General features: G+C 37.6%; 1 protein-coding gene across 1 annotated transcript; it reads left to right on the top strand.

Moving 5' to 3' along the window:
• Positions 1-15,993: 15,993 nt before the first annotated feature.
• Positions 15,994-65,828, top strand: SLC6A15 (solute carrier family 6 member 15). The gene is made up of 12 exons (XM_065935477.1): positions 15,994-16,016; positions 35,438-35,915; positions 40,248-40,405; positions 40,771-40,897; positions 42,156-42,337; positions 49,821-49,931; positions 52,871-53,112; positions 53,216-53,408; positions 54,272-54,464; positions 57,312-57,471; positions 63,181-63,343; positions 64,638-65,828. Exons 2-12 carry the CDS (start codon positions 35,627-35,629, stop codon positions 65,007-65,009), a joined length of 2,190 nt encoding a protein of 729 aa, XP_065791549.1. The 5' UTR covers positions 15,994-16,016; positions 35,438-35,626; the 3' UTR covers positions 65,010-65,828.
• Positions 65,829-72,089: the final 6,261 nt, after the last annotated feature.

Genomic DNA, 72,089 nt, shown 5'->3' with positions numbered 1-72,089 from the left:
CCCTTTCCTGACATTGTGCTGTCCAAAACCTTTAGCACATCTTCTTAGATCATGGCAAAAACCACTGAAGTGCCTGTGCATGTTTAGTATCAGCAAATGTTTATTGTGGAGAATGAATCAGTGAATGAATGAATGATTACTCCCCCCCAAAAAAAAAACTCCTATGAGTTTCCATCTTTTATGGCATTAATTCATAAATCCTTATTATTGTGATCAAGCAGATCTCTAGGACATGACTTAATTACCTTTCCAAGTTCATCTCTTAATATATCAAACACATACATCAATTCCTTCTCATGAGTAAAATTCACTTCACAGGTGTTTGATTTGTTCTCTTAATCAGAAATATCTTCCCTCAATTTCCTATTTGGAAAAATCCTATTTTTCCAGCAAGGCCCATTTCAACTCTTCAGCATAGTAGATAAGAATACAGACTTTGATGTCAGATCACTTTAGAAATTTTTATTCAGTTTCCTATAAAACTAAGCATATGCCTACTATGTGGCACGGGAATTCTATTCCTAAAACTTTACCCAAGAGAAATGAAAAGAAATGTCAATAAAAATCAGTGTGAAAAATGATTATAGCAAATGTATTCATAATAGTCAAAACTAGAAACAGTCCAAGTATCCATCAATAGGAGTATGGATAATCATTATACACATATTCATATAATAGAATACTATTCAGTAATAAAAAGAAATAAACTACCCCAATAATATGGATCAATTTTAAGAGTTTTATTCTGAGTGAAAAAAAGATTTAGTAAAAAAAGTACTACGGTATGATTTGGGCTTCCCAGGTGACTTAGTTGTAAAGAATCTGCATGCTAGTGCAGGAGACTCAGGAGATAGGGGTTTGATTCCTGACTCTGAAAGATCCCCTGCAGGTGGAAATGGCAACCCACTCCAGTATTCTTGCCTGGAAAATCCCAGGACAGAGAAGCCTGCAGGCCCCCGTCCATGGGGTCACAAAGAATTGGACACAACTGAGCACACATGCACAGTGTGGTTTAATTTATATAAAGTTTTAGAGAAGCAAAAATTGATGTATGTTGGAAAAAATAAGAACAACTATTGCTTGGAGGGGTGATGTATATATTACCTGAGAAGATGTCATTTTCTGGAGTGATGTTTTCTGCAGTGTTTTATGTCTTAGCAAGTGGTTGTGTTACAACTCATCAAATGATATATCTAATTCTTGATAATTTTCCTTTATGTAAGTTTTACCTAAAAAGAACAAAAAAGAACTACAAATGTATATTGAATCCCAACGAATTACATCTATGCTGAAGTGCTTAGGGGAAAAATGTACTGATGTATACAATTTATCTTGAAATGCTTCAATAAAATAAGACAGATTTATGGACAAGTAGAATGGTGGAAATATCTGTGATAAAACAACTATAGTAAAATGTTAATGGTTGAGTCTAAATGGTGAGAATATGAACATTTACTAGAAGTTTCCTCAGACTTTTTGTATATTTGCAAGTTTTCATAGCAAGTACTAGAAAAAATTTAACTACTAGTTTTAGAAATCATCTTATTCTAATTAATTATTACTCTGCTATTTGCAGGATGGTAATTTTCCAAGTCCCTATTCCATGTACCTTCAGTATTTGGCTTTTTCCTGTAAGAAAGAACTGTTTCTTCTTTCATATTATTGCTTTATTATGAGTATGGATTTATGTGTTCTTATTCTATTTACTGTTACATTACATGACTGTCATTATTAATTTTCAAGTTTGAAATTCCTTATATTTCAACAAGTTGGAAGTCTTTTAAGATTGCTATTTCCTTTTGCTAGGTCCCTATCTCTTTTTGATCACTTATGACACAAGATACTTCCAAACTCATCTTGTATTTTTTGTCTCAGGCTTAGATTTAGCCATTTCAGAAACACTGATTCTTTTCAGTGCAGAATGATATTTAGAAGCTGAGACCTTATTTCTAGACGTGTCCATTGCTACACGTGTCTTTGCTTCTAGGCCCTTTCAGTAGAATTTCATGAATTTAACATATTTAAATTACATATTTAAAGATGAGTTAATTCTGATACTACCAATTTCACGGCAACATTAGGGTGCTCTCTTTGCACTTTTTGGTCTTCTTTGACTTCCAGCACTGCAAATTTGTATCACGTTCCTCCACCAGTGAAGACTCTGCCTCTAAAAAACATGAATATATTACACATAGCTCACACCTGCCACATACTATACATGTATAGTGTCTTCAAGGAAGGATTCCTGGGTAGACAATGATGTTGTCGACTACAAATTGGCGCTTGCCTGTCAACTATAAATTGGCGCTTGCCTGTCAACTGCTAATTGGTACTTGCCAAGGGCATTTGTTGGGGCCTGAACAACAACAAGGGCATCTGTCACCTTGCCTCTGCTGCTGCAGCTGCTGGCCTTCAACACTTCCTGAAGGGAATTCAGGGTGGACAGTGAGGCGCTCTGTGCCCCAGGGAAACTGGTAGAATAGGTCTTTAGATAGTTAGGTATTTTCAGAAGCTGATTTCAAGATCCCAATCCTTGTGTCTCCTCATATCTAGAAAAGCACTAAATCCCTTCCTGGTGACATCAGCTCCTCGGGACTGGCAAAAAAAACTTGTAAAATGAGTGTTTGATGGCATTGAACTCTCCGTTCATCAAAGTCTTTTATATTGACCTTGCGTAACTGACTCTTTGGAGCAGTCTCTCAGAGCTACCTGAGGGGCTATCTCCCAGGCTGCAGTCCTCATTCTACCCCATACAAAACTTCACTCGCAACTCTCACGTTGCGCATCTTTTTGGTCAACAATGTGAACACAGGTAACTATTCCTTTTTGAATCCCACTGCAATTATCAAAGGGAATCTCAAAGAGGGAGTTTCTGAATATGACTTGAGAACTAAAGAAAGACACTTTAAAGAAACTCAAGAATTTTAACTGGGTATAATGAAGGAAGATAAGAATGATACTCTTTTTCTCCTTAAAAATGTTGCATCACTTCAAAATAATAAAGCTACACCTTTCAGAACTTCCTAAGTACACTCTCATTTGCAGAGCAAGGAGTGAAGTCCTCAATGAACAGGGATAGAGCTTATCACTATCTTTTTTTTTTTTTAACACTGTGAAACAGTATAAATGTGAAAACAGCTGGACTGGAAGTCACACAGAAAATAGCAACTTCAGAAAGTGGAAGAGCAACTGGGGAAAATCTCCAACACTGAGGAACAACACTAAGAAAGAGGCTGAAAACAGCATTACTTTGTAACTAGTGAGATCCTTTTCTTATTCAAAAAAGGGAGGAAGGTTAATTGAGCATTAATTTAAAAATGAGAAATAGAAAAACAAAACATATCAATAAGTACAGGAGAATATAACATAAGTATTAAAGACAAAATTAGCCAGTTAAGAAAAAAAAAGAATCTGTCAATGAAAAACAAAACATCACCACCAACAAAAAGATAACATATACCTACATTTATAGATATATATATACCTATATATGTATAGAGGTAACACCACCAACAAAGCTAACACCACCAACATATACAGCATAGGTTTGGTTGGGATCAGATGGTGGATGAACAGTAGAACATTAGTAGAGATTGGAAAATGGTAACTGACAGTCTACAGGGGTGAAAAATTTGACAAAACTGTCACATGCCATCATTTAATAAGGAAATAATATGATGAACCTGGGTTCCTGGAGAGGGTTTCTAAAAATATGCTATTGGTATGAGTTTGTTGGTTTAGCTGCATTTTATAAGGTGTCTGGCAAAGAAGAGTTGAGTTAGGAGAGAGCTGGCTCATTTTCAAGGAGAGACCAAAAAAAAAAAAAAAAAAAAAAGCTCAGGAATTTCAGAACTTGCAGGGCTGAGAGATATAGCACAATAGCACTTTCCCTTCTCTAACTGGTAAATGAAATAGCAAAACAAAAAAGTGTTTTGAGCAACGTCAGTGAACAAAGTGAGAGAATGATCACCATACCTTTGTTTTAAACTAGTGCGTGTTTAGTTGCTCAGTCGTGTCCGATTCTTTGTGACCCTTTGGACTGTAGCCTGCCAGGCTGCTCTGTCCATGGGATATTTTTAGGTAAGAATACTGGAGAGAGTTGCCATTTTCCTCCTCCAGGGCATCTTCCCAGCCCAGGGATTGAACCCGTGTCTCCTGTGTCTCCCATACTACAGGTGGATTCTTTACGTGCTGAGCCAACTCAGATATAATTAATTTGCCTTTCACCCATCAGATCCACTAAGTTGGACAAAATATCTCTGGGAGAAGAGACCAAAGGCTTAATCCAACAGGTATCTGATAAACTCAAAGTACCTATGATTAAATCTAAAGAGAAAGGGTATGTCTTGAAAAGAACTGTGTGTTTGACTATTAATACACAGACTGGCTTAGAAGCAAATAATTTTTAAACTCTTTTGAGAACTATACTTCTAGAAGTACCACCAGTCTGATTAAGTTGACAGACCTTTTTAGGCACCAAAATTTCCATTTCATATGTGACCAAGGATGATACTGAAAAAGGAAACCTTAATTAAAGAGTGGGGCACTCAGAAGTCATGGAGAAACAAAGGCAAGGACATTACTTTGAAGGAGGAGGACCATGACCTCTAACTAGCATTTCCTCAGTGAGCCCAGGAACACTTTACAAAGTTATCCCAGTGAGATTTCAGAATTTCTCTGGACTACTGACTACTCTGAATGGCAGTGTTTATCATAGTTGTCTTGTTCCTGTTTCCACCATTATATGTTGGGCTTGTGTTAAGTCACACGGCGAAACCTGATTACCACTTCCCCTCCTCTGCATCTCCAGAGCAAGAAGAGCCACACCTGATTTGTTTTGGACAATGAAAAGTAAGTGATGTGACACACACCACATCTAAACAGAAGTTCTGTTTGCAATTGCATTGGCCTCGTCTTCCCTTTTGCTAAGAGAATAGGTGTATTCCATATAAGGTTTGCTTCTTCGGGTAAGGTCCTAAAATGAAAAGACACGTGCAGCAAATCTTAACAGAGTCAAGTAGACTGGAGCAAATTGCAATTGCTGAAGTGTAATATGAGTGAGAAATAAACACGAGTTGTGTCATTACTGAATGAGTAATTGTGCAGCAGACTCTTTATTACAAACATAGCTAGAAAACAGATTTTAAAATACTCCATAAATACTGCTTTAGTATGCACAACTCTCGTTGAAAATTTAGTTAAAATAAAGGTCTCTATTTTTTTTCCCCAAAGTAAATAAAGATGAAGAAGAAAACCTACATAGGAAGATTATTTTGGAAGCTCTAGAAAATAATGTGGAAGAATTACCTCTGAAAGATAATTGGGCCCAGATGGCTTTACAAGCTGATTCATTTCAACCTTTCAAAGAAGAGATACATTCAAGGAGATATATTCATACTAGACAACAATTTAGCAAAACATAAAATCTTCCCAATTCATTTTGTAAAATCAGCATAGCCATAATAATAACACCTAACAAAAATATCACACATAGAGAAAGAAACTCATAAAAAATTCAATTTGGATAGGAATGCTATGTGCTGGATTGGCTGTTTTCAACATGATACCACTATTACTTCCACAAAAGGGTGAGGACTGCATTTCTAAGAATCACCTTCCCTGTACTGATAGATTCTTATGGTTTGCCAATCATACAGAGTAAGGTGAAGTCACCACACTCAGTTCACACAGTCAATGCAGGGGCTTATTGAAATTCTCTGTGAATTTGGGAATCTGCATGTGCTATACTGCTTGAGACGCAAATTGTTAGTAGCTTGCAACTAAAGCTGTACTTACAGAGTAAATTATAATCTTGAAGCAATTTACAAACTAAAATATAACCATAGTTCTTGAAATCCAAAAACAAGAAAGAGACACACATAAGAAATATGTCAATAATGTGGGAAAAGAAAAATCACAAAAAAGCAGCAACAAAAAAATTACATTGCCAACAATATCAAAAGTTGACTCTTTGAAAGGACTAGCAGACAAATGTTTAGAAAAATTGATTAGAAAAAAGAAAAGGTTGAAATAAACAATAGTAAGGAGAAGTATATACATCTACAAGTATAATCTAGAATTTAAAATTCAAAAATACTAACAAACTTATCACAACACACTAAAATTAAAAAAAGAAAAAGAACAACTTAAAAGAAATGAGTCACCAAAATATACTCAGTAAGAAATAGGTAACTTAGGAGAGTGATGACAATGAGATGGCAACATAAGTCATTCCTGACCTCATTCACCCTAAGAACAGCAAACATCTATTCAAGAATAAGACACCAATGAGACAATCCTAGAACAAGAGGCTGAGGCAGAAGTAAGCAATTATAGATGGTTACTCACAGAAAATTAAATATTTTAATATCACCATTATTTAAGTCAAAGATGAAAGAAAATGTAGGTGAGTGAAATCATCCAGGCAGAGCATGGAAAGAAAAAAAAGATATAAGGACCAAGGACAGAGCCCTAACTATTAACATTTATAAAGAAAAAAGAATAAAGAAAATGGGTAAGGGGTTGCTAAAAAGAAGACTGTAAGCATTTACTTTTATAAAAGAGAACCACTGATTTCAGCATAGGTCACCTAAGTAAGTACTTAACTGTCACCTTGCTAAGTCGTTTCAGCCGTGTCCAACTCTTTGCATCCCCATGGACTGTAGCCCATCTGACTCCTCTGTGCATTGGATTCTCCAGGCAAGAATACTGGAGTGGGTTGCCGTGCCCTTCTCCAGGGGATCTTCCCAACCCAGGGATCGAACCCATGTCTCTTGTCCCTTGCATTGGCAGGTTCTTTACCGCTAGTGTCACCTGGGAAGCCCTAACTGTCATCATAATTTAATAGAATTCCAGCACTCACCTAGTCTTCTTGAGTTGTTCTGGCTATGTTTCAATGAGAAAAGCAGTCATTTGTCATATTTTATAAAACAACAACACTGATAAAAATAAACAAAACTATATATGTGCATATCATAAGTATATATAGACATGTGTATAGACAGAAAGAGAGGAAGAGATGGGAGAGAAGGAAAGGAAATTTTGTAAGAACACATATCAAATAGTTAACAATATTTACTACTAGCTTGTAGAGTTGACAGAAAGGAAAAGAAACACAGGGGCTTTAACTTTTTAATTTCTTACCAATTACGTGTTCATATTTTGACACTTATTCAATGAGCAGGTATCATTATTGTATTAAAATAATAATATAGAATTTAGATGATGAGATTTGAATAAATCTGTAGTGAGATTTTGAAATGAATCAAAGAAAAAGCAGAAAAGACATGACATGCAAAATGAAAACTATAAAACATTTTGTTTTTAGATAATTACATAGTTGTAAACCCAAATTAAGGCCTGGGCACAGTACCTGACATATATGTCAACTGAAGAAAAATGGACAACCTAAATGGTCAGTTATGTTTTTCCAGGAACTTCACAGAGCACTATAGCCTGGGAGACAACCTTTCAGATATTCTGAAGAACTGTTTCAAAAGGATAAAAAACCACCATATATAGGAGCTTTTGCTAAAAAAACATCTTATAGTCAAACATCTAATCACAAAAGACAGACTTCTCAAGTTACTGACTTTTAGTGCTTTTCCATGTATGGGAAAGGGAGCTTCCTGATGGTTCAGAGGGTAAAGAATCTCCCTGCCATGCAGGAGACCTGGATTTGATCCCTGGGTCAGGAAGATTCCCTGGAAAAAGGAATGGTCTTTCCAGTAGTCATGTACATGGGCCATAAAGAAGGCTGAGTGCCAAAGAATCGATGACTTTGAATTGTGATGCAGGAGAAGACTCTTGAGAGTCCCTTAGGACAACAAAGAGATCAAACCAGTCAATCCTAAAGGATAAATCAATCTTGAATATTCATTGGCAGAACTGATGCTGAAGCTGAAGCTCCAATACTTTGGCCACCTGATGCGATGAGCTGACTCATTGGAAAAGACCCTAATGCTGGGAAAGATTGAGGGCAGGAGGAGAAGGGGACGGCAGAGGATGAGATGGTTGGACTGCATCACAAACTCAATGGACATGAGTTTTAGCAAACTCTGGGAGATAGTGAAGGATGGGAAAGCCTTGTGTGCTGCAGTCCATGGAGCTGAAAAAGTCAGGCAGGACATATCAACTGAAAAACAGCAATGTATAGGAAGACACAAGAGTCTGGGGTCATTGGAATTATTCCTTAGATATGGATCTTAACTATACAGAGCCACTATCCAGCACAGAATGTTTCCTGACTTTCCTCCATCCTGAATTGCCCAGATGTTCCAGAAAAACATCTATTTCTGCTTTATTGACTATGCCAAAGCCTTTGACTGTGTGGCTAACAATAAACTGTGGAAAATTCTGGAGGAGATGGGAATACCAGACCACCTGACCTGCCTCTTGAGAAACCTATATGCAGGTCAGGAAGCAACAGTTAGAACTGGACATGGAACAACAGACTGGTTCCAATAGGAAAAGGAGTACGTCAAGGCTGTATATTGTCACCCTGTTTATTTAACTTATATGCAGAGTACATCATGAGAAATGCTGGGCTGGAAGAAGCACAAGATGGAATCAAGATTGCTGGGAGAAATATCAATAACCTCAGTCAGATATGCAGATGACACCACCCTTATGGCAGAAAGTGAATAGGAACTAAAGAGCCTCTTGATGAAAGTAAAAGAGGAGACTGAAAAAGTTGGCTTAAAGCTCAACATTCAGAAAACTAAGATCATGGCATCTGGTCCCATCGCTTCATGGCAAATAGATGGGGAAACAGTGGAAGCAGTGTCAGACTTTATTTTGGGGGGCTCCAAAATCACTGCAGATGGTGATTGCAGCCGTGAAATTAAAAGACGCTTACTCCTTGGAAGGAAAGTTATGACCAACCTAGACAGCATATTAAAAAGCAGAGACATTACTTGGCCAATAAAGGTTCATCTAGTCAAGGCTGTGGTTTTTCCAGTGGTCATGTATGGATGTGAGAGTTGGACTGTGAAGAAAGCTGAGCACCGAAGAATTGATGCTTTTGAACTGTGGTGTTGGAGAAGACTCTTGAGAGTCCCTTGGACTGCAAGGAGATCCAACCAGTCCATCCTAAAGGAGATCAGTCCTGGGTGTTCATTGGAAGTACTGATGCTGAAGAAGCTGAAACTCCAATATTTTGGCCACCTGATGCGAAGAGTTGACTCATTGGAAAAGATCCTGATGCTGGGGAAGATTGAGGGCAGGAGGAGAAGGGGACGACAGAGGATGAGATGGCTGGATGGCATCACCGACTCGATGGGCATGAATTTGAGTAAACTCTGGGAGTTGGTGATGGACAGGGAGGCCTGGAGTGCTGCGATTCATGGGGATGCAAAGAGTTGGACACGACTGAGCGACTGAACTGAACTAAACTGAACTGAATTGAGGTGGCATAGTAGTAAAGAATCCATCTGCCAAGCAGGAGATGTGGGTTTGATTCCTGGGTTGGGAAGATCCCCTGAAGAAGAAAATGGCAACCCACTCCAATATTCTTGCCTGGAGAATCCCTTGGATTTTGAGGAGCCTGGTGGGCTAGAGTCCATGGGGTCGGAAAGAATCAGACACGATTTATTGCCTGAGCAGGCACACATTCTTTGTTTATTAAAATGGCAGGTGACATTCTTTGTCTCTCTCTCTCTCTCTCTCTATATATATATATATATGTAGTATTTTAGAAGTATAATATTATGTAAAAGAAATTTACGATTAAAAAGTGACTTAAGGGACTTCCCTGGCAGTCTAGTGGTTAAGGCTCCATATCTCCACTGATGTGGGATAAATCCCTGGTGGGGGAACTAAGCTTCCACATTCCATAGAGTACGGAAAAAAACATTTAAAAAGTGATAACGTTTGTTGGTATTTTCAGGTGTCCAAGTCGTTATGGCTTTATCTACAATATGTAGAAATGGTGGCAATTTGATCCTTGTTTACTGTTTTGAATGCTTCACTATCTCAAGCAATTGTTTAAAAAATTTGATTTGATTGCTTTGACACTTATGAATTCAGTTAACCCCTTCTCTACTCACAGAGATCAGATAACCTGGTTAACTGCCTTGCTCTTTACCTCTCAGTCCTTCATCAGTCATGAATACTTTGGATCAACAGAATTTTCAACAGGCATTTTTGGATTGTGCGGACTTTATTTTATAAAGATTTTGAGACTATAGACTATACATCAAATAACATTTGGTATGGAAGGTAAAGAATACAATTTTTAATAGAATGAAAAGTAGAATTTCCACAAAATGCTAAAGAACCTAGAAGTGTAGAAAAATGTCTTCCTCCCCAATAACAGGAGATGGATTAACATAATCTCATGATGTGAATTAATTTCAATATTTTCCCTTGAATTGTTGTTTCCTCTTATAAAGTAAAAATCTTTAATTTCTCAGACTATCCTTGAGAATGAATGGATGAATCTTGTGAGAACTGCATCCTTTGTACTGTCTTGTGGGACACCATTTACATCCTTAGTTAAGCCATTTAAAGGTTTATTGGTTTGAGTTGCTATTAAGATGCTACTCCTCAAAAAAAAAAAAAAAAAGATTCTACTCTTCAATGGCCAGACGGTGCCTGGATCTTTGAATTATAAAGAATTCTAAATTATGAATAATTTAATTAAATAATTAATTAAACAATTGTTCCTGTGTTAACTGGCATTGTGTCGTGCCAAACAGCAGAATTTTGAAAATGAATATACTCTCATGATGTGAAATGATTTCAATATTTTCCTTTAGTATTGAGCTTTTAAAACTTCTGAAAATAATCTTTGTTTTTTGGAACTCGGGAGTTTTTGCATAATATTGTCATTTTGAGAGATTTGGTTTTAAAAATAGTATGGTAGAAAGTTATGGCAAGTCAAGATTCCTCTCCCCACATATACTCCACACATGCTTAAGAGAATACTCAGTTATTTTCTCTTTCAGACCTTTTATTACTTTTTAAAATGAGAAGTATCATATTAATTGCTTAAAAGTAGGTGTCAAATTCAGAAGGTGATTTGGATATAGGCAGCTATTTATTTACGCTATCTAGCAGATGCCTCCAGACTATGTGAATTTAGACAACCTAAGTCTCAGGTTTTTCTTCTGCAGTGTATCTACATCATAAGGTTGGTGTAAGGGTTTAAAAAATAGGCATATTAATTATTCCACACATTCCAAAGGCACATACTCAACATCAAATCAATACTTACTAATATATAAGAATACAGCATGATGGGCTTCCGTGGTGGCTCAGTGGTAAAGAATCCGCCTGCTAATGCAGTGGTATGAGTTTGATCCCCAGTCTGGGAAGATCCCACACGCCTGGGAGCAAGTTAGTCTGTGCACCACAATCCTTGAGTCGGTGCTCTAGAGCCTGGGAACCAAAACTCCTGGGCCCACGTGCTGCATCTGCAGAAGCCTGCGTCCCCTATAGCCTGTGCTCCATAGCAAGAGAATCCATGGCCATGAGAAGCCCAGGTCCCATGGCCAGAGAGGAGCCCCTGCTTGCTGCAACTAGAGAAAAGCCACGGCAGCAACAAGGACCCAGGACAGCCAGCAACAAATAAATAAATAAAATCACTAAAAGCACACAGTATGGCCATAAACATGAGTCTCCCTTTACCTGTAGGTTGAAATCTCCTTCCACGCTCTGCTCGTCCCCTTTGGCGTGCTGCCTCTTCCTCGCACACCCATCCCATGGGGTAGTCATATTCCTACTGTATGACCAGAGAAACCACTCAGTAACTGTTAGTTAAAAGATATTAGCAATCGAACAGCAAATGTTTGAAGATTTTGTTGTTAAAAGTTTTTAAATGATACTGTTCACCTCCATGACTGGAGTTCCCAGGACCTCCTTCTGGAATCTTTACACTCCTGCTGCACTTGTTCTTTCTGAGGGGCCTGACCCTGTCGTAATTCTACACTTTCTTTCTCTTAAAATATGTACATTCACTAAAGGCTTACATAAATGAATGGAAAAAATAAAAAAAGCCACCTCAGTTCAGTTCAGTCGCTCAGTCGTGTCCCACTCTTTGCCACCCCATGACTGCAGAATGCCAGGCCTCCCTGTCCATCACCAACTCCCAGAGTTTACCCAAACTCATATCCATTAGTCAGTGATGCTATCCAGCCATCTCTGTTGCCTCTTCTCCTCCTGCCTTCAATCTTTCCCAGCATCAGGGTCTTCTCAAATCAGTCAGCTCCTCACAGTACTGGAGTTTCAGCTTCAACATCAGTCCTTCCAATGAATATTCAGGACTGATTCCTTTTAGGATGGACTGGTTGGATCTCCTTGCAGTCCAAGGGACTCTCAAGAGTCCTCTCCAACACCACAGTTCAAAAGCATCAATACTTCGGTGCTCAGCTTTGTTTATAGTCCAACTCTCACATCCATACATGACCACTGGAAAAACCATAGCCTTGACTAGATGGACCTTTGTTGGTAAAGTAATGTCTCTGCTTTTTAATATGCTGACTAGGTTGGTCATAGTTTTTCTTCCAAGGAGCAAGCGTCTTTTAATTCCATGGCTGCAGTCACCATCTGCAGTGATTTTGGAGCCCCCCAAAATAAAGTCTGACACTGTTTCCACTGTTTCCCCATCTATTTGCCATGAAGTGATGGGACCAGTTGCCATGATCTGTTTTCTGAATGTTGAGCTTTAAGCCAACTTTTTCAGTCTCCTCTTTCACTTTCATCAAGAGGCTCTTTAGTTCCTATTCACTTTCTGCCAGAAGGGTGGTGTCATTTGCATATCTGAGGTTATCGATAATTCTCCTGGCAATCTTGATTCCAGCTTGTGCTTCTTCAAGCCCAGCGTTTCTCATGATGTACTCTGCATATAAGTTAAATAAGCAGGGTGACAAATACAGCCTTGACGTACTCCTTTTCCTTTTGGAACCATTCTGCTGTTCCATGTCCAGTTCTAACTGCTGCTTCCTGACCTGCATACAGATTTCTCAGGAGGCAGGTCGGGTGGTCTGGTATTCCCATCTCTTGAAGAATTTTCCATAGTTTATTGTGATCCACACAGTCAAAGGACTTAGCCTAGTCAATAAAGCAGAAATAGATACCTTTCTGGAACTCATGATCCAGCAGATATTGGTAATTTGATCTCTGGTCCCTCTGCCTTTTCTAAAACCAGCTTGAACATCTGGAAGTTCATGGTTCATGTGCTATTAAGTCTGGCTTAGAGAATTTTGAGCATTACTTCACTAGCATGTGAGATGAGTGCAATTGTGCGGTAGTTTGAGCATTCTTTGGCATTACCTTTCTTAAGGATTGGAATGAACACTGACCTTTTCCAGTCTTCTGGCCACTGCTGAGTTTTCCAAATTTGCTGGCATATTGAGTGCAGCAATTTCATAGCATCATCTTTTAGGATTTGAAATAGTTCAACTGGAATTCCATCACCTCCACTAGCTTTGTTCGTAGTGATGCTTCCTAAGGCCCACTCGACTTCACATTCCAGGATGTCTGGCCCTAGGTGAGTGATCACACCATTGTGATTATCTGGGTTATGATGATCTTTTTCGTACAGTTCTTCTGTGTATTCTTGCCACCTCTTCTTAATATCTTCTGCTTCCGTTTGGGCCATACCATTTCTGTCCTTTATTGAGCCCACCTTTGCAAGAAATGTTCCTTTGGTATCTCTAATTTTCTTGAAGAATTCTCTCATCTTTCCCATTCTACTGTTTGGGAAAAAAAAAAAAAAAAAAAAAAAGCCAGCCAGATCTGGGTTTAAATATCTATTCTCCCATTGAACTGCGTGACTTTTTCTAATACATTTTTTCCTTTGGGCATCACGTGTGTCTAATCAATAAATTAGGAAAATCACCTCATTAATTAATTGAAAAGATTATATAAGCTATTTTAAAGCCCCCCAGTGCTTAGGGGGAAACTCAATAGCAACTTTCTCTTCTTTCTCATTGGCTTCAAGACATAAATTAGTACCAATCATTTTTGAGGATATTATTCCACAAATAATTTGTGACTTGTAACTTTGTACATGCATTTGTGATAGGTGTCACACATCAGTGTAAACGTGTGCAGAGGGGAATACTGGTAGGATAAAAAAGGTCTTCCTGGTACTACTATAAACTATCCCTGGAAGCATACAGAAAACTTTGTTTCCTGTAGATATGCCTAATCCTGATAATGGAGAACATAGCTCTACTTAACTTTTTAAAATTCTTCTCAGTTGTTATTGGTATTATTTGTACTACATTTCACTTTATATATATATATATATATATATCATATATGATATCATATGGTATATGATATATACCAACATATGATATATGATATCATATGGTATATGATATGGTATATGATATATGATATATGATATGGTATATGATATATGATATATACCAACATAAATATTTGCCTGTCACCAACATGTGAAGTAAAAGCAAATTTTGCAAGATGTTTTGTGAGACTTTTATTGTAACTCTTTTTAGCTTTTCCTGTGAGGCATCTATCAGAGTGTTTCTTTATCCATGTCAGAGGAAGGGCATCCAGAAAATCAAATCTAATTTAATTTTTTCTTAAAAAAAATAAAGGTAGGTTTGGAAGAGACTGAGAAACAGCTGTCTTGGCTGCATTAAAAGCTGAGGATTAGTAGCAATGTTCTGACTTGAAATTTAGGTCTTGTGATTTCTTTCCAGGAGATTTTTCACTGCCTGAAAAACCTGTCTGCAATGGACTTATTATTTAATTCAATCTTAATTGGATAAAAACCGTCAAAATCTGAGGGATTGTTGGAAGGCCTAAAAGTGCACAAAGTTTTCTTTTCTTTTTTTTTTTATGGTAATATCAATCACCTACAAGAGGAAAATGTCCTTCGCCAAGACACTAAACCTTTGCAGCATATTTTACGTTCATTTTGCATTTCTTTCAAACTTTAAAGTTTTAAGGACATAAAATTTAATCTCTAGGGTATATGCCCTGCCTCGGGGAAGCTTCAGCCATTTTTAAAAGTAGGCTAGGCTTTTGTGCTCAGTGATGTATATTTTAGGAATTCTTCACGTGGATTAGTATGTCTTCGTTGCTACGAGAGATGATTCAGGCTTCATCTCATAATAAGACCCCTTGGAGACAAATAGGATGCTAAGGAGCCTACAAACGGTGAACAGTGGCTCCCTTAAAGGGCCGTAATTTGGCCAGAATCCCTGAGCGCTGTCAAGCCACCGTCTGATGGAGAAGGAAATGCCCGGAGTGTCTTCCTGTGCGAAAGACGTAAATGACCGGCTTGGAGAGAAAGCTAGGGAAAAGGGTTCTTTGGGTCACTCACTGCTTCTAGTCCGGTCGCCGTCGTTCGGAGAACACTCAAAGGGTAGGACCATTTCTATTGTTATCCGGGCTGAGACAAAGGCGGGGTAGGAGGGAGGGGGCGGGCGTGGTGCCCACCCTCTCGGTTGCGTGGGATGGGCAAGGAGGGGAGGGATGGCAGGGCGGGATTTGTTTTGTTTTGCTTTGCAGCCGGCTTTCCCCGAGTCCATCCCGCCCCCGCCCGGAGCGCAGCGCGGACGCGGCGAGGCAGCCGCAGCGGCCTCTGCGTCAGGAGGCGGCGTGGCGGGGAAGGTGCGGCGCCCGGCCGGGCGACCTGGCTCGAGTCCCCTGGCGCCCGCAGCCTCGCCCTCCCCCGCAGCCTGTCGGCGGCCGCAGATCGGGCGGGCGGGGCACGTGGGCGCCTCCGTCACACCCTCACACACACACACATACACACATACACACACACACCCCCGCGCGCACGCACCCGCGCGCCTGCATCCCGTGCTCTCTCCCTGGCCGACACACCGGCGCTCACGAGTCGCTCCTGGCCCCGGCCCGCAGGCAGCGACCCCCCTCCACCCAGACTCCGGGCCCGCCCTCGGCCAGCAGCGCCTGCTCTCCAGACGGCTCCTCGCGCCCGCGGGTCGCAGCCACCTGGCCCGACTCTCTGGCCACTGCTGCTACTGTCGGCACTTGGAAACAGCCCAGAGGCGCCCGGCCAAGGCACCCTGAGGGTGAGGACACGCTCCTAGCGCTGAGGGCAAGGTTTAGGTAGGGTGGGGCTCACCACTAGGCACCCTGGAGCGCGGGACCCGGGAAGGGAGCGGAATTGATGCCTGGATGCCGGGAAGGACTCGGGATGTGTCCGGGGGGTGCGGGGAGGCAGGGCGGCTCCAAAGCCCCGGGAGGGCGAAGCTGGGCTCCGCGTCCTGCACCTGTGCATAGTCGGGGTGGGGAGCGGGGGCTAGGAGCGGCGCGTAACCGGGAAGCACATGGGTCGAAACGTGCCGCCATCCTTCCTTCCTTCTTGTGACCGCAGCATCCCCGAGGGACTAGTTGTTTCCAAGTCAAAGTAGAGCTGGCCGCAGGGTGGGGTCCGAGTGGGCCAGTCAGAAAGTTGCGAGGGTCGGGCCGGAGCAAGGCGCTTCCAAGGTTCTAGGTGAGTTGGAAGCCGATCCTCGTGCGGGTGGGCGGTGGGGCGGGGAGAGGAACCAGCCTCATTCCTCATTCGCTTCTGGGGGCTTTTTGCTACTGCTGAAGGCGACTACCTAAGGCGGGGTGGTTTCACGTGACCCCGGTTCCCTTTTCCCCGAGGTACCCTGCGTTAAATGGTCCCAAAGTGGGGCCTTTCTCCCGCACCAGGCACGCGGCTCCCCCAAGAAAAGCACAGCTTGTGGGTTTTTGCGCCTCCAGGAATTGGAGAGGGTGTCGGTGAGGGTGTCGGTGCTGGGATTTAAAGGAGAGGATGGGAGAGATTGGAAACCCAGACCACGAACTCGGCGGGTTTGTGCGTGTCCTGGGCAAGAGGACCGTTTTGACTTTCCGTCGGAACGCGCCTTGTAAATATAAATGGATCAAAAACGTCCCACCTGTCCTGGGGACAGGTGTGACCCACCCGCTCTCAGAGGCCCCAGCGGCGGGAATCCTTTGCAGTTGAGCAGAGAAGCGGCGTGCGTAGCGCGTTCACAGCGAGCGGGGAAGCCGGGCTCGCGCTCTCCGGCGCCGAGCCCTCCCGGTTCCCTTCTCCCACCTCGGGGAGAAACAGTGGAGTAGGACGGGGCGGGGTCCGCACTCGGCGCGGTGACGTCAGCAGTGTTTGGGTGCTTATGCAAATGAGGCTGCGACCGTTCTCCGCGGACCGGCCGTTTCCCCTCCAGGTCTTAAAGGTACACCCAGGCTCGGGCTGCGCCGTTTGTTTGGTTCACTGCCCAGCAACACGAGAGGACCGGAGGGGCTGCGTTCCGTGCTACGTTTGGGCTTTTTGTCTCCCAGTTTTTAAAGCAGTCTTATACCTGTCATTGGCTTGTTGTCGTCCCGGAACACAGGGAACAATGTGTTTGCTTTAAGAAATATCATTTTCTGACGAATAACCCAATGGTTATTCTCAGTTCTGCAAGAACCACACTCCAGCTTAAGTCCTCAACGCCTAGTATTGGGTTGGACTTATAGTAGGTGTTTAATAAATTACTTGTTGATGGACTCGAGGGTGTGTGGATTTCTCGTATTAAATTTGGAATATTCAGCCATCAAAATAGTCTATTTTTATTTTTTTTTTTTTGCGAATATGAGCGCTTTTGCGTCTTACCTGATCAATGATCCATCTATATTGGTTAGCGTAAAATATATTATCAATATATTACTGAATTCTTTGACTTTGCCAACAAGTGAAAAGAACACTGTGTTCTTTTTTTCCCCCCCCCAGAAAGACAGGACTTAAGTGTTTTAAAAGGAAGACAACCTCATCGTTTGTTGGCAAGCTTTCTTTTTCTGATTGCACGTTATATATTTGATTAGAGAATTACTTTGGTGACTCAGGTGGTAAAGAATCTGCCTACAATGCAGGAGACCCGGGTTCAATCCCTGGGTTGGAAGAGCCCTTGGAGAAGGGAATGAAAACACACTCCAGTTTTCTTGCCTAGAGGATTCCATGGACAGAGGAGCCAGGCGGCTACAGTCGATGGGGTGGCAAACAGTATAACACGACTGAGCGACTCTCACTTTATATTTCAATATATGTAACTCGATACTGTATTTTAATGGTATTAAGAAAGGTATTTATGTTTTTAGGAAATAAGTGCTATGTCATCCAGTAAATAAAGTAAATCAGAAATAATGTCAGTCTAGTTCAAGTTGCTATAACAAATTACCATAAACTGGATGGCTTATAGATAAAAGAAATTTATTTATCACAGTTCTAGAGGCTGGTTCAAGATCAAGGTGCATCAGATTCCATGTCTGGTGGGAGCCTGCTTCCTGGTACCTGCTGCTGCTGCTGCTAAGTCGCTTCAGTTGTGTCCGACTCTGTGTGACCCCATAGGTGGCAGCCCACCAGGCTCCCCCACCCCTGGGATTCTCCAGGCAAGAACACTGGGGTGGGTTGCCATTTCCTTCTCCAATGCATGAAAGTGAAAAGTGAAGGTGAAGTCGCTTAGTCGTGTTCTATTCTCTGCGACCCCACAGACTGCAGCCTACCAGCCTCCTCCATCCATGGGATTTTCCAGGCAAGAGTACTGGAGTGGGGTGCCATTGCCTTCTCCTGGTACCTAGAGGATGCTTTCTCACTGTGTTCTCACATGGTGGAAGGGGCTAGTTAGTTCTCTAGAGGCTGATATTCACCCCTAAAGGCTTTACCTCTTAATACCATCACACTGGGGTTAGAATTTCAACATATATGGGATGGGGGGAGGACACAAACATTCAAACCATAGCAAATAGTAAAGAATTTTTAAATTGGATGATAGCTATTTCAGATACCAGTAATCAGGTGAGATGTCTTAGTTGTTATTGAAATTTTAAATCAAGTTAAAATAATTATTAAAACCTAAACTTCACAAGCATTAGTTTACCCAGTGATCACAGTTTAAATTTTACTGTGTACATGTTAGAAAATAGGTTTCCCCTGTCATAACATAAGACTTTTGTTTGAGATAATAAATTTGCATTCCTTTGAACTCTGGGGTTATCATACAAGTAATTAAAAAATCATTGACTTAGAATGATAGACCTGAGACTTGGTGATGAAAAGCACCACAAACTTTCACTTCTTAATTTACTTCTCAACTTCTTTTGAAGAGTTCATTAACCCCTTTATTACTGCATACATATGCATGATGGACTGTGTTAATATATTCCTATGCAAAGTCGATTTTAAAATAGTTTCTGAGCAGATGGCGTTATTAACAAAATCCATGAGCATAGTCTCATGTGTGCAAACATTCGAGGTTACATAGCAGGAATGCTTAAGATTTATTTCCAGTTTTGCCTGTAACTTAAAACAAGCCCTAACTACTCTTGTGGGCATATTGAGTAAGTAATTTTTAATAAACAAATTTATCTGCTTATACGTTAACTTTGACCAATAATAATTGTCTCATATTTCTTGAACATTAAGCCCTAGAGACTGTGGCACATGGTAGTTTTAAATGCACAGTACCACTTGATATACTGGGCTTTCCAAGTGGCTCAGTGGTAAAGAATCCACCTGTCATTGCAGGAGACACAGGAGACGTGGGTTCAATCCCTGGGTTGGGAAGATCCCCTGGAGGAGGGCATGGCAACCCACTTCAGTATTCTTGCCTGGAAAATCCCGTGGATGGAGGAGCCTGTCAGTCTAAAGTCCATGGGGTAACAAAGAATTGGCCACAACTTAGCGACTGAGCACCCACACAAGCATACTACTTGATATAGAACTGTTCTCAGTTTTGAAGGTCAGTTTATTTACTTGTGGATAATGTGCTAATATATCCTTTCACATAAGATTAATTGATGGCCATCTTTGAATAGAATGTTTAACTTGGAAGCTTTTTCACCTATCAGATTGGCAAAGATCAAAAAGATTACTCACTCTACTGAAGAAGGCAGGGAACCAGGCACTATGATACTTTGCTTATGGTAGTGCAAATTGAGACAGCTTCTATAAAGGGTAGATTGTCAGTTTTTACTAAAATGATAAAAGCACATACCTTTTGATCAAGCAGTTCCACTTCTAGGAATTTATTCTACAGATACATAAATATCAGATATATAAAGTGAGTTTCTTGACCATTTGAAGCCAACTTTCAGAAGTAACCTATATATGACATTCTCATCCCATGATCTATCATATAATCATTAAAACACACACACAATAAGCTATTGTATTGAGAGCAAGAATTTTAAAAGATCTTTAAAGTGAAAAATCAAGATGCAGAATAATACATATAGTATACAGTAATAGTGATGTAAAAAGAAAAACATGGGTAGATGGAACAAAAACACATAGTAGCTTGAATATTTATATTAACTTGATTATATACCAAATATCTGTGGAGGAATTTGGTGACATAGGAAGATAGGGGTGGGGCTAGATGTGCTGGGAAAAAAGAGTGGGGAGACATTTTTCACTCTCTGCTTGTATTTTACTGTGTTCAGTCAGTTCAGTTCAGTTCAGTCACTCAGTCTGTTCAATTCTTTTAGACCCCATGGACTGCAGCACACCAGGCTTCCCTGTCCATCACCAACTCTTGGAGCTTACTCAAACTCCCGTCCATTGAGTTGGTGATGCCATCCAGCCATCTCATCCTCTGTCTTCCTCTTCTCCTGCCAAGTTCAATCATTCCCAGCATCAGGGTCTTTTCCAATGAGTCGGCTCTTCACATCAGGTGGTCAAAGTATTCGAGTTTCAGCTTCAACATCTATCCTTCCAAAGAACACTCAGGACTGATCTCCTTTAGGATGGACTGGTTGGACCTCCTTGCAGTCCAAGGGACTCTCAAGAGTCTTCTCCAACACCACAGTTCAAAAGCATCAATTCTTCGGTGCTCAGCTTTCTTTATAGTCCAACTCTCACATCCATACATGACTACTGGAAAAACCATGGCTTTGACTAGATGGACCTTTGTTGGCAACATAATGTCTCTTCATTTTAATATGCTGTCTAGGTTGGTCATAACTTTTCTTCCAAGAAGCAAGCGTCTTTTAATTTCATGGCTGCAGTCACCATCTGTGGTGATTTTCGAGCCCCAAAAATAAAGTCTCTCACTGTTTCCATTGTTTCCCCTTCTATTTGCCATGAAGTGATGGGACCAGATGCCATGATCTTAGTTTTCTGAATGTTGAGCTTTAAGCCAACTTTTTCATTCTCCTCTTTCACTTTCATCAAGAGGCTCCTTAGTTCTTCTTTGCTTTCTGCCATAAGGGTGGTGTTATCTGCATATTGAGATTATTGATATTTCTCCCAGCAATCTTGATTCCAGCTTGTGCTTCATCCAGCCCAGCATTTCTTATGATAAATTCTGCATATGAGTTAAATAAGCAGGGTGACAATATATAGCCTTGATGTACTCCTTTCCCAAATTTGAACCAGTCTGTTGTTCCATGTCCAGTTTTAACTGTTGCTTCTTGACCTGCATACAGATTTTTCAGGAGGCAGGTCAGGTGGTCTGTTATTCCCATCTCTTTAAGAATTTTTCATTTTGTTGTGATCCACACAGTCAGGCTTTGACTTAGTCAATAGGATTATACACTGGAAGTGACAAATAGATTCAAGGGATTAGATCTGATAGATAGAGTGCCTGTGGAAGTATGGACGGAGGTTTGTGACATTGTACAGGAGGCAGTGATCAAGCCCATCCTCAAGAGAAAGAAATGCAAAAGGCAACATGGTTTACTGTGTTACTTATTCTAAATATAGATTTTAAAATATTCTTAAGTGAAGCCAGTAGCAAATAAAAGATACTCTTGGGAAAAGAGTATCTAGGCATCAGATGCTATCAAATGAGTAAGGTATAAAAGTCAATAGGAAAAAAAAAAAGTCAATGGGTATTTTGACTCTGATTTTTGTAGTTTCTAAATTTAAAGAAGTTTCCTATATTCAGTATCCCTAGTAATAAAATTGTATTAGGGCAGCGCATGGAATTTAATGGATTCACTAAAATTAACCAGTTATATTGGCATAAAAATGCATATTTTAGTGAATTGACAGATATTTTTAAGGAAAAAGTTGAGATGGTTATAGATTCAAATGTAGTTGTTAATAAATACTTATATGATAATATATGATTTTAAGAAATAATACAGAGTGTTCTTGTGTGCCCTTTACACAGTTTTATGCAAGTGTAACATTTTGCAAAGCTACACTACAACATCATAATTAGAATGTTGACATTGATGAAGCAGCGTGCAGAATCGTTCCATCACTGTAAGGATCCCTGTGTGGCCCTTTCATAAGCACAAGCACTTCTTTCCTGTCCCCAACCTCTCCTTAAATTGTGGTAATCACTAATCTATTATTCATGTTTGTTGTCTTGTCTTTTCAAGAATGTTGTGTAAGTAGAATCGTATAGTATGCAACCTTTTGGGACTGGCTTCTTCCACTCATCATAAGTGTCTGTAGATTCATCTAAGCTGTTGTGTGTGTTGGTAGTTTTTTTTTTTTTTTTTCTTTTTCTGAGTACTTTCCATGGTTTGGATTTACCAGAGTTTCTTTAATCATTCACTCTTTGAATGACGTCTGAGTTGTTGCAGTTTAGGGCTGTTATGAGTAAAGCTGCTGTAGACAGTTGTTTATAGATTTTATGGAACCTAACTTTTCCTTTCTGCAGGATAAGTGCTCAAGAGGGCATTGGGTTATATGGTAGTTGCATACATTGTTTTCTGGAGAGCTGCAGCATGTTACATTCTCACTCCCCAGGTAGGAATGATCCATTTGCTCTGTATCCTTGTCAGAATTTGGTTATCACTCTATTTTAGCCATCCTGATCTGTGCAGTAACATTGCATTGTGGTTTTAGTTACCATTTCCTAATGGTAACTGATAATGGCAAACCACATTTCATGTGTTCATTTGCCATCCATACATCATATTCAGTGAAATGTTCCTTCATGTCCCATGTCCATTTTCTGAATAATTTTTAATTGATGTGTTTTATGAGTTCTTATAGATACTAAATACTGGTTTTTCTTTTCCCCTTGGGGTCATGGTTTGCAAATATTTTAGCTTTGCAAAATAAGTCTTTAGCTTATTTTTTCATCCAATTAATAGGTTCTTTAACTGAGCAGATTAAAAAATTTTGAGTTCCATTTTACTAAAATTTTTGCTTTGATGGAGTCTGCTTTTGGTGTCATGTCTAAGAACTCTTTGCTTAGCTCTATACTTCAAACATTTTCTCTGATGATTTAAGTTTTATAGTTTGATGTTTTACATTTAAGTCCATGATTCACTTTGAGCTAGTTTTTGTATTAGGGTAACTAATATGTCTTTCAAGGCTAATATTTAAATTGTGGTTAAAAGAAAATCACTGCATGGGTTTAAAAACCTAAACCACACCCTTTTTACACAGGTGTAACCCTGTTGTGAATAGTTCCTTGGAAAATATTTTAAATTTAGTTAAGTATTTTTACTTTCAGTTAAATTCAATGATTATTCAGTTTATCTCCCCCATTTGGCGGTTATCAATTGCTACATATGCTACATAGCTAACTATCTTTTTTTTTTTTTTAAAGTAGGTTTGATACAGTATTTTATCAAAACTTTCACCTTCTGTTACCTTCCTGGGATTGTAGTGACTTGAAACAATAATGATTTATCTTTTCTCATTATTCTCTGTGTTGGTTGGGCTCAGCTAGCTGCTTCATCTGTTCTAGTTGATATTAACTAGCAATTTAACTTTGACTAGAATGTCAAAATCTTTGTTCTTGTGCCTGTGGGTTTAGCTTAGATGGCTGATACAATCGGTTGACTGATTGAATTTATCTTTCTCTCTCTCTGCATGTGGGATTTCTAACAGGGCAGATGGACTTTTTAGTATTGAGCCTGGCTTCCAAGAAGTCAAAGCAGAAATTGCCAGATTTCTTTAGGCCTAGCTTTGTAACTTGTATAGGGTCACTTCTGCATTCTAATGGTCAAAGTTTAAGCCCAGCACAGAATTAAAAGAAGGAAATAGACTCCATCTTTTAACAAAATGAGTAACAGGGATAATACTGCATTGGGAGGAATTGTTAATGTTTGTTTTTGTTTTCTACTATAGGAAATAGCTAAGATCATACTTGACATTCTAGGATGATGACAATAAAATATGTTAAATGCTTTCACATTCATTATTTCCATAAAGCACAAAAATACAAATATGTAAATAAATATAGTACAATAATGCCTATTGTTTATGTTCAATTGCTAAGTCATGTCCGACTCTTTGCAACCCCTCTTTACAGCATGCTAATTTCCCCTGTCCTTCACTGTTTCCCAGAGTTTGCTCAGATTCATGTCCATTGAGTCAGTGATGCTATTTAACAGTCTCATCCTCTCCTGCCCCTTTCTCCCATTGCCTTCAGTCTTTCCCAGCATCAGGGTCTTCCAGTGAGTCAACTCTTTGCATCAGGTGGTCAAATTATTGGAGCTTCAGCTTCAGCTCAGTCCTTCCAGTGAATATTCAGGGTTGATTTCCTTTAGGATTGACTGTATGAACGTAGTCCAGTCATGTCCGACTCTGTGCGACCCCATGGACTGTAGCCCGCCAGGCTCCCCCGTCCCTGGGATTCTTCAGGCAAGAACACTGGAGTGGGTTGCCATTTCCTTCTCCAATGCATGAAATTGAAAAGTGAAAGTGAAGTCGCTCAGTCGTGCCCGACTCTTCACGACCCCATGAACTGCAGCCTACCAGGCTCCTCCATCCATGGGATTTTCCAGGCAAGAGTACTGGAGTGGGTTGCCATTTCCTTCTCCAATAATAGGCTGCTAATAACTCCTAAAAGTATGTCTACTTCTTAATTTCTGGCACTTGTGAATGTTACCATAACTGGAAAAAGAGTCATTGCAGAAATTATCTTCAGATCAAAAGATTATCCCCAAATCTCTAGATGGGCCCTGCATGCCTTGCCATTACAAATGTCCTTATATGAAAGAAGCAGAAGGAGAATAGACACAAAAAGAAGAGGAGGAGACACTGTGAACATGGAGGTATAGATTGGAGTGGTGTGGCGGTGAGTGAAGGACCGCAGGCAGCCCCAGAAGATAGAAGAGGCCGGGCAGAGATTTCCCCCCAGAGCCTCCTGAGGGAGCGCAGACCTGCCCACACTTGATTTCGGTTCACTGAAGCTGATTTTGAATCTCTGGTTTCCAGAGCTTTGAAAAATTAGATTTATGTTGTTTCAAGCCACGAAATTTTGAATTTGTTACAGAAGCCTCAGGAAATGAATACAGTGTCTAAATCTGAGGTGTCCTGAATATATTAATAAAAGTTTACATGTTCAAAAGACTTTTATATGCTTTTAAAATGTTTAAAAGACTTTTTGAAAGAGTTAAGTAAGATATACGATCTGTGCTTGGTTCATGGAAGTCAACAGAAATACATTTCAGTTTCTAGAAATTACTTTACAATTAACTCTGAAATAATTGCAGGCTCACAGGAAGGTGCGAAGAGAAGTCCTGTGTATCCTTCTCCTGGCCTCCCCACTTTATAATCTTATATAAAGTAAAGTAGAATATCAAAACAGCATATCGATACTATATTATTCACAAAGCTTTTCCAGACTACATAATAATTTTTTTCTATATGTGTGTGTATGTATGTGTAGTTCTTTGCAATTTTATCACATGTATATCCTCATGTAACCCTTATCACAATGAACACACTAAATGGTACCATCTTACAAGATTCCCTTGTGCTACTCATTTATAGTACACCCACCTGTCCTTCCATACCTGGGAACCACTGTGGTTCATCTCTGTCATTATATAATTTTACAAATGCTTTATAAATTGAATCATGAAATATGCGTCATTTTCAGATTGGCTCCCCGCACCATTTTACCCACTCCAGGACTCTTGCCTGGAGAATTCCATGGACAGAGGAGCCTGGCAGGCTACAGTCCATGGGGTTGCAAAGAGTTGGACATGACTAAGAGAATAATACTTTCATCACGCCCCTCATTGAGCATCATTTGCTGGAAGTTCATCCAGGGTTTTGCATATATCAATAGTTCCTTCCTTTTTATGGCTAATATTTCATGATGTGATGTACTCTGGTTTGTTTAACCACTCACCCATTGAAGGAAACTGGGGTAGTTTTCAGTTTGGGGCCATTATGGATAAAGATTTTTATGAACATTTATGTATAAGTTTCTGCTTGAAAATAAATTTTTATTTCTCTGGGATATACACCTAAGAACACAAAATGGTAGTCACCATGGTAATGCTATTATTAGTGCTAAAAGGAACCGGCAACTATTTTTTAGAGTAGCTATACTATTTTACATTTCTATTAGCAACATATGATTGATCTAGTTTCTTTACATCCTCACCAATTGTTGGTGTCATCATGTATTTATTTATTTATGCCATTCTGATAGATATGTTATAACTTTTTGGGTAAAACATATATTAACAAGTTTAAGTTGTTACTTTGTATTTCACTTGTAAAAATATTCTCCTCCTTTTGATTGGTTCTGTGATATTTTTTGTCATCTTTTTGTTTAATGCATATCTCAGATGCAAGTGCCTTCCTCCTACTTTAAGATTTTGCATATTTTCACTGGAAATATTAATTAGTGTCTACTATAATTTCAAAAGATTTTGTAACAACAGTAGTTAAAAAGCCTTAAAAGTTGAAGCAAGAATTGTGTTGATTGTATAGTGAATTATATCTATTTTGAGTTAATTCTACAGTGAAATTTTTAGCAAGACTAATAAAGACAAAGGCAGAGAAAATACCTATTACCGATAAAAGGGATGCAAATGATATGACTACAAATGCTATAGACATTAAATAGTTCTAGGGAATATTTTGAATCACTCTGCCGCCAATAAATTTGACAATTTAGACAATATAGATTCTTTGAAAAACACAACTAACTGAAATTAAAAGAGTGAAAAAAGAAAAGAAAACCTAAGTAGCTGTATATCAATAAAATACATTGAGTTTTTGATTTAAAATATTGCAAAAAAGAAAACTCCAGGCCTAGATGGTTTTATTGGTGAGTGCTGCAAACATTTTAGGAAGAAGTAAAACTAATCCTACATATATTCTCTCAGAAAATAAAAACTTTATTTCAAAACTCTTATTTAGTGGTCCACAAAAACCAGAGAAGGAAAATATATTGCATAAGAAAAAAATTTTTACAGATCCACTTTCCCATGAATATAGTTGAAAAATATCCTTACCAAAACATTAGCAATTTAATTCAATAATATATTAAAAAGGGTAATAAATCTAGACCAAGTGTGTTTTATCCCATAATGAAAGATATTAAATCAATCAACATAATACTTTACATGAACAGATTAAGAAGTTATGTGATTATCGTAATAAAAGCAGGAAATTATATAACGAAAGTCAACAGTTATGCATGATTCAAAAAAAAATCACTGAACTATGAGTAAAAGAAACTTCTAAACAGGTAAAAGGATCCAATGGAAAAAAAAATCCATCGCTAACAGTGTACTTAATAGTAAAATATTGAGTACTTCCCACTAACATCAGGGCATAGATGAAGTCTGCTCTTAACACTTCTGTTCAAAATTGTGGTAGATGTCCTAGCCAGAAAATAAGTCATGACAAAGAAATTAAGATAAGCAATGAGAGAAAAACTATCTTTATTTACCAATGACTTGTATATAAAAATCCTAAATGATCTTTAAAAAATAACAACTTGATTAGCATTATTGCAGGAAAGAAAGGGCTTCCCTGGTGACTCAGCAGCAAAGAATTTGCCTGCAGTGCAGGAGCTGCAGGAAATGTGGGTTCCATCTGGTGGGAAGATCCCCTGGAGGAGGGCATGGCAACCCACTCCAGTATTCTTGCCTGGAGAATCCCATGGACAGAGGAACCTGATGGGCGACAGTCCATAGGGTTGCAGAGTCAGACACGACTGAAATGACTTGGCAGCAGCAGCAGAGGGATAGAAACCTTGTATTAAAAAATCATATATTTTTTTATGGATAGAAATTAAAGCAGATACAAATAAATGCCATGATATACTACGTTCATAAATAGGAAAACTCAATTTTCTGAGATGTCACCGTTCCCCAAATGAATCTACAGACTCAGTCAATGTAAACCCATTCAAAATTCCAGCAGACTGTTTCTTGGGATAGAAATTGACAAGCTGATTTCAGAATTTGTATGGATGGGCAATGAAACAATCTTAAAAAAGGGAAAACATATTAAAAATGGTTAGGGTTGAGAACCACAAATATTTATTACGTTGATTTTAAAAGGTTTTGAATCTTGTTTTGAGTGTTTAAAATAGATTTTTTTCCCTGAAAAGTTACACATGAAGATATTAAACAATAAAGAAACAGGAAAATGAGAAAAATGTAAAGATAAGTCCAAATTAAACACTGTAGCATTTCAAACATTTTAATGTATAAGTCTTTCCATAGAATAGATAAATGGTAATAACATGCCTGTTACATTTATAATGGGTATATTATTTTAATAGGTATATTATTTAATTTATAATACATTTATAATAGGTGATTTATAACAGTGTCTAATGAGGTATTTTGTTTGCAAGCTGCAGAAACTGATGCTGGCTAAGAAAGAAAAAAAAAACATTAACAGGGTTACAGGGGCTCAAAGAAACAATGGGGTGCTTGGCAATAAGAAGGGGAAGGGCAAGAATGAAAATGGTTCTGAAAACCAGGAAGCAGGTCCATGACTACTGTAGAAGTTACAGCCTGGGCATAATGCCTTTGGAGTTAAATGAGATGCCAACATTTTGATCTCTTTGTTCCTGTCCTTGAGATTCAAAATCCAGGGAAGGGAAATCTAAGTGGATAAATGCAGATTATTTTCCAAGTAACAGCAGTACTTCTGTCTTCCCTATACTCACACCTACTTTAGCGAATTCACTTTATTGCTCCTTTCATCAAAACTTGGAGTTTATTTACTCTCAAGTCATCCAGACTTAGCTGTGTAACTTGCCTTGGGCAGTGAGACATTAGCAATTATGACTCAAACGGGCTTTACTAGTGTTTGTGTGTTGAGCTTGCCCCTTTTGGCTAGAGTTGGGACTCTGAGCTTGTCATGGGAACAGGTTGAAGCTCCGCACACTGGAGAGACTGTGTGTAGGGGGACCAAAGTGCTCTGAACTGTAGGCTGTGCTTAATTGCTCAGTCATGTCTGACCCTTTGTGAGCCCAGGGACCGTAGCCCGCCAGGCTCCTCTGTCCATGGGGATTCTCCAGGCAGGAATGCTGGAGTGGGTTGCCATGCCCTTCTCAGGGGATCTTCCCAACCCAGGGATCAAATCCAGGTCTCCCACATTGCAGGCAGATTCTTTACCATCTGAGTCACCAGGGAAGCTGGACTTCTAAGCTAACTCCTGCCTCCTGCCAGAATGTGATTTCGACCCTCTTCGACCATCCTCCTCCACTTGAGTTGAGAGGTGACTACAGTGCGGAAGTGACCCAAGTCAAGTGAAGCAAAGCAACTGATCATCTAAGCCTAGGGTAAATTGCTAACCCACAAAATCATGAGCAAATACGGTTTTTGTTTGTTAAGCTATTAAATTTTGAGGTAATTTACTATGCTAAGATCATGGGATCTGGTCCCATCACCTCATGGGAAATAGATGGGGAGACAGTGGAAACAGGGTCAGACTTTATTTTTTGGGGCTCCAAAATCACTGCGGATGGTGACTGCAGCCATGAAATTAAAAGACACTCCTTGGAAGGAAAGTTATGACCAACCTAGATAGCATATTAAAAAACAGAGACGTCATTTTGCCAACAAAGGTCCGTCTGGTCAAGGCTATGGTTTTTCCAGTGATCATGTATGGATGTGAGAGTTGGACTGTGAAGAAAGCTGAGCACTGAAAAATTGAAGCTTTTGAACTGTGGTGTTGGAGAAGACTCTTGAGAGTCCCTTGGACTGCAAGGAGATCCAACCAGTCCATCCTAAAGGAGATCAGTCCTGAGTGTTCATTGCAAGGACAGATGCTGAAGCTGAAACTCCAGTACTTTGGCCACCTCATGTGAAGAGTTGACTCATTGGAAAAGACCCTGATGCTGGGAGGGATTGGGGGCAGGAGGAGAAGAGGATGACAGAGGATGAGATGTCTGGATGGCATCACCGACTCGATGGGCACGAGTTTGAGTAAACTCCAGGAGTTGGTGATGGGCAGAGAGGCCTGGTGTGCTGCGATTCATGGGTCGCAAAGAGTCAGACATAACAGCGACTGACCTGAACTGAACTGAACTATGCAGAGAGAGAAGACTGTTTTTTTTTCTTTTTAAAGTGGTGTAAAAATACCCGAAACATGTTGCATTTGCTTTGAACTCACATTAGCCTTAATAGAATTAACTTGTAATATAATACAAATATAAGAGGGACTATTATCATAGTAATAAAAGAAAACATATACTGAGTACTCTCAATGTGTTGGCGTTTATCCAAGCTCTTTATTATTAGCTAACTCAGCATTTCAGCCAAGGTCATAAAACTATTAGTGATAGAGTTTGGATTTAAACTCAGTCTATTTCTATATCCTAGGTGTTAATGTTTGGCACCAATACATGTCTTCATACCAGTAAAAATTAATTCCTACAAGATCCCATTAAAAGTAGTAAATAAGAAGGATTATATGAAACATGAAGAGGTGCAGTCATTATCCAGTTTTGGACCATGAGTTTCATATTTACATTTTCTTTTTTCTGGCCATGCCACACAGCATATGGGATCTTAGTTCCCAACCAGGGATGGAACCCGTGTCCCCTGCATTGGAAGTGCAGAGTCTTAACCACTGGACTACCAGTGAAGTCCCTCACATTTAGACAATATCCTAACTTGCTTTCTGCCATGAAAGATGAAGACATTTCCATACCTTTCTTTCTTTCTCCCATTTAAATTCCTGATTTTTTTAGATTATTTTTTGATATTAATTTTTATTATATTTATATTTTTCTCCCTACATATATACATATATATTTTTTTCTCCAAATATAATTCCTATGTTTGAGCCTTATTTCCCTGTTTAAATTAATGTTTACTCCTATTGTTTAACATGGGTCTCTGTCCTGATTGACTAAGTTTCACGATCGTGTAGCCTGTTCCTCTCCCTCCCCATAGGGCTCATCAGATCTCTCATGGATTGGACGATGTGCCTGTGACATTTATAATTAAAAGATAAGATACTTGAGTATGAAAACTGGAGATCAAGTACTTTCTTCTCTTCACTTTTATAGAAGTGACTGAATATCCTGAGAAGTCTTTTATTTCTCCTTTCTACTTCTGTTTGAAATCCCTAGGAGTTTTTATCTCAGTACTATCTCAGTGTTGACACTTCCGCATTACTTTTTGAAATTATTATTATCTAAACGTCTGTTATTTCATCTTTATTTTGTGTTTCATTAATTTTGTTTCCTGATATACTACATTTATGTTTTGCTTTTGTTTCCTTCTCAACTATTACCCCTGTACCCTCAAATACATCACCCTGTTTCTCTGTAAAACTCATTCATTCTTAGCAACTAATTTCACAATTACTTAGTAAACAATCTTACCTTTGAATAGGGAGATTTCTATCTTGTCATACTATGTGATAAAAAGCTTAGTGTCATGAAAATGGAGCATATATGGTGTGACTTGGAGCACTCTGCACCTTCAGTTCAGATTTAATCTCTGGAAGAGTGGTTGTCAGGCTTCCCAGGTGGCGCTAGTGGTAAAGAGCCAATGCAGGAGATGCCAGGGACTTGGGTTCCTTCCATCCCTGGGTTGGGAAGATCCCCTGGAGGAGGACATGGGAACCCACTCCACTAATATTGCCTGGAAATTTCCATGGACAGAGGAGCCTGGTGGGCTACAGTCCATGGGGCTGCAAAGAATCGAACATGACTGAGCATACACAGTGGTTGGTTGTTAAATTTTTTCAATAGTAAATGTTTCAAGCTTTGCAATGCATTCAAAGTGATTCAGCTCTTGTAGCACAAAATTAGCCATAGGAGATATGTACATTTGTGGGCATGACCCTGTGCCAATACAGTTCTCTTTGTGAAATCAGACAGTGGGCTGTATTGGACCCACAGGCAGTATTTCTGAGCCAGCTCTTGACTATCTGTTGCTCCATTGTAGATAGGAGGCTTTTCCCAGGTAATGATGACAGCTAATGCAGCTCCTTGGTGCAGATAAGGAGCAGTCATGACAGCCTGCTGCCCAGTTGACTCTGACAGGAGTGGATGATGCTAACTTGGTAGAAACTGTGCAGCTACTTGATTCTGATTATCCTACTGCTCATGTGACCTGTAGAACATCAATACTTTATCACTCACTGCTTCATGTCCTTCCTGGGTAGTCCTGTTTTGAAGCAACAGTAATACACTTTTGGAGATAGTCAGTTATATTTTCAAATCTTCATCTGTGCCATACTTTTATGGACTAAGTTCTTCAGGCAAGCTTTTGGCATCCATAAAAATTTTCTCTTTCAAAAAAGTTGGGTCTTAACATTTTGAAATTTATTTGACTTACAAATTGTTGTCTCATATAGTAAGTTTTTATAACTCCACTCAGAAACTCTTTATATTTTTTGGATATATGCAGTCTCTATATAAGAAAGGAATGCCTCTGACTCAGTAAATATAGGACCTTGGGGCAAAAGGCAAAAGGCAAAAAAAAAAACAAAAAACAAAAAAACAAAAAACGAAACCAAATGTGTAATAATGCAAAATACTTGTAGTTATTATACAATGTAATTCGCCATACTTTCAGTTCATATAGTTGACAGAGTTAAACACTGAGAATGTGAGATTGGTAAGATAAAGTCATTCTCCGTGGAGAGATTATGGCCTATTGAAGAAGAGATATTTTTCCTCCCAAACAACTCATTTGTTATTGTGGAAGTTTCAATGTTAACTGCAGCCCCACCCTATATTATCCTATAGTGAGCCCCATCCCATATTATCCTGCAGCAATCCCTAAGAGGAGGAGGTGGGTAAGAAACAGTGAGAAAAGAGAGTATAAATTATTTTACTTGTGACATTTTTTTTTAATTTGTGACATTTTTAATGTACTATCACTTTTGTTTTTGCTTATAGTAGAAAAGGAACTGTAAATGCATGCAAATAGATATATAATATTCCTTTTTAAGTTTTAAATTTTATAAAGTTTGCCTAAGATTATTGCATTATAAATCTGTATATGTAATTAAGTATATTTTAGGAATTTAAAATATAAAATTGCATTTAAATTTTGTTTCTGTTAGACATTGATTTTTTTCATAGAAAATAAGAACTTTGGGTTGTTGTATAGGAATTTTCAAATTAAACTTTGCCAAAAGATATACTATGTAAGCTGGTATAATTATCTGTTGGATATGTAAAAAACATGCAACAGTGTCTAAATTTGTTATTTTTCTTTTTTTTTCCTGCAAAGATGAGAAATTTACAGAAGAAATACAATTCTGAGATAGCTAATTTGGGGGAGACTCATGAGTAACACTGTTTTTAAATTTTTTTCTTTATGAAGAAGAGTTTTAGTGTAATAGTACTTTAAACTTCAATACATCCCTTTCTATTTTATGGAAAAAAGCAAAAAGAATAGTAGATAAATGTTTACTGAGGAAACTAAGTTGAGTCATATAACTGCGAGAAGTTATACAACTAAGTAAAAAGTCTAGGACACAACTACAAACTTGTCAAATTAAAACAAATGCCCTTATCCTTGTATCAGTAAAGTTATTATGCCAACAGTTTATCATTAGATGATCCAAAAAATGTAGACCGTTAGATCATTTATGTCTCACAAATCACACTTTCTTATATGTCAGGTCGTTTTCTTCCAGCAAAAATTATTGAGAAACAGCTTTTTTCAGCTTTTCAACGATTGTATGTTTTCATTTATTGAACTAATACTTACTGAGCTTTAGGGGTAGATAATGCAAATTAAACAGATATACTCCCTAACTTCATGAAACTATTTCCTTATTCAAACCTTGTTGGCCTCTTTAAAATAGTTACCTTTAGAAGTTTTTCACTTATTCTAGAGATGTTTCTATTCTTGAGAATATTTTGGGAATGCTTCTGCTTCAAGAATTTTCTTCACAGTCTTTCTTTTAACCTTCACCAAATCCTAAATTAGTGTTTTTCCTTGGGGTACACATTTTAATTTTGTAATCAATGAAACGCCATCCAAATCTTAAAATGACAAATAGATGATTAAGTTAAAGAATTTTTTTTTTCCCATTGGTTACCCAGTACTGTTTTTATTAAGGTTATAAGATAAAGTATGACAGAGTGTTTCTCTGACTTTTTAAATGTAAACCTAACAGCAGTTCCGTTAAAGAATTCCATTCTTTTTCTAGCAGTGAATGGCAGAATTCTTTTGGATATCATTTTTCAATCTTCCTGATCTAGTTTTGAGGAGAAACTCTCATACACTTAGTTACTTTTAAAACAGATAATTTCACACTGGTCAGAATGGCTACCATCAAAAAGTCTATAAATAAGTTCTGGGGAGGGTGTGGAAAAATGGGAACCTTTGTACACTGTTGGTGGGAATGTAAATTGGTATAGCCATTATGGAAAACATTCCTTTAAAAAACTAAAAAAGAGAACTACCATATGATCCAGCAATTCCACTTGTAGGTATATATTTGGAAAAATGGAAAACTACTTCAAAAGGATGCATAAACCCCACTGTTCAATGCAGTACTGTCTACAATAGCTAAGACATGGAGGCAGTCCAAGTGCCCATCAGCAGGCAATTGGCTTATGAGGATGTGGTGTATACACGCACACACACTGGAATATTACTCAGCCATAAAAAGAATGAAATATTGCCATTTGTAGCAAGATGGATGGACCTAGAGAATTTTATGCTTAGTGAAGTAAGACAAAGACAAATACCAAATGACGTCACTTATATGTGGAATCTGAAAAATAACACAAATGAATCCAAAACAGAAACAGGCTTACAAACATAGAAAACAAATGTATTCGCTACCAAAGGGTGTAAGAGAGGAAAGGAGAAATTTCCCTTCCTGCAATATATTCTTTAACGACTTTTCCCTTAATAGCAAATGAATGAGTAGATGAATATGCTAACAGAAGAAATTCTATATAAGACAAATTTACAGGGATGGCATGCAATTGTTTATGTAATTTTATAAGTGATAAAATTAGAATGTACTTTAGTCAGAGAGGGAAGAAGGAAGAATTAAGAAAAGGTTTCAAAATTCTACTTACAAATGAACTGAGTATACATTATGCAATGGGGTATATCTGAGGCTGAAGTAGATTTTTGCAAGGAGGAAGAAGTTAGCTAAAAGAAAATATGTGTCAAGCTCTTGTGTACTTTACAATTCTTCTACTTCTGTGAATATTAAGCTCTGAAAGGTCAAGGACAAGCATATATTTTATACTATGCAGAAAGAGTTTGCATCGCAAAAATTAAGAAGACAGAGTCTTTGGTATTTAAATATTTTTCCTCATTAAATATTATTGTTTTTCAACTTAAAATTTTACAGATACCTGCAGAATATTGAACAAACAGATCCAGGATCCATAAGACTTTATCACCTTGAATCAAGGATTTCTTTGATATCCTCCTCCATCTTTTATTCACATCAACTAACACATTTTTGAAAAGAATTAAGAAGTTTGCCAAAAGGAAAGTTAAAAAAAAAAAAAACTACCACTACTACCCACACTTTCCAATGCCGAAGAATAGCAAGGTGGTAAAAAGAGAATTAGATGATGAGGTTATTGAGTCTGTCAAAGACCTTCTTTCCAATGAAGACTCAGCTGATGATGCTTTTAAGAAGAGTGAACTAATTGTTGATGTCCAAGAAGAGAAAGACACAGATGTTGGAGAAAGATCTGAAGTCAAAGATGAAAGACCAGCTTGGAACAGCAAGCTCCAATACATTCTGGCCCAGGTTGGATTTTCTGTAGGTTTAGGGAACGTGTGGCGGTTCCCATATCTCTGTCAGAAGAACGGGGGCGGTAAGTTTCTGTTTTCTGCCCTTTTTGGTTTTTTTTTTTTTTTTAGTGATACATTGCTGAGTAAATTGCAGTTGATTATGTCAAATAGCAATCATTGTTGCTGCAGTCTCAGTATTTTAGAAACTATGAATTCCATTGTAAAACCAGGGAGACGCCTTTGTTGAAAGTGAGTTGAGCTCTGTTTTCAGATTAGGTTTCCATAGGAAACCTAATGACTTGCTATGAACACACAAGGAATGCTTAAGGTCATGGTCTCAACTTCTTTCTCTGGATCCTGTTAACATCTCTAAATTACTGCCTTTTCTAACCAATGTTCCATTCCTTGTTCCTGTCAGTTATTCACTTTGGAGAAAATCCTCAAGTTTCTGATAAAAAAATACATTGGTGAACAAGAGAGAGAATGTTCTATCCACAGTGTATTAACTCTGAATTTTGAGTTGTTTCATTCTTCAGTGAAACAAAGTTACATATAATTTAGAATGATTATAGTCTTCAGTTGCCAACCAGAACTTTGTAGATCCCAGTAGAAGGAATTTAACCAGATAATTAATATAATACCAGATAGTCTTCATCTTTAGATATCAGCACTGTTAAGATGCTGTAAAGAAATTAACATTTTTGATTTCAAACAGATTATCCCCATCAGCATATTTAGCTATTTGTATTTGTGCATATAATTGCAAGGGTTATTTAGTGGAAATTGTCTTAAAATCAAGAAAATAAAAACATATACAAAAGAATAGATTCCTATAGGATACAGGCTCAATAGTACTACCGATTAAACTGAACTTTACCTAACATTAGGGTTATTAAATTAAAATAACTTTAACATTTGCTTTACTTTCTTTACCTTTAGTATATTATATACATATATGGAAGCTGTTAAAACAAGTGTGTTTAAATACTAAATGTTCTGTATGTGGCATTTCAACACATAAAAGAAAGAATTACTATTTTGGTACTTGATTCCAATTTGTGATAGGTTTGGTGACAGGACAAAAACATGGTTTTATTTTATTTTGATTTAATTACCAACCTGTAAATCAGTTGAAGTAATAAAACCATTCACATGTGAAATGGTTTCTTTTAGTCACTAAGATAAAAAGCTAAGATGTCAGGTGACAAAATGCATTTAATGTCTTGCTTAGTTAATTCAACCAGGGGAAGCCCAACAGGTTTGGGGGAAAGTAGCATGTGTGATGGACTGGGCGACTTCACTTTCACTTTTCACTTTCATGCAGTAGAGAAGGCAATGGCAACCCACTCCAGTGTTCTTGCCTGGAGAGTCCCAGGGACGGGGGAGTCTGGAGGGCTGCTGTCTATGGGGTCGCACAGAGTTGGACACGACTGAAGCGACTTAGCAGCAGCAGCAGCAGCAGCATGTGTGATGGGCTTCCCTGGTGGCGCTAGTGGTAAAGAAACTGCCTGCCAATGCAGGAGACATAAGAGATGTGGGTTCAATCCCTGGCTTGGGAAGATCCCTGGAGAAGGAAATGGTAACCTACTCCAGTATTCTTGCTTGGAGAATCCCATGGACAGGAGTCTGGCGGGTTATAGTCCATGGGGTTGCCAAGAGTAGGACATGACTGAAGCAACTTAGTCCAGCACACACAGCCTGTGTGATAAATCTGCCTGAGAGGTAAGGATCAATACATGGAGTTGGTGGTCCACCACCCATCACTCCACTGAACCTGCAAGCTCTTTAGCTAGTCTTTAACATCACAGATGAATTATTTACCAAATCAGCCACAAGCAGCTAAGTACTACCCTGCTTTATATTTCACAAAAAATTATCCCATTTGCAAGATGGGCAGAAGATGAATTCTGATTTTCAGACCTTTTGCCTTATGCATTTTATTGACCATACTATTAAGGAAGAGGCTATCTTGGCTGAAAACTCAGGTTGCTTGCTGCTTAATATAATATTAGTCTTGGTGGAAAACTCTAAAGGAGTTGGTTATCAGTTAGCAAAAATGGCTCTTGCTCCTTACTTTTATATGTAAAGAAAATCAAGATGCCTTTCCAAGAATTGTCTTCTCTCTTCTAATTACACGTGCTAGAGAGTGATATTATGAAACACGAATGGACTTCATCATTTTGAGATGGCTGTTGGAGTTCAAAAGGGTATTTGACTAGTTAACTAGTCTCAACTTGCGTAAATCTTATTCATCATTTGAGGTACTTTATGAATAACAGAATAAAAAGTAATAGACCAATATAAGTTGATCTGTCTGAAGATATTACTTAAAGCATGATGATTAAGCTCGAGAGTAAAAGGGAAAATGTTATTTGCTTAGTCATGTCTGACTCTTTGCTGCCCAATGGACTGTAGCCTGCCAGGCTCCTCTGTCCATGGGATTTCCCAGCAAGAATACTGGAGTGGGTAGCCATTCCCTTCTCCAGAGGATCTTCCCGATCCAGGGTTTGGACCCAGGTCTCCCGCATTGCAGGCAGATTCTTTACCATCTGAGTGACCAGGGTAGCCGTGATTAAGTTTAGTAAGTGTTATAGTGTAGAAACTACCAGCTCAGGTTTTGAAGCCAATTTAACTAGGAAGCCTGACTCTTTCCCTCACTATACAGGTGACCTTTCACAAGTTAACTTAGTATTTCTGGCTTCATTTCCACCCTTGTTAAATGAGGATAATAATTGTGCTTACCACACTGGATTCTTGTAAGGAATAAATGAGTGACTACATACAACATGGATAGAAGTATGCCCGGCAAATAGTAAATGCTCAGTTGTGTTTTAACTAGGACTATTTGTATTTCCGGGACTGTAGAGTGTTTGAGTCAGAAGAAATGGCTAGGTATCTAATTCCATGTCATGTCCACATAACTGAGAAAATGTTCCCAGTGAGTCCCGTCTTTGTTCATTCTCTTTTTTTCTCCTAGTCGATCACACACACATAAACCTATTCACACCCCAGGTTTTCATGCAGGTGTGAAAGTGCGTTTTCAGTCCTTCAGGAAACATTCTCAGGTCATTAGTGCCTGAATGCTACTAGTCATCTTAGCGTTTGAATTTTGATAATTCTGTTTTATAATCTCATGCATCGATGCTTTACATTACATACTCCTCTGTAGAATCAACTCATGTCTCAAAGTCTGAAAATCAGCTGTAAGAGAGTAGAGATTTTCTACCAACCACTGTGTTAAAGGAAATTCTTATACGTGGAAATTATTTAAGACGTGTATAGACACTGAGATAAATGACTTGAAAAAAAATCATTAATATTTACTTCTTCAACAGAAAAGGTACCAGAACAATTTGAACAGCTTCCAAAATCTATTCAATACCATTAAACATTTTCTTTTTAATGAGAGAAATATAATGAATGGCCTCCTCTTTAAAAAGGACATTAGTCCCCACTTGGTAGTATCTGGTTGGAAAAAACTCCAGATATGATATTTGAAAGTCCATTTTAAAGGTTATCTAATGAATAATTTGAATATGTACTCTCACTTAGAAATGAGTACAGGTTTCATATTTGACTTTATCAATCATAGAGTCTAATATTAACATTGTCAATCGATATAGTACATTTTTAAGTCACTGGGCATATATCTTAAGTTGAGATTTAGCTGTAAAATAATATGTATATATATTTAAGTATGAAAACTTTACTATGAAAAATAGCACATATATTTTATAATAGCTATAATTATCGTTTTAAAAAAAATTAGTGTTACCTACCCCTTAGCGGAATTTTGGAAAACAAAAAATTACTTATTTCCTGAAGTGAACTTTTTCTATAACGTATATATGAGAATAAAATGCCATTTGTCTGTGGTAGACGTTCTTTTTCTTTTTTCTTCTCTTTCAGTCTAAGCAGGCACTTCTTCTTCCCTATTGTTACTTAGGGAAAAAGTCAGTTTAATATCATAACATCTCATTCATTTTGATTTATCAGATTTGAAATGCATGATTTAGATGAGTTTGAGTAAAATTTAATAAATGACTTCATTAACATTTTGTGAAAAAGATTTCCAGGAGCTTTTGAAACCCATTTGAGAAAATATTTTAAGGAATCAATTATTTTTACAAAAAGTAAAGTTGTTTTACCTTTTCAATAAAATGAAACTAAAGCTATTCATTGATATCCTTACTTTTTTTCATACTTATTTTTTATCAGAAACTCTTGGTAGCAGTCAAATTCAGGTTTCAAATACCAGAAAGCTTAAAGTAATGAAATTGCATTTTCTTTAAAGTCTTTTATGATTATACTTATGGAAGTTTAAATGTCATCTTTCATGAGATAATCAGAATTAGTGTATTCTCTACTGTGGCTGTTGAAAATATAATCTATTTTATTTGTTCTTCTCTCTATAGGTGCCTATCTTTTGCCATATTTAATACTACTTCTGGTAATAGGTATTCCCCTTTTTTTCCTGGAACTTTCCGTGGGTCAGAGAATTCGGCGAGGAAGCATTGGTGTGTGGAATTATATAAGCCCTCAACTGGGAGGGATTGGATTTGCAAGTTGTGTTGTAAGTTTCCTGGTATGGTATATGCCATATAATTTTTTACAGGGTTTGTAATTATATAACCTGAAGTTAAATGCAACCTTGGAGCATTTATTTCTACTCAACTCTTTAATCATGTGTTAAAAAAACCACTACTGGAGCTTGCACTAATACCCAAAATATGCTGTAATGTGCATGTGGTACAATCTCGTTAATGGATTTTCTCAAGGCCTGTGAGAGTCATCATTTTAGAAAAGCTAATGTGTTTCAAATAAAAATAAAAAAAGTTTCTTTTTTAAGTATTAAATGGGCTTTGATGCATTTCATCTCATTGTTTCAAAGGTAGGGGCAGGAGAATTTTAATGTAATCACACTATTTTATTTTGCAGGTATGCTTTTTTGTGGCTCTCTACTACAATGTCATCATTGGCTGGAGTCTGTTTTATTTTTCTCAATCTTTTCAGCAGCCTCTGCCTTGGGATCAGTGTCCTTTGGTGAAAAATGCTTCACACACTTGTAAGATATCTACAATGTAGAGTTTTTGTATCTAGAGATCATAAAGTTAGTAAAGCCGGGAGCTTTCAAGATATTTTTTCTAAAATCTTTCGAAGTTATTATAACAAACTTTCTTTGACATACTCAGAAAGATAGATGTTTGGCATCATTTATCTAGCTCTTTATTTTATTGTGTTATTTTATAAGTTATTTTATTGTGCTCCAAGATGTTAGGATAAAAAATTGTCAGCCTTCAGTTACAAACTTAGACAATATTTTATTTTGTTCATACTTATTGATGTCTTACATTTGCATTAAAATAAAAAAGAGGAGAAAAAGAATAATTTAGATTGAAGAAATTGTTTTTATGTCTTGGGTTCTGTTGTTCTAAGTTTTTCTTAACTTTTAATTTTATATCCTAGAATATAAAGAATAATTCTGTAGCACTGTCTGGTAAATATCAAATGTAACATACATATGTAGTCTAAAATGTCCTAGTAGCCATATTTACAAAAAGTAAAAAGGGACAGGTGAAATATTTTATTTAATCCAATATATCCAATATATTAACATTCTAACATAAAATTAACATAAGATAGGAATGTAATAATTTACATTGTTTTTCTCATATTAAGTCTCCAAAGTCTCCTTTGTCTTTTATGTTTACAGCACAAGTCACTTGAGACTAGCTCCATTTCTAAGGTCACATATGCCAAGCAGCTAGCATTCTTGTTGGCTCTGCCCCTGGGAAGTCAGTCAGATAATTTTGGGGGCAAAAGGGCTATAAAACTGATATGTTTTAATCAGCTTGATAAAAGCTTGTGCTTTGATGCTCAGTCTTGTCTGACTCTCTGTGACACTTTGGATTGTGTAGCCTGGCAGGCTCCTCTGTCCATGGGATCTTCCAGGCAAGAATACTGGGGTTGCCATTTCCTCCTCCAGGGGATCTAACCCAGGGATGGAACCCCAGTCTCCTGGGTCTCCTGCGTTGAAGGCAGATTCTTTACCTGCTGAACCATCAGGAAAGCCCCTGATGAAAACCTCACACATTCCTGTTTTAGAAGTGTGTAACAAGATAATCATCAAAGAGGACTCGTGTTTGTTGATTTTTTTCCCATATTTTTGCACAGGAGAGTTTATTGTGGATTTAAATGCTTCTGTAGAATAGCAGTACTTTTTCTAGGAAATGTTAAGAATTGATTTACAGGCTTACTGGGGGAAAAAATAGCCTCGTTACTCTTTCTAGTCTGAAATGATTGTGTTACCTTTCTTTCTACAGTTGTAGAGCCAGAATGTGAGAAAAGTTCCGCCACTACCTATTATTGGTACAGAGAAGCACTGAATATTTCCAGTTCCATTTCTGAAAGCGGTGGCCTAAACTGGAAGATGACCATCTGCCTGCTGGCTGCCTGGGTTGTGGTGTGCCTGGCCATGATCAAAGGCATTCAGTCTTCTGGAAAAGTTAGTATGTCAGAGCCCCTCCTGCTTCTGCTAAACATCTAATCTCCATTCCTGGGAACTATTCCCACCCCCGGCCCCTCTCAAGCCCATGTAAATAAATCTGTCTGAGCAAGCTGCAAGTAACACATCAATCTAGGCAGTTAATTAAAGACTGGTAAAAAGTGGTGTTTTTTTTAAAAAAAAAATGTGTTTAGACCAAGGAAAGGACACAAATAAAGATGTAAGTTTTTTTTTTTTTAAATAATGAAATCTAAAGTCATTTATAATCTTTCCCTATTCTATCAAGATCTGTTTTGAACTTTTTTGTCAACACTTAACAGTCCTTTCTTTTTGCTGGTATTCAGCTGAACCTAATGTTTAGTCGTCTGATTAGTTCCAATCATGGAAATTGGGAAATGTAGTAGAATAAAGAATTTGTTTATGTTATTTGTGTTATATCATTTTTTTCTCTGCTATAGGTGCTCTAGGGAATAGTTGCTTACAAGATTTTAAAAGTCCATTGTGGAGTGCTTCTTAAAAATCTCAACATGAGGTAGTTATAATAATCTCAACAAGAAACTTTGAGTAATATAAAAGACTAAATGGCATGTGGCCAGGACAAATGGAAAATTTTATGAGACTGTGGTTGAGAATGACATTAAGTGAGTTCTAGATACCCTAGGAAGTCAATCAGATAATTTTTTAAAAGGGTGTATTAGAAAAGTAATTGTTATTCACTATTTTGCTTTCATAGTACATCCCCCCCCTCCCCATTGCCATTGTTGTAAAGCTATTTCTTTTGTCTGTGTCACAGCAGGAATTAATTTTGGTTCTTCTCTCTGCCCTGTAACAATCCATCTCTGTTGTTTTTTTCTTTCCCAAGTATAGATCTGATCATATATCTTTCCAGGTTAATCTATTGCCACTTACCATCATATACTGACTAATAAGAGTGGGAATAATTGTATTAATATAGCAGCAGTAGTAATAGTGGTGATAAATTATGATGAAGATGATTCTGACAATGATCATAGCAGGAACAATAACAGAAGCCAGTATTTATTATGTATTTACTTTGCAGTAGGCACTGTGAAAAGCGCTTCATATGCTTTATCCCATTAAAAAAAAAAAAAAAAAAGAACAAAAACCTCTAAGAAGTAATTGCTGCTCTCAGACCTGCTTTACAGATTAAAAGAACAAGTTTGTGGAAACAGGTAACTAGCCCAAAGAGTACAGGTTAGTAAATGTTGGTACCTAGAGTCAAACCTAGCTCTGCCTGAAGTTAACGCCCACGTTATTGAACTACAGTGCTCTAACCTCTCTCGCTGTGACAACTTTCCCCCACTAAATAGTGAACTCTTTTGGGTAAAGTGTATGTGCTTTATCTTTGCTTCCTGTTGGTTCATATTTAATTAGAAATGTCTGACAGTTTTTACAGCTTGTAAATCACAGCTGATTTTACATTTAGCTTCCTAATGAAACTTCTTTACTATTTTCCTTTGCAGAAATGAATATGGTAGATAACACACCTGAGTATTTTTTGGTCTTTTATAAATGTTAGTGTAGTCTGTGATTAAATAAGTTCAATTAGTTGGTTCCACTTGGTGTGTCTTCTATAATGTCACAGTCCCAATATAGTCAGGTTTTAAAAAAAGGAATAGATTCCTAAGCCAAATCTAACCACATTTATAGGCTTCCTAAGATAATGTCATTTGGTAGAATAAGAACCAACTGTGGCCAGCCAGGGAAGTCCAAACATCTCTCTGCTCAAGTCTTAATACCACATTTTGTTTTTTCTTTATCTGAGTATGTGTCTTATCATTTAAAGAAAATTCTCATACTTTTCTTATCACATATTTGGGATGTTTTTCTTATGTAAAAGAGCTTTTCTAGAAAATCTAATACAATTTCTAGACTATATGTGATTTATTATTTCAATGAGAAGGCTTAGGGAGAGGCTAGCTTTTCAGGAGATTTTGAAGAAAAAATTTAGTAAGCACAAATAAGAGGAAAGCTGTAAGTAATACGAACAAAGTTATGAAAGTCTAAATGTATATTTGCTCATTCTGAACCAATCAGCTGAATACAATAAGAAATTTATCAGGAATATATGTAAAGCTTTATTTGTCTGCCAAATAAAAAAGCCTCTGAATAAACCCACCAATGCAGTATAGAGAAATATGGTTTAAGGATAATGAAGCTTAAGATTAGTATGTGGAAAAAAAAACAACTAAGAGTATTTAGCAGCTAGAAGTCTTCGCCAATACACACACATACAAACAGAATGCTAATTTGAAACTGCATGAATTAAGACAGGAATATGACAGTCTCATCCTCCTTTAGGTCAGGTGGGCATGAGTCAATTGAATTACACCTGTAATACTGGATTTTTACCAAAATCCTTATTTTCTCCTTTGTTATGGAGAAGAGCTATCTTAGCTTTGTAATCACAATCTTCAAGCAGTTGAAGAAAAAGGAATAAGCCTTCCTTATCCTGTGTGGTCACAGAGAGTAGAACCATGGTCAAATACTGGGGTTATGGAGAGTGGTGGGGTGGTGGTGATTCTTCAAGGAAAGGCAGATCTTTTGGGAATCAAGCCTGCTAACAATGAAATTAGTTGTCTGCAGTGGTACAGACTCAGCACTAGCGGAGGTGGTCCAGTGGGGGTTGTATGGCCAGATGTCCTTTGTTGGATCCTCTGTGAAGGGGATGCCTACTTCCAGGGAGATGGATAGAAATGAGAAGCTCCAGGCTTTCTTTATCTCTAAAGGTAATATTTTCTACTGGTACTGCTTTGCTATCAGTACTACTTCTGTGCCAAGTAAACGCTCTGCATACATTAGCTTGTTTAATCTTTCTGTCAACCAGATGATTGATATCCATATCAATCATATCAACCATATCGATCCAATCAACCATATCCCCATTTTACTGCAAAGTTAAGTTTAGGAAGAATAAATAGAATTAAACAACTGGTAAGTAGCAGAGCTAGAACTAGGCTATGAAATCCTCAGAGAGAATAACTGTCTGAAGGTATGTTTAAACATTTTAATATAAAAAAAGAGAAAAACACCTAAATGATTTCATATGTTTACTGCTTTTCGATAGTTGAGTAGAATGAAAGTATTTTCATATAACATTTTGATTTGTAAACTTATCTCTTTTATTGAATGTCCTTGCTGTGAAAGGCTGTTCAGTTTTGGAATTCTCCAGGTTAGAACACTGGAGTGGGTGGCCTTCCCCTTCTCCAGGGGATCTCCCCAACCTCGGGATCAAACCCCGGTCTCCCACATTGCAGGCAGATTCTTTACTAGCTGAACCACAAGGGAAGCACTTTTAAGGTCCAGGGAGTGTTAAAACCAGCCAAAGAAATATATTTCATTGTTTTAGTCCCCAGTTCTTAAGGAAACTACTTAAGAGTCACTCATGTACTCACTGAACACATTTATTGAGCACCTACTATGTGCTGGGCACTGATCTAACTCTGGAAGTGCAGCGGTGAACAAGGCAGACAAAATACCTGTCCTCATGGAATCTCCATTTTAGTGGAAAAGGCAGGTAATAAATCATCAAATATTAACAAGTAACAATGCAAAAAATAAGGAGAAAGTGCTTGAGGGGTAGCATTTTACATATAGTCAATTAGATAGAATTTAAACTATTTTTAATAATATTATGCAACTGACAATTTTAGTATTCCGAGAGTCACTAAATGAGAAGAATTTGGGTTTAGAAACACAAAATGGATACCTCTGTAAGATACTGACGTAAGACACATCTTTAAATCTCAGAATTAATAGGTAAATATTTAATAAGTAAATATTTTAATAAGTAAATATTAATAGATATTTAATAATAAGTAACAAGTAAATATGTAATGAGTAAATATTTAATAAGTATTTTATTTAATAAAATAAAAGTAAATATAATAAGTAAATAGTTTAATAAGTAAATCTTTTATTTAATAAAACAATAATTTACTAGTAAATAATTTAATATGTAAATATTTAATAAGTAAATATTTTACTTATACATAGTTATAAGTAAATTTTTTTTATTCTTTTGCCTGCTCACAGAAGAATAAAATTCAGGTGTGACCTACCTAATACTGCTTAAATGTTTTTATGTTTAAAATCTTGACTGTCACTTTTCTTTATGTTATATCCAACATGAAAGCTTCGTGTTCATTTTTGGACGAAACTAAGCTAGAATCTTATCCCTGAAGCCAAATGAGTGTCTTTAGGAATTCAAATACTTGCTGAATTAATAGAAGCTTGAATTGTCCGATCATATAATTAGTACATCATTTTTTTAAGTACTATAGGATAAAGGTGAGGGTTTTCTTTTCTTTAAGAGAACATGTACAGAAAGGAAAAGTTCCTATGAATTGGCTCTTAATGTACAATATTTTTGAGTATCAAAGAGTGTGCAAAGGATAATAGGCCACCCCACCTTTATTCACATAGAACCTATAACTTAATGAGTGAGACAGATAATTACAGCAGAATACATGCAGTACAGAGTTGCAAATCATAAGTGCATGATAGCATAGAGGCAGCCACTGAAATTAACCTGGATTTGGGGGAGGGCTTCACAGAGGAGGTAAATTTGGGGAGTTTGATGGTTGAAGAAGAGTTCAGCAGAAAGTTCAGAGAGAAGACACCAGAGGCATGGAAAACAGCATGTGCGAAGCCCAAAGACTGCTCAGTAACCCTGTGTGACTTTTACATACACTTTGTGCAGCTTATGGGAGGTGAGGCTTGAAAGGCTAAGTTGACTGCAGGTATTAAGGTATTTATGGACACTGGTAAAATGATTGGCTATTACTTAACAAACAGTGTGAAGTATTTGAGGGTTTTTTAGCAGTTCATTAACACCATCAGATCTTTAGAAAGATCATTCTGGTAGTAGTGTGGGTGATGAATTTCCAAGATGGAGAGGAGAGCCGGCAGGGAAAAATCTAGAGGCAAAGTGAGCAGGAAGCTAATAGTGAAGTGACAGGTCATTGAGGATGAAAGCAAAGGGGCTTGCATGAAATTTGGAGTCAGCTTGGGATCAGTTGGTTATGGGATGTGGAAAGAGAACCATATTCTGGTGATTTAGAGTTGTTTAGTATGGACAAATATAGTTCCAGGAAGAATCATTTACTCTGTTAGCTTCTAATTTGAAATTATGTTAAAAATATACTGAGGTATGTCATATCGATTGGAAAAAATCATTCCCAAACTATCCAGATTATTTTCGTGTGCAGTCTCCATTTTCACTTTTAAAATAAATGGCTTAACAGAAGTCCTGTTGTCACTTTGTTTAGTCACTCATCCAGGTCTGACGCTTGTGACCCCATGGACTACATTACATGTAGCCCACCAGACTCCTCTGTCCATGGGATTTCCCAGGCAAGAATACTGGAGTGGGTTGCCAAAGGCACCAAATTTGAGTTCTGTTAAAGAAAAGAGACAACAACAAAAAGATGAACTATTATGCAGAAGTGAATCCACCCTTCTAGTTAGCTTCAAGATTTGAAAGCAAAATCATAAAAGGAATAGCTGCAATTCAAGTGAGACCAAGACTACTTGAATAGATATTGTAGACCCACAAGTTTAAAGGATGCTAAAAGTAAGCAGAAAGAATGAAAAGTACTCTATCTGAAAGCATTCTGATTTTTAAAAAATCAAGAAGTGTGGATGAATGGATGCAATTTGAAATTTAGACCATTGTGAGTTGATTGAAAAATTATATTTCTTTATAATTAGAATATAATTACTTTTACAGAAACTTAGGTTCCTAATTATGCAGAGATTTTATTTGTAATATTTTTAATAATATTGAAATACAGTTACAAAGTATACAGAATAGAAGTGCAAATGATTGTGCCGACTTCTCTGTTGTCTGTCTGCAATTATTACAGGATTCAGTATCTCTGACCTGCCTGAGTCATCCTCTGCTATGGCAGTTTTTCAGTTTTTTCCTCCATTCTTCTCACCTTCCCTCTATTCCTTCCCCCATAGATACATATCATATACCTAATATGTGTTAACAACTCTGTTAGATGTTTGGAATTTGGTAGTGAGCAAGGGAGAAAAGGTCCTTGCCTTCACAGAGCTTATATTTCAGTAAGGGAGACTGGAAATTAACAAGTAAACACAATTTCAGCAGTGTTAAATGCTGTCAAACCAAATCAAAACAATATCATTGAAGGTTCATGGGACATAGGGAAGGGCATTTGGGGGCCTATTGGATAGGGAAAAAAGGCATAGTCCTGTTTTGAGTGTTCTATGAAGATTTGAAAAGATGAAGATGAGAAATAATAAAGAGGAGCAAGTCACAGGGAGGAGAGGAAAGACCAGTGCCTCAGACTGGAGGCACAGTCTGCTCTGACCCTGAAGCTGAAGAGCTTGGTTTCCCTCGGGGCTGGAGCTCAGGGAAGGGGTGGGATGGCAGGCAGATAGGCAGCCCAGTGTCAGGCTTTGCAGGACAGCCGTCTGCATTTTGTTCCTACTGTGTTAGAGATTCCTGGAGAGCATGTAAGCAGGGAATGAAATAGCCCGGCTGATGGTCTGGAAACCAGGAAATTATAAACCGTGCAGAACTACTTCTGGATGTTTGACTTGAACAACTGTTGGGTGGTGGGAGATAAAGATCGGTGGGGACAGCTTTGGGGGAAATCCAGGAATTTTAGAAACCACATGGAGATGTCAAGGAGGCAGTACATGTCTGGTTAGGACAATTGCTTTTCTATGATAAGCATTTCTTTAATGATGAAGACTTGTGAGGTAGAAAGTAAAACATTTACTCTATTATTCAAGTTCTATAGAAGCCTTAACAGGGACCACTGTCTAGAAGGTTTACAGAATTATAATGGAACTTTGCTTAATTTTTTTTTTAAAGAACTTTTGCTATCTAAAACTATAAAGTAGGTACTTGTTAAGGAGTTAGTGTCCTTTTGTTTCCCTTAAATACTGCTTGTTTGTGAACTGTGTGAACTGTGAGGAATCAACACTATTCAAGTGATATCACACCTACGGACTATTTTAAAGGAGATTAAATAAGGAAGATTTCCCATTTTTCATTATATCCCAAATAGATCTTAATGAATCACACCAAATCAAGACTAATAAGCCATTCTACTATGATGACTAAACAATGTACTAATAGTACTAATTATTTTATTATAAAAGGGTCATTTTCACAGTATGACAATATGAAGTGAAAGTGTTAGTCACTCAGTTGTGTTGAACTTTTTGCAACTCCATGGACTGCAGCCCGCCAGACTCCTGTCCATGGAGTTTTCCAGGCAAGAATACTGGAGTGGGTAGCCATTCCCTTATCCAGGGAATCTTCCTGACCCAGGGATCAAACCCAGGTCTCCTGCATTGCAGGCAGATTTATTATCATCTGAGCACCAGGAAAGTCCAGTATAGAGCAGCCCAAATAATCTTTAAGTATGAGAAAGAATATGGTTGTTTGTGTGTCTCACCTATTTTCATCTTTCTTTCTTTGCAGATCATGTATTTTAGTTCTCTGTTCCCATATGTGGTACTTATATGCTTCCTAATCAGAGCGCTCCTTTTAAATGGTTCAGTTGATGGCATCCGTCATATGTTTACCCCTGAGGTATGTACTGTATTTCCAGTTAAGGCTTATGATCACAAAAGCTTTATGTTGTCAAAATATTCCCACAGTTAAATTTAAGGGATAATTGTTCGAACCTACGTACAACAATGTACGCTAAACTATTAAATTATAACTGTTATGTTAACCAGCCTAGTAAAACCAAGGCTTTTAGATATCTATAATTATATCCAACTCTCTCCAATTTTAAATGTCCCACTTCATCTAGAGTAAGTTTCACTATTTAAACTTCAGAAGTTCCTCTTTTACAATAAATTAACTTCCCATTTTTACACCGGTACAGTTTAGAACTTATCAATCTTTACTCTTCCTCTTCTATTTCAGTGGTTTTTAACCTTTTGTGACATGGACTCCTTTGAGGAAAAAAAAAAAGCTAATAATAGGATCTTACCAGAAAAAATAATGAACATATTAATTTGCTTAGCGTCTTAGGAGGTTGACAGAATTCTAAAGTCCATGGACCCAGATTAAGAATGCTATTGCACTCGAAATCCTGTCTTAGAAAAAATTCAAAGTTTCTTGTTCTGAGGTTTGGCATTTTCTAGAATAGTATTTATATTAGTGTGTTTGGGAAGTTCTGTAATTTTTATAAATGCATATGAATTTCAAGAAAATTCCATTAGGTTCCCTAAGAGGCTCAGAACTTAAACTCTGTCATTCAACTTAGAGCTGACCTCAATGTAGGGCTCATTGAACCTGATTAATCAATCCTCGTGGACTTGTCATCTTGGTTTGATAGGAAAAAATCAAAAACATATTTGAGGTACCTATAGATTTTGGATATTCACTGAAATGAAATCATACTTGAATTAGTGTGCTAACACTATCATAATCAGACAATGAGTTATAAAAACAATCTCACTTTAGTTCAGAAATTGGAAGTTGTCTGAGGGTTGACTGCAGCCAAGCATCATGCTGAGAGACTCGGGTAGAAGATTTTAGCCTCCCTGGAACTGTCACTCCTGGCAGCCTCTGTGGTACTGTGAAAAAGAGGCTGTGTTTTGAGTATCTGGTTCCAAGTTGGGTTCTGCTCATTCTCAAGTAGCAAAAATGTTGACATTGTGATCTGCTTCTCTTCTATTGTTCAAAAGTCCTGTAGAGTTGTTAGAATTCCTCAGTGAATAATTAGTTCACATTTATGAATTTCAGCTATATTATCATTTAAATCAGCCACAAATGGGCCACACTTAGTGACCACAAACATTTCTTTTTTACAATATAGAAAAAAAAGTTTTCTGAGTTTAAAACAACTAGCTTTGGTGTGCATTCCTGGAATATCACCTGTCTCTAAGTTGGTAATTGTTTGTGACATGATTCTAAATATTTGATGTAAATAGATATTTTAGATCTAGATACTTGAATGTGACACTTTTACATGGTCCCCATGTTTAAAACTGCAATACTTGGTTAACATTTTAAACCAGAGCTGGAAATAACTATTAAAATATAGTGAATTATTTCTTCAGCTCATTTTGGACTATTGATAAGATTGTTATTAGGCCATTGTAGGATGTGATAGTTAATATAATAACAATACAAAGTTGTCAATTTCCTTTAAATTTAAGTTGTTTATGTAAGGGAGAAAGTATCTAAGTATACAAAATATTCTCAGTGAATGCAGATTTCGTTTCTGAGTTGGAAGTAATCAGAATGTCTTTAGTAAATAGGTATTGTCTGCCATCTAGTGGGAAAAGTAGAGAGAGACAGTTGAATGAGTTCGGTTTTCATTTGCTGAAATCTATGAGACCTCATGGACCGCAGCATGCCAGGCTTCCCTGTCCTTCACTATCTCCTGGAGTTTGCTCAAGACCGTTGAGTCAGTGATGCCATTCAACCATCTCATCCTCTGTCACCCTCTTCTCCTCCTGCCCTCAGTCTTTCCCAGCATCAGGGTCTTTTCCAACGCTGATCAGCGTAGCTGTTATTATGGTCCACATGTTAGCAGCTACTGAGGACTCAGCATGGTAGGCAATGTGATGAGGAGTATTTACATATTTTGTTACTTTCATCTTTCAGTTGAGAAAAATCAAACTCAGAGTGGACAGGCCACTTACCCTAGGATGCACTATTTTTAGATTATTAAATGACTGTCTATGGAAGTCATGCTCTTAACCACATCTGGCTTTGTTCCCAATAAAGGCAATTTTATTGCAAAGGTGAAAAGAGATAAAATACTGATTTAAGTACTACTATTACTGAAATCAAAGTTAACTGTTTATTGAGGTCTTGGCCCAATATGGCTAATATTAATTGTTCCATTTAAAAGTTTTAGTTACATACAGTGATAATTGTTTAAGAAGTAAAGCAGAGTTACTTGAAAATTATGTCCAGCACAGATTCCAAACTTTAGAACTTTTAATTACTTCAATTTTCAAAGGAAAAGCTTTCAGGAAACTACTAAATGAAAGGTTAATACCTATGTGAATATGCAAAGTACAAATAGCTCAACTCTACCCAGCTTATAATTATTACCTGCTTTGGCTGTTAGATGTCACCTGAAAACACAAAACTTATGGCATTACTTAAATAAAATTTATAACTTTTATGGCTAACTGGTTTATTTTGCTTTGGAAAGAAAACAAAGACATAAATAGAAATAAGCGAAGATAGTTCATTTCTGTCTCAAATAGTCCTTTGATTTGTCCTAAAGATATTTAAAATTTCCCATATGATTTTTTTCTCCATGTAGGTAACATCTCCATCTAAAGTTTCGATAGTCTATGGTCTTTCTTATTCATTTTCCTTGTATAATTCCTCAATGAAAAATTTGTTCTTTCTCCTTAAGAACAGATAATCCTCTGTTTTGAATTACCTTTGGGTGTGTGTCATTTTGATATATGTAAACAACAGAGTCAACTCCTTGTAGATTATTGAGGAATTATATTTTGTAGCTGACTTCTGTACTGTTTAATTTTAAACAGCTTGAAATCATGCTGGAGCCAAAGGTGTGGAGAGAAGCCGCAGCTCAGGTGTTCTTTGCCTTGGGTCTGGGATTCGGTGGCGTCATCGCCTTTTCAAGCTACAACAAAAGAGACAACAACTGCCACTTCGATGCCGTTCTGGTGTCCTTCATCAATTTTTTTACTTCTATCCTGGCCACACTGGTGGTGTTTGCAGTTCTGGGCTTCAAAGCAAATGTCATAAATGAGAAATGCATTGCAGAGTATGGTCATCAATTACCTTTAGATTTGATGGCATAATTATATTTGAAAAAAATCTCCTTCCCATACCCACAAGTGTTTTTTTAATGCCGTTTTGCTTTTCAGAAATTCGGAAATGATCATCAAACTTGTGAAAATGGGTAACATTAGTCAAGATATCATTCCCCATCATATCAACTTTTCAGCTATTACTGCCGAAGATTATGACTTAGTTTATGACATCATTCAAAAAGTGAAAGAAGAAGAGTTTCCTGCGCTTCATCTCAATGCCTGTCGAATTGAAGATGAGCTCAATAAAGTTAGTAGTCTATGTTTAAGTGCTGAAACAATTCTCATTAACTTAAAATATGCCTTACCCAGAAGACTTCTTTTAGGAAAAGGACCTTTAAAATGCCTGTGGAAGGGCATGCTGTTTCAAAATTCATCTTTATTTCAGAGAGCATATATTCTTAAGTCAGAAAGGTTTGCTTTACTTTAAAAAGTACTTTCACTGATGAAGCCACAATAATTTAAAATATGAATATAAATAAGGTGATTTTCACATAGAAAATGAAATTAGATACATTTGCTGGTATAATACTTAACACAAAACTTGAATTATGATGACCATTTACATATTGCATAATTGTTTGGACACATGAATGAATGAATAGTGGTGTTTGTTAAGTCATGATTAAGTCCTTTTTCTAGCCACTGTCATATATTTGAATGAACACAATATAGGGGAACGTGAATAAAGAGCTTTGCATAAATTGTCACCTCTCTTTACTTTGCCAAAAAGGAAAATATTATGAAGAAATTGGCCATTAATCACTCGCTTTAAGATAGCTTAATGTACCTGAGACTAAACATAAAGAATCGTGTGCTGGAAGTTACAGATGAAGCCACCATTAACACAACAATCTTAAATTCCATAAGGAAAGATTTAAATACTAACTTACTCTTGAATTTTTAAATGTTGGCTCTATCTGTGGTCTTTATGAGATAACATGATCACCCTGAATTTTGTTTAGAGGCACATTTCTTAGGAGACAACATGATGATATCAGTGTGATTATTTCCAGTAACTGCCCCACATCATTCAGTTTCCCTGCCTTTTCATATACATAGCCAGCACTGCACGTGGCTCTGACTAACGTGGCTATTCTATATATCTTACAGGCTGTTCAGGGGACTGGTTTAGCTTTTATTGCCTTTACAGAAGCGATGACACATTTCCCCGCGTCTCCCTTCTGGTCGGTGATGTTCTTCCTCATGCTGGTAAATCTAGGGCTTGGCAGCATGTTTGGAACCATTGAAGGGATCATCACACCCGTTGTGGACACTTTCAAAGTGAGGAAAGAAATCCTCACTGGTGAGCTTTTATGTATTTGACTTTCCATTGAACTGATAGCAGGTCATTTCACTCTTGGTGACTGATCAGAGATGGAAATAAGAAAAGTGTTTATTTTTAAAGTCCACTTATTAATATGTTTCAGAAGTATTTGTTATTTAGGGATTCATTTATAGTATTTATACACTGCATATTTATAATATGCAAATGAAACTTATTGTAGATAATAATTATTTTTAGTTACTTATTAGTTATCACTTATTATATTGCTCTTTATTAGTAGTAATGTCATTATGAAGTGCTGGTACTAGAACAAAGTCAAAGAATGTTCATGTATAATTATGTATTCAAGTCAAATAATTATTAAAAAAAAGTTCAGATCATTGGGTTTTTCAAAAGTGTATAGCTGACATTGACAAACCTAAGTTTAGTTTTCATATGAAATGGCAATTGTAGCCTGATAGAAGCTAATACATCTAGGAAGGAAAGATAATAACATGATTTATCAATATTGATGGTTGTTAATAAGTCCAGTCTGCAAGCAGTTATTAAAGTACTGGCTGTGTATTGCATCGTCCTTGCATTTGAGGGATACCAAGGATGTAAGAGAAATTACAACAGAGATGCAGATATATAGGAGAACCTCTCCTCTAAACAGAATAGAACTGATAATTAAAATCAACATGGGTAGCTAAAACTTGTATCATGTAATATACTGACAGCATGATAAAGACTTTACATGTTCTGCAAATTAAGAAGCAGCAAAGATCATCTAAACATATGAGGGAACTATCAGCAGAAGGAATGGAAATTGAATGAGAAAGGGCCAGGGTCTTCTCAAGGGTCAGAGGCTAGTTTTAGTAAGCACACCCAAACAGAGACAAAGGAAGCAGCGAGGAAGCTGCCAGACCTGAGTGCAGCGACAGCATTGGTAAGTGATGCAAAAATTAATTGGGAAAAAAACCATACAGATGATCTTGGCTGCTGGCCAGTGGTGCACAAGCTCCACCACAGGCTCTGTGTTTCGTTCTGAAAGATTCAGTAGTCACTGGCGTGTCAATCACTCTCTAGTGCATATATGCCCTGATCACTCATTGCTCTGTATAGTGTGTGTCCAGACAATTTCAGCAGCTTGTCACATATATCTAGATTTCTTTAATTCAGTTGGATACAAAGGAGAACTGTCTCTTCCTTTTCCTGAAAGGCACGCTCTGCTTCTGCAGTTTCTATTTATTTTAAGGCTATCAATATCCTCTGACATGCAGACTAAATAACTGTCATCTTTGCTGCTTTCCTCATCATGCCCTCTATCTCAACCCTCCTGATATAAGAGGGCTTGCAAAATGAAGGGAACAGCAACAGCATGGGGGGAAAAACACACATGGGAGTATTTGCCAACCCCCAGTGGAGGGCTTAGTAAACCAGAGTAAAGAGGAATATACTCTCCACTCCCTCTACCTGTATTTTGGGATCACACTTTTACTTCAAGTCATTTACCTTGAGGAAATGTTCCCCCATCACCTTTGTCAAATGTTTTTGTCTCCTTTGGTATGACAGCAGGACTTAGATCTAAGTTACTTATTATTTGTTCCCCTCACCTTGTCAGCGAAGCTCTCCGTGTCTGTCCCACCTAGAGTACACCTTCTTCCTACTTACACTATGATGCAATTAGGCGAGAGGGAGTGTGATACAGGCCATGGTTCAAATCGAAGCTCTGCTACTTCCATCCTGAGACTTTGAGTATGATTTGCTGTGACAAGCATTTAAATATTTCAATATGTGTTAGACTCCAAGTGAATGCTCTTAATGCTTTTCCTTCTCTACCTGATGTGTTTATATATAATATTTACTTATGGACGATGTAACTCATACCACTAGCCTTGCACTCACAAGATGAAGGAAATGGCTTAATTTAACCCATACTTATTGAGATTGCTAGGGAACCTCCATTGGGTGGAACCCAGGGATGCCTGTTTTCTCTCCTTCTGAACTGCCTCCATCTGCCCCACTTCTGTTACTTTTACTCACTTCTGCTAATAGGGAGTTGAGAAAGACAGCCCAGTCATCTCTTATTTTTGAGGGCTTCTCTGCTAACATGCATGAGAGAATAAAGAGTCTAACAAAAATATGCGAGTAGTGTACGGATTCCAGAATTCTCTCTCAATTTCTACAGTAATGGTATCTTGTTGGAAGTTTCTGCATCTTTCTGCAGTACTCCTCCAGAAACTCCCTTTAGACTCCCCTTCTTAGCTAACTGGAGAATCTGGTTGCCCATCCCTGTCATAACTGTATTTCCAACTCATCTGTCCAGACAATATCAAGGTAGAGAGTGGGTTACTGCTAAGGGGTCAAACATTTTTTTTCAGTTATGCTTTAACAATAATCATATTTCAATCAAATATCAAAATATATGTTATCATAGTCTTATAAGGCACATTCATCTCATGATTAATTTGAAATTTCAATATTGCTTCCAATTAAAAGTAGAAATTACCTGTGAACATTTGTTGCCTGAAAAGGTCACTTTTCTATTAATGAGACATGGGTATGGGTATGGATAATAATAATACTATTATTATCTTCTCTGTTTTGCCTCGTTTGTTATTTGGGCTAGGTACATATATTTCCACAGACTTAAGGAGATGAATTGAGTTACTGCCCTACAATGAATTCATATTAAATTCAGGGCTAAATTCAGGTAACTAATTGCCAATATATTTCATGGTATCAGGAAAAGTATCCTACTCATATTACTGACAACTTATAAAAAGTAGAAAAACAAAGTGCATATAATAATTTATAATGCAGTTTAAAAGACTTGATTCTGACAAGGTCTTATTTTTTCTTAAATTTATTCCTTTCGTTCAGTTATCTGCTGTCTTCTGGCATTTTGTATTGGCCTGATATTTGTGCAGCGCTCTGGAAACTACTTTGTTACAATGTTTGATGACTATTCTGCAACCCTGCCTCTGCTAATTGTCGTCATTTTGGAGAATATTGCTGTATCCTTTGTTTATGGCATAGATAAGTAAGTATATTCTCTTATGCATCCATTTTACATCTCTGCTTTGGAAAGACTAATTGTTAACATGTATCTCACTTAGAAGAGGAGAGAAATGACTGGAGAAAAAATTTCCTTGCTACAAAAATCAAATCTTTTGCAGGCTCTTCTCCATTCAACAGTTTTAACAAAGCAGATCTCCTTATTAGGTGATGAGATAGAACGGTGTAGATGGTAATGAGGTTTAGGAGTCTGGAACTTTGATTTAATTCTGGTTATCAAATAGGAACTTTCAAGAACTTGTGTATATTGGCTAAGTTCCAAGAATCTTGTTAAGTCGTTTTGAGCCATTGTTATCTCCATTTCACACATAAGAAAATGCAGGCTTAGTGAGACACCGAGTGACTTGCTCATCACACACCTGCAGAGAGGCAGAGCTGGGACTCATGGCCGTTTCTGCGCTGGGCTGCATTTAGTCACTCAGTCGTGTCCAACTCTTTGTGACCCCATGGACTGTGGTCCACCAGGCTCCTCTGTCCATGGGGATTCTCCAGGCAAGATACTGGAGTGGGTTGCCATGCCCCCCTCCAGAGGATCTTCCCAACCCAGGGATTGAACCCAGGTCTCCTGCATTGCAGGCGGATTCTTTACCATCTGAGCCACCACAAGCCCATATTTACTTAACTCTAAAGTCTGTACTTCTAATTATGTTGCCAACCTGTTTTATTAGACGGATTTTATTTTGTTATGCTATAAAATGCCTTATTTTATCATGCTACACAATGTTTGCGTAGCAGAATCATTTTGGGAAGATATATATATATGTGTATATGTATATATATATGTGTGTGTATATATATATATGTAGTGAATGCTATATATATCTTGAAGCAGTGATATATATATATACATATATATGTATATATAATATATATGTATATATATATGTATATATATATATCACTGCTTCAAGATATATATAGCATTCACTACATGTAACGTATTTATGGAATCATGACTTGAATTCACTAGATGCCTAAATCTTTAAATTATATACCTGCTTGGTCTGAAAAGTATATAAACTTGTGTGAAATGAAGCATTTGAGTGACTCAGAATAAAAACATTTCTGGAGGCCTTGTCCAATAATGTTTAAATTTGTTGTCTTCAGGTAGCATGTATGGATTAAGGCAATAAGATCATCTAGCTTATTAGAGGTTTCTCTGATGCAGGAATAAGTTCACTGAATGAGGACCAGAGTCCTCTTCAACAACATAAAGAGCTTTATTGTACTAAGTAAGCTTTGTGACAAAACTTAGAGAATATTTTATTTCTGTTAAAAGCTCCAGGCAAGCAAAGGTAGGGAAACTTACATTTAATGATCATGTACTAAGTATCAATAGTAGTAATAGTTGCATATTGTTTAGTTGCTAAGCTGTGTACAACTCTTGCAACTCCATGGAGTATTACTATATCAAAATAAAATGGCTACACAGCCAAAGAAATGATCAAGAAAATAAAAAAGTAACCTATTGAATGAGAAAAATATTTATGAGAAATATTTATGAGAAATATTTATGAGAAAATCAAATATCCAATAAGGGGTTAATATTCATAATGTATAAGGGCTTATAACTCAGTAGCCAAAAAAAAAAAATCAATTAAACAATGGACAAAGGATCTGAATTTTTCCAAAGAATATATACAGATGATCAACAGATACATGAAAAGTTGTCAACATCACTAATCATCATGGGAATGCTGTATGCATTGTCTTAATCCTCATAACAGTATTCTGTGGTGACTAATATTACTCATATCACAGATGTAAAATTGGCCTGCCTTGTATAGGAGGACACAGTATCTTAGTTGTAGAGCCAGGATTTTTAACTTTAACTTCAAAACCAGATATTTCTATAGTCTACTGAGCTACTACCAACTCCTCACCTGCACTGTGTTGGAATTTGATATTGTTATTGGACTGATCTGTGGATCAGTAGGATCATAATTTAGTTTTCCGTTTAGACTTTTCATCATTTACAACAGGCATAATGGTGAATATTTCTTTTTAGTAGTTCCTAAATAGTAATTATTATAACATCAAGATGAATAATATTACTAATACTTGCATCTATAAATTTCTGCTGTTTGTAAGATAGTGTGCTTTGCATATATTGTCTATGAGCCTAAAAATAACTCCAAGATGGGTATTATCTTTCTTGAGAATGCCAAAAATGAAGTTCAGAAGGACTGAGATACACATTTAGAAATTATGGAGGTATGATTTGAAACCAGATCTGTTGGTCTCTAAAGCTCATATCTTGTCCAAGGAGCACAATTAGAATTCTCCCGTTTAAAATGCTCTTATTTAATTACTTTTCCCTCCTTTAAATGTCTGCAGGAATCTTATATTCTTCCTGTTCACCTTCAGTAATGTCATGAACTCAGTTCTGCTCTGTCATCTGCCATGTTTACCTAAATTTCCAGAGACAGGGTTGAGAGAAGCCTTCCAAAACCTAAATGTTTGAGATAGCAAATTCAAATGCAGAAAAAGATTGTATGGGCTTCCGTGTAGCTCAGTCGGTAAAGAATCTGCCTGCACTACAGGAGACCTGGGTTTGATCCCTGGGTTAAGAGATTAGGCAGAAAAATGATTGAGAGAAAATGAGAAGGAAGATCCTGTGATGCTGAAAGTGATGGCTGCATAGATTGCATTTCCCCAAGTTTCCTTTTTAAAATGAAGGAGAAAAAGAATGACTAGAAAGCAAAACCAAATACCCATGGACACCGAAAAGAAGATATTCTCGTGAACCCTCAATTATGAAAGGTTGGGACAAACCACTGGCAGCCACAGACCTGTGCGGTATCACACCTGTGTGGGTGATGGTAGCGGATACACAGCTGACAGCTCTCTACTCACTCCCAGGTCCTCTGTGCAATGGGTGGTAGGCTGATTGACATGAAAATAGTGAGCAAAACTGGGAGAAATAGTATCTTTGCCCTCATTTAGCAGAATGCAGAGGGATCTCAACACAAGAAGATCATCAGTGCTGGAACAATCTGGTCTCTAAAAACTTGAAATGAACAACCCAAAGTTTTTATCCAAGATAAAGCTTTGCACTGAGGGCAAAGTGGTGGGAGCAAAACCTGAGCTGAGCAGGAGATAGGTCGTAGAGGCTTTGGAAAACGAAGTCCAAGTAAATATAAGAACGAGAGCAGAGGTTTAAAAAAAACAGCTGAGAAATTATGAGGCCACCTGGTAGCTATGAGCTACCACCTGGTAGCTCAGATGGTAAAGCGTCTGCCTACAATGCGGGAGACCCAGGTTCGATCCCTGGGTCGGGAAGATCCCCTGGAGAAGGAAATAGCATCCCACTCCAGTGTTCATGCCTGGAAAATCCCATGGACCAAGGAGTCTGCCGGGCTACAGTTCATGGGGTCGCAAAGAGTCAGACATGACTGAGCGACTTCACTTTCACTTTCCAAAAATAGAGAGGAGGGGCTTCCCTGGTGGTCCAGTGGTTGAGAGCTTGCCTGCCAATGCAGGGGACACAGGTTCAGTCCCTGGTCCAGGAAGATCCCACATGCCGAGGGGCAGCTAAGCTTGTATGCCACAGCAACTGAGCTCACATCCTACAGAGTCTGTGCTTCACAACAGGAATGAGGAGCCCACACACTGCAACTAGTGGTCTCTGCTGGCAACAACTAGAGAAAGTCCGTGCAGCATCGGAGACCCCAGTGCAGCCAAAGATGAGTAAATAAATTTTTTTTAAAAATAAAGAAGAAACACCATCTATCCTTCCCTCTCCAAAAATTCAGGAAATTTGATTTCACTTAAATGTGGTTAAATCATAAAAAAAAGTCATTAAAAAAAAGCAGTAAGGAGCAGAATAATATCCCTTCAGATAAAAAATCCACACAAGCAAAACAGATGGAAAACTAATAATATTTCAAAATGAAGTTGAAATAAATGTTGAAAAATGATAGAAGCCACAAAAGAAGAGCATATATCAGTTATTTTAAAATTGAGAAATATAATAATTAAAGACAAGGGAGATTTGAAAACAGAGGTGATAAGACTCAGGAAATAATTGTGGATAACAGAAAAATCACTTAATAAATGAAGTCAAATTAAAACAAAAACAATAAGTACAATATATATCTCCTCAAGAATTAAAAGCTAGAAAGGAGGAATACTTTTTAAAATCAAAAAGAAATAAGTAAGGATAAGAAATGAATAGAAATAGCAGCTAAGCAAAGATGATTCAACATTTGTACAATGAGGACCTCTAAACGCAGTGGCTGGAAAATAACTCTAAAAACTATAATTAAAGAAACATACCGAAGCAAATAACTTGAATGTTGAAAGGGCAAATGATATAGTTGGAAAAAAAGACATAAAGGCTGACACCAGGACAAAGCCTAGGATGTTACTTGGAGACAAAAAAAAAAAAAAAAAAAAGCATGCAGGTAAAAACAGTACAAATTATTTACAAGGGAAAAATCTGATGGTCAACAAAATTTTTGTAACAATCTTACATAGACATATTTATGATTTTCAAAGAAAGAAAATGTAAACTACAGATTTTAAATTCAGCTGACCTGACATTCATATATAGTGACCACAGATAATTTTAAACATGCAAGAAATTAGGGAATATAGTTACTGTGAGCCGTTTTTGAAGAATCTACTGGAGAACTAGCTTAGGACAACCAAAAAGACTACAGAAACATTAGTACAAGACTGGTGGATGGGCAGTACTATTTTATCTTGAGTTACATATTAAGGGATATAAGCTAGTAAGTAATGGTGACATGCTCCTGACAGTGTTAACATCACATAGCTCTAAAGTGTGAATTTGGGGAACTCCTTGGTGGTTCAGTGGTTAGGACTTGGTGCTCTCACTTCTGGAGCCCTGGGTTTGATCCCTGTTCTGCGAACTAAAGATCCCACAAGCCATGCAGCCAAAAAAGCAAAAAAAAAAAAAAAGCAAAAAAAAAAAAGCAAGTCTTATTTCAGATAAATTATGTATCAATAACTTGACTTTAAAAAACAAATGCATAAGTCTAATCATTACTCAGTCTAAGTGCTAATTCATAGGAAATAGAAGGATCAGATGCACTTATGAAGCCAACAGTGTGGGGATGCAATTATTAACAGCAAAATCTAAATTGTGGGAAACTACAGGACAGAGTGCTTGGCTCATTTAAAAAAAGGATAGAAATGACACAGAGATGTAGGAGGCACTTAGCAGAGATGAAAGGACTTCAGAAAAAAAAATCAAAGAATCATAATGTGTGGACCCTCGTTCAATTAAATGACACCGGACTGAAAACAGAAATGAGAGCTCGGATCAGTTGGATTGGATGATGTGAGTTAATTATCTCTAAATAAAAAAAAGAGAGAGAGAAACAGGGAAATTTTAATGTATTGCAAATATTGTGTTCATAGCATGGAAGGTCATCAGTTGGAGGAGACTTTCCAATAATTGGCTTAAGGGGACTTCCTCCAAATGAAAAGTACAGTACACTGGTTCCATTTTACATTATAAATGTTCTTAGTTGATAAGTCATCTTCAGTATGACTTTTAGATTCGGTATAGAGTGTCATAGGGTATCATGTTTAACCCTATATCAAACCATTCATATAATGCACATTTTAAAGGACATTTAATTTAGCATATTTTAATATAGCTACCTTAACTCGAGGAATAATTAAATTCTTTCTTTCTATTTAGGTTTATGGAAGACCTAAAGGATATGCTGGGCTTTGCTCCCAATAGATATTACTACTATATGTGGAAATATATATCTCCTCTAATGTTGTTATCACTGCTAATTGCTAGCATTGTGAATATGGGATTAAGTCCTCCTGGCTATAATGCGTGGATGGAAGATAAGGTAAAATAAAAAGAAGAAAGTCAGATAAGAGAATACACAAAATATCATTTTAGAGGTTTTTGGCTTTCACTTTTTTCAGTATAGTTTGCTGTGTAATGGGTGGTACTGCTTTTATGCAGTGATCTTAAGATTTATATTTTGTTTGGCCCCAAATATGTATGTTTTTTATTTGTAGTGAATATTTTTAGTACATAAGAAACATTGATTTGGACCTCATTAAAGTAATTTTATCCATGTCACCGTAGATGGACCAATAATTAGGCTTTTGATGCTAGAGAACATACTGATCAAACCACCAGAAATTTTTCCTGCATAAATTTATGAAATGATATTTGAGACACTCTATACCAATGAAAATATGCATCAACCCTGTAGTCATAATTTAAATAAATATTGAAGTAGAGTTTTGCTATAACTGTCTTCTATTAGCCATGAATATTCAGTCTCTGTTCTCAAGCTGCATTGAGACTTGTGACTCAATGCATTACATTGAGTCATTACAATTACATTGTAATGCAGTCACAAGATATATATTATCTATTAGAAAATCAGAATGCTTATTTTTTAGAGCTACCTCTGACCTTTATTCTATGGTCACTAATTCTATATAACAACAACTCAATTCATGACTATTCTAAAAAAATAAGTCTTCTATCCTTTAGCAAAACCCTTGGGGACAAATGTAGTTCAAAGTTTAATTTCAGATTCTAGAAAGGTAATGTGGAGAAGGAAATGGCAACCCACTCCAGTGTTCTTGCCTAGAGAATCCTGTGGATGGAGGAGCCTGGTGGGCTGCCGTCCATGGGGTCGCACAGAGTCGGACGCGACTGAAGCGACTTAGCATCCGGCAGCAGCAGAAAGGTAATGTGACACATACAACGGGTGTCTGTTGCTTAGTATCAGTGACCCACAATGTAATGACTGAAAGCAGTGCTGACTTATTATTTCTTAGGGTTTTGTGGATAAGCTGGACGATTCTTCTCTGGGTCTTGCTTGAGTCAACTCATGCAGTTGACTAAACTTGGAGAGCTTGGCTCTCTCTATGTAAGCTTTCTTTCTTGACTTCTTCCAGGCATTATGGGCTCAGGGCAGCATCTAAGGCACAGAGGCAGAAATCATCAGGCTTTTAAGGTTTTTCTTTGGAAGTTGCTTACTGTCGCTTCCACAGCGACTTATTAATCAGTCGCAAGACTAGCCCAGATTCTTTGCTTATAAACCTGAGATAAATATAATTTTTTTTCATGTCCCTGCAGAGAACGCTAGATGATTGATAATTATTTTTTGACTTTAACAGGCGTCTGAGAAATTTCTGAGCTACCCAACGTGGGGGATGGTCATCTGTATCTCTCTGATGGTCCTGGCAATACTGCCTGTCCCTGTTGTCTTCATCATCCGCCGCTGTAACCTAATAGATGATAGTTCTGGTAATTTAGCATCTGTCACCTATAAGAGAGGAAGGGTCCTGAAGGAGCCTCTAAACTTAGAGGGAGATGATGCAAGCCTCATTCATGGCAAGATATCAAGCGAGTTGTCCTCTCCAAATTTCGGTAAAAATATTTATCGAAAACAGAGTGGATCACCAACTCTGGATACAGCTCCCAACGGACGCTATGGGATAGGGTATTTGATGGCAGACATGCCAGACATGCCGGAATCTGACTTGTAGCTGGAGGTGGGGGGCGGGTGGTGCAGAAATCAGTGAGTGTTATTTGGTTCATTTTTTATTAATGAACATTGGCTCTACTAAGAGAAGTGTCAGACTTCGCTTATCAGAGGGCGATCTCAGGTGTTCCGTGGCTGTGATCTTTAATCCTAATGGTAAGGGTAAATTCGGCTTGACCATTCCTTTGGCTTCTTCGGTTTACATTTGAGCAGAAAGAGTCACAGACAAAGCGTACAATAACTGACTGAGGTCCACACTGGTCGGAAGTTTTAAAAATACTTCTGGCATTTTTCTTTTCCAGGGATTCTTATCTCTAAAAACAAAAACAAAAACAAAAACAGGTGTTACCTCAGTTTCTAACAATTTCTGGATGTCATGCTATGGGCAACTCAAAAATGGTGTACTTCAAAATTGATTAAGTTTGCCTTCAGGATAACCCCCAGGATTAAAATGAACAGTTCTGTAAGCTGGTGCCGCTCAGCACACTTCCATGAACATATCGTGTAGATAGGCTGCACTTATTTTGGTAGCATTGATACCTTCTTAGGCTATTAGTTGAAGAAAACTGCAAAGTATTTTCTTATGTAATAGCTGTCTAGAGCAATAGTATCACAGAATAAGAAGGCACTGATGCTGGGATGAAAGGTGAAATTCGGAAGTGACTGGGGATCATGTGTGTGATGGCTGTATATTTTGTGTAAAATCCATGTGTGTGAAAATGAATTAAGAATGAGTCACTCAGCACTCTCAAGAATTATGCTGATTCCGCATTTTTCTATGCCGTGTGCCTAAAAACCTACTTGATATTTATTGTGGTTTCAAGATTACTCATAGTATATTTCTATAATATACTCGCAGTGTATATAGCTGTATATTAGTACTCTAAGTACTGATTTGAAAACTTGAAGCAAGATGGCATTTTATTTCATATCTTTCTGTTTTGCTTCTGTTTTATGCAATTATAAATCCTTTTTTAAGTGATTGTTAAAATTGTATGGCATTACATTTTAAGCAACAAATAAAGTTCAAAAATGATGTTTGTTTCCCTCATTGACTTTTCTTGTGCTACCTGAATGGGATTGCCTTGCACCTCTGTCAGCACTTAGGCATTTCATAATAATTAATCATCACATTCCGAGTGGGATTAATAGATTGACTAACAGAGTTACCACTTTAGGGACAAGAGAAAAGGAGAGTATTATGGCTAATTGGTGTTCTAATGTAGTCTCACTGGCTTCCCAGGAGGCTCAGTGGTAAAGAATTCACCTGCAATTCAGGAGATGTAGTTCAGTCCCTGGCCTGGGAAGATCCCCTGGAGAAGGAAATGGCAATGCACTCCAGTATTCACGTCTGGGAAATCCCATGCACAGAGGAGTCTGGTGGGCTACAGTCCATGAGAGCACGAAAGAGCTGGATGAGACTGAGCAACTAAACAACAGTAATAACTACACAGCCTCACAGTTCTTGGAAAAATACTTATAGGCTCCCAGGAAATCACATGCAGAGGTGACTGCCTGCTCGATCGGTATTGTCTCTGAAGTGTAAAGAAGTTATGATGATTTCTATGAAACTGTTGTATATATGAGGTTGGATGAGGCAGAACTCTGTTGAGTGTCATCTAGTTAAAAAGATTTTATTTAACTGTCCTACCACTATATTGGTCATATTTTAAAAATAATGATGGATAAAGCAGCAAAAGAGGAGAGAGAGTGTATACACTGAATCCATTGATTTATTTTGACCAAATATTCTTCATCTGCTATGGAATATACTAACAGACTGCATCACTGCATTTTATAATTTCACTGGTGAATAAAACAATTTTTTTTTTGCATCTTCACTAATACAGTATTTTGTTTCACTTCAATAATATCTTATAGATAGGCAGTATATGCACACTATATGGACTCAAAAATTGTCATAATTCAGTGTAAATTAAATTCCCCCTTCAAAATTTCTCCTTGTCACCCATTTCCCATCCTTGAAGGCAACCACCATTACCAGGTTCTTAGGTGTCTTTATGGAGATGCTCAACATATACTCTTTATATAATGACAGCATTCTGCATTCTTTCCTATGAATCTTACTTATTTCAAGAAATAATTTATTTTCTACAGTGTTTCATGCGAAAGCACATAAATCTGCCTTTTTATTTCAGAAGTTGAGGTAATATAAATTATGTTTGTTTTCATCTTGAAACATAAGCTACCATAAGCTATCTCAATGTTAGAACTGCTGTAGCAGATGCCTACTTTACCTGCCAGCTTTTAGCTTAACTGATAGTATACAGCCACGTAGCACACATCCCTCTACCCTCCCTCTCTTGCCAAGAGGGCTGCTGATCTATAATTTGCGTACATGCCTTGCACTCGGGAATAGTGACTTCTCTTCTCAGAGTAATAGGAAGAATTGCAGGAATCCTTTCAGATGAAAGAATCTGAATGGCTTCTAATGCCTTCATATGACAGATGAGGAAACTAAGGCCATGGAAACAAAAGTAAAATGAATTCTGCTTATTTCATTCAGTTAATTCTTCAGCTGTTCATTCATTTCTTCACCCTTTCTTTCATCATCTACTCACTAAGAATCTGCCTTATTCTTAGTACTAAGCTGAGAAACCATTGTAATTAAGGTGTAAGCAATTCATCTTTTCCAACTTTCTCACTTTTACCTGGGATTTCCCTTATCTGCTTTTTTTTTCTCAGCCAGTGTAGTATCTAATCAATAAATAGTAGTAGGAAGTGTCCCAAAATTTGCCTTTGCATTACTTTCCACTCTTCCTGTAAACTCTGGCCTTAAACTCACACCTAGATGTGACAGAGCCAAAGGTTATTCAAATGGAAAGCAGTCTGGGGAGTTTGACAGGAGGGATAGGATAGTAGAGTGTTCAGAGTGGATCAAAGGAGATGGAGAAAATGTATCCACTATTAGGTGTTAGAGTCATAATAAGGAAACCTAATACCTTGGTGAAAGGACATCTTATGGTATAATTTTATGAAAGTATATTTGCATTTTGCATGTATTTCTGTTTATGTACATTGTTTTAGGTAGGTGTTATTTTTTAAATTGAATCTTCAGATGGGTGTGTGATTCCAGAATATTTCAAATAAGACATAGTGCTTCTTAACTATAATTTTGATTTTGAGTCACTTGTGACCTTTCTAAAGACATAGTTCTAACTTACTGAATTTGCATCCTTTTGGGATTGGATACAGGACATGAGTATTTTTTTAAATGTATTCTAATATTCATTCTTGTTTAGGAATCATAGGTATGAAAAAGATGAAAAAGAAAATCAAGCAGAATATGAATTCTGTCTTCATAAAAATGAAGATACAGTAACTGTAATATTTGGGAAGAACAATAATTCAGGTAGATAGAATTTGGAATTTGTAATTAAAAAGTACTTGAAAAGTGAAACATCTTTCTCTTTTTGCTTTTTTTCCTGGTCACTGTATTTTTTGGTTACTCCTCAAAGATATACATGTCTATGCCAACTGAATATGAATAAAATCACTATTAATTATAGCAATTACATAAATTTTCCCATAACTTTTAGTTGTAGATTTTTTGAGTCAAAAGGGGAAAAGACATAAAACTCTAGGCAACTACTAGAATTATTGAAGTTGACATTTCATATAAGCTATCCATTGATGCTCTGGTTACAGCAAACAGCCTCTTCCAACAACATACAGGTGACTCTACACATGGACATCACCAGATGGTCAATATCGAAATCATATTGGTTAAATATTCTGCAGCTGAAGATGGAGAAGCTATATACAGTCAGCAAAAATAAGACATAGTGCTGGTAGTGGCTCAAATCCTTAAAATTCAGGCTTAAATTGTAGGCAGTAGGGGAACCATTAGACCATTTAGGTATGATCAAATCACTTATGATTACACAGTGGAAGTGACCAATGGATTCAAGGGATTAGACCTGGTAGACAGAGTGCCTGAAGAAATATGGAAGGAGGTTGATAACATCGCACAGGACGTGGTTATCAAAATCATCCCCCAAAAATGGAAGTGTGAAAAGCAAAATGGTTGCCTGAGGAGGCCTTACAAATAGCTGAGAAAAGAAGAGAAGCGAAAGGCAAAGGAGAAAGGGAAATATATATACAACTGAATGCAGAGTTCAAGAGAATATCAAGGAGAGATAAGAAAACCTTCTTAAGGTTTCAATGCAGAGAAATAGAGGTAAACAATAGAATGGGAAAGATTAGTCAGTTCAGTCACTCAGTTGTGTCTGACTCTTTGTGATCCCATGGACTACAGCATGCCAGGCTTCACTGTCCATCACCAACTCCCGAAGCTTGCTCAAACTCGTGTCCATCGAGTTGGTGATGCCATTCAACCATCTCATCCTCTGTTGTCCCCTTCTCCTCCAGCCTTCAATCTATCCCAGCATCAAGGTCTTTTCCAAGGAGTCAGTTCTTTGCATCAGGTGGCCAAATATTGGAGTTTCAGCTTCAACATCAGTACTTCCAATGAATATTCAGGACTGATTTACTTTAGGATGAACTGGTTGGATCTCCTTGCAGTCCAAGGGACTCTCAAGAGTCTTCTCCAACACCACAGTTCAAAAGCATCAATTTTTCAGTGCTCAGCTTTCTTTATAGTCCAACTCTCACATCCATACATGACCCCTAGAAAAACCATAGCTTTGACTAGATGGCCCTTTGTTGGCAAAGTAATGTCTCTGCTTTTTAATATGCTGTCTATGTTGGTCATAGTTTTTCTTCCAAGGAGCAAGCGTCTTTTAATTTCATGGCCGCAGTCACCATCTGCAGTGATTTTGGAGCCCCAAAACATAAAATCTCTCACTGTTTCCATTTTTTCCCCATCTACTTGCCTTGAAGTGAAGGCAAACCATTCAATATCATGGTAATCCAAGTCTATACCCTGACTAGTAACGCTGAAGAAGCTGAAGCTGAACAGTTCTATCAAGACCTACAAGACCTTATAGAACTAACACCCAAAAAGATGTCCTTTTCATTATAGGGGACTGTAATGCAAAAGTAGGAAGTCAAGAAACATCTGAAGTAATAGGCAAATTTGGCCTTGGAGTACAGAATGAAGCAGGGCAAAGGCTAACAGAGTTCTGCCAAGAGAACACACTGGTCATAGCAAACACCCTCTTCCAACAACACAAGAGAAGACTCTACACATGGACATCACCAGATGGTCAACACCGAAATCAGATTGATTATATTCTTTGCAGCCAAAGATGGAGAAGCTCTATACGGTCAGCAAAAACAAGACCTGGAGCTGACTGTGGCTCAGATCATGAACTCCTTATTGTCAAATTCAGACTTCAGTTGAAGAAAGTGGGGAAAACCACTAGACCATTCAGGTATGACCTAAATCAAATCCCTTATGACTATACAGTGGAAGTGAGAAATAGATTTAAGGGACTAGATCTGATAGACAGAGTGCCTGATGAACTATGGACGGAGGTTCATGACATTGTACAGGAGACAGGAATCAAGACCATCCCCAAGAAAAAGAAATGCGAAAGGCCAAAATGGCTGTCTGAGGAGGCCTTACAAAGAACTGTGAAAAGAAGAGAAGTGAAAAGCAAAGGAGAAAAGGAAAAATATTCCCATTTGAATGCAGAGTTCCAAAGAATACCCAGGTGAGATAAGAAAGGATTCCTCAGCGATCAATGCAAAGAAATAGAGGAAAGCAATAGAATGGTAAAAACTAGAGATGTCTTCAAGAAAATTAGAGATACCAAGGGAACATTTCATGCAAAGATGAGCTCGATAAAGGACAGAAGTGGTATGGATCAAGAGAAGCAGAAGATATTAAGAAGTGGCAAGAATACACAGAAGAACTGTACAAAAAAGATCTTCACAACCCAGATAATCACAATGGTGTGATCCCTCACACTCACCTAAAACCAGACATCATGTAATGTGAAGTCAAGTGGGCCTTAGGAAGCATCACTGTGAACAAAGCTAGTGGAGGTGATGGATTTCCAGTTGAGCTATTTCAAACCTAAATGATGATGCTGTTAAAGTGCTGCACTCAATATGCCAGCAAATTTGGAAAACTCAGCAGTGGCCACAGGACTGGAAAAGGTCAGTTTTCTTTTTAATCCCAAAGAAAGGTAATGCCAAAGAATGCTCAAACTACCGCACAATTGCACTCATCTCACACACTAGTAAAGTAATGCTCAGAATTCTCCCAGCCAGGCTTCAGCAGTACATGAATCGTGAATGTCCAGATGTTCAAACTTGTTTTAGAAAAGGCAGAGGGACTAGAGATCCAATTGCCAACATCCAGTGGATCATTGAAAAAGCAAGAGAGTTTCAGAAAAACATCTATTTCTGCTTTATTGACTATGCCAGAGCCTTTGACTGTGTGGATAACAATAAACTGTGGAAAATTCTGAAAGAGATGGGAATACTAGAGCACCTAACCTGCCTCTTGAGAAACCTGTATGCTGGTCAGGAAGCAACAGTTAGAACTGGGCATGGAACAATAGACTGGTTCCAAATAGGAAAAGGAGTACGTCAAGGCTCTATATTGTCACCCTGCTTATTTAACTTATATTCAGAGTACATCATGAGAAATGCTGGGCTGGAAGAAGCACAAGCTGGAATCAAGATTGCTGGGAGAAATATCAATAACCTCAGATATGCAGATGACACCACCCTTATGGCAGAAAGTGAAGAGGAACTAAAGAGCCTCTTGATGAAATTGAAACAAGAGAGTGAAAAAGTTGGCTTAAAACTCAACATTCAGAAAACTAAGACAATGGCATCTGGTCCCATCACTTCATGGCAAATAGATGGGGAAACAGTGGAAACAGTGGCTGACTTTATTTTGGGGGGGCTTCAAAAACACTGTAGATGGTGATTGCAGCCATGAAATTAAAAGATGCTTACTCCTTGGAAGGAAAGTTATGACCAACCCAGACAGCATATTAAAAAGCAGAGACATTACTTTGTCAACAAAAATCTGTCTAGTCTAGGCTATGGTTTTTCCAGTAGCCACGTATGAATGTGAGAGTTGGACTATAAAGAAAGCTGAGCACCAAAGATCTGATACTTTTAAACTGTGGTGTTGGAGAAG

Source organism: Muntiacus reevesi, chromosome 4 (assembly GCF_963930625.1).
Source record: "Muntiacus reevesi chromosome 4, mMunRee1.1, whole genome shotgun sequence".
Classification (NCBI taxonomy): Eukaryota; Metazoa; Chordata; class Mammalia; order Artiodactyla; family Cervidae; genus Muntiacus; species Muntiacus reevesi.
This window is presented reverse-complemented; position numbering and strand designations above follow the sequence as displayed.

Excerpts from the sequence above, each read along its gene's own strand:
- SLC6A15 (XM_065935477.1), top strand. The coding sequence starts at position 35,627 with ATGCCGAAGAATAGCAAGGTGGTAAAAAGAGAATTAGATGATGAGGTT. Across the intron at positions 40,898-42,155 it reads GAAAAATGCTTCACACACTT|TTGTAGAGCCAGAATGTGAG; the intron begins GTAAGATATCTA and ends TTCTTTCTACAG. Across the intron at positions 42,338-49,820 it reads GCATTCAGTCTTCTGGAAAA|ATCATGTATTTTAGTTCTCT; the intron begins GTTAGTATGTCA and ends CTTTCTTTGCAG.